Source organism: Haliotis rubra, unplaced genomic scaffold, assembly GCF_003918875.1.
Source record: "Haliotis rubra isolate DU_JTF1 unplaced genomic scaffold, ASM391887v1 Scf670, whole genome shotgun sequence".
Classification (NCBI taxonomy): Eukaryota; Metazoa; Mollusca; class Gastropoda; order Lepetellida; family Haliotidae; genus Haliotis; species Haliotis rubra.
The window spans coordinates 229,841-294,962 of NW_025767380.1; the positions used below are offsets into that span (position 1 = coordinate 229,841).

The following is a 65,122-nucleotide window of genomic DNA, read 5'->3' on the forward strand; positions in this document are numbered from 1 at the left end:
ATAGAAACTGCATGCTTAATGTATATCTCTGTAAGCACACGAGAAGTGTTAAAATCATAAGCTGATTATAAAATATGCTCGACATTGTACAGAAATTAACGATCGTAACATCGAAATCATTCCTCTTGTTAGAGAAGCTGCCATCCTTCAAGGGCCTGTGCACAGCTCCTGATGATGTCATACAGCGTCGCTTTCGTGTTTACAGCATGTTGAAACAGATTTACATAACGTAGAGACATAAATACATATAAGGTTAAAAGCTGATCATTAAAATAAAATCCTTATCTACTTGCACAGTTTGTGCACAGAGGTCTCACAATAATATATTTATTGGAGAAGTAATGGTCACGGCTTGGCCGGTCAGTCCTTTGTGATGCTGTCCGCCATTAAGGATTGATGACTGACACTCCAAGTGAATCCCAGCTTCAGAAAAGATTGTCCATCTTGTTAAAGTCGATTTATTCATGTCCATTCAACAGCAATGAAACAATAGAATAGCAGGGCTTAGCAGGTTTTCGTCTAGACTGACACCTAGGCAGAATTGAATTTATCTTCTTAAAGAGGGCCCTAGTCAAAATGGCCACACGTCAAAATGGCCATAAAACATCCAGGTCAAAATGGCCACACAAAAAACAGTCAAAATGGCCACAAAACCCTAGTCAAAATTATATGGCCATACCAAAAGGTTAAAAGTTAAAATGGCCATACATTATTTTTTTAATTTTTAATACTCATAACATTTTCCCAAGTCGTATTATTTGATATCAAGGTGTAAAAATGACAAAAGAGGTTATATCAGACAAAATTTGATGTTTATTACACATCAACAAATCATATTTTCAACAAATAACAAGACATATATATGTAAGTTCTTTCTTCATGTACATGCACTTCTGTACCATTTACTAATACACGACATCCATGTAGATCGTAGATCAGTTACATCAAGTCAGAAACAGTTCTCCTCCTGGAACTGGGTTGTCACCTACAACCTCGTCGCTCACCTTTTCAGCAATGGACTCCAGACTCCTGTAGATTTAACAGCCATATTAGAGGGAAGTGATATCCAGAAAAGTTCTTTCAAACATATCGAATAATACAACATGAGAAAATGCTATGAGTATTAAATTAAAAAAAAATAATGTATGGCCATTTTGACTTTTTCTATGGTCATTTTGACTTTTTCTATGGTCATTTTGACTTTTTCTATGGCCATTTTGACTTTTTCTATGGTCATTTTGACTTTTTCTATGGCCATTTTGACTTTTTCTATGGTCATTTTGACTTTTTCTATGGCCATTTTGACTTTTTCTATGGCCATTTTGACTTTTTCTATGGTCATTTTGACTTTTCTATGGCCATTTTGACTAGGGGTTGTGGCCATTTTGACTTTATTGTGTGGCCATTTTGACTAGGGTCATTGTGGCCATTGTTTCGGGTGGCCATTTTGACCTGTTCCCACTTAAGATGTATATCTACAAAAATAACAATAATAATATCCCAAAGGAGCTCTGGTCAATGCTAAATGTCAGGCGAATCCCATCTTCATTTTAAGGATCAGTGTACAGTTGTCCATCAATTAAAGTCAATTTATTTATGTCCATTCAAGTGAAACAGTAGAATATTCATTGTATTATTACCCAATCAAGATGAAACGTGTAACACTTTACGGGGCGGTGGGGTAGCCTAGTGGTTAAAGCGTTGGCTCGTCACGCCGAAGACCCGGGTTCGAATCCCTACAAGGGTACAATGTGTGAAGCCCATTTCTGGTGTTCCCCGCCGTGATGTTGCTGGAATATTGCTAAAATCGGCGTAAAACCAAACTCAGTCAGTCAGTAACACTTTACAGTTAACCAAAGGTGTACTACTTCTGTTGGTGTGAATTATTCTTTATGTATATACAGCACTGTATGTAGGCTTGCACGGCCGGAGTAGTAGAGACTCACTGGACTCGGGACCATGCCCCCTGGACCATGGTCACTCTCTTGGTCGACGCTTTCCAGTGTCCGTTAAATAGAGGCTCTACTTACAGTAAGACTTGTGTCTCATGTTCGATCACGTGTGGTCAGTCTGTGACAGTGTTTAGTCATTACTGTCTTTAATATACCGTATTTCCTTTAGTAAGTTCCCGGGCGCTTATTACTTCAGCGTTGTAAGAGGCGACTAACGGGATCGGGTGGTCAGGCTCGCTGACTTGGTTGACACATGTCATCGGTTCCCAATTGCGCAGATCAATGCTCATGTTGTTGATCACTGGATTGTCTGGTCCAGGCTCGATTATTTACAGACCGCCGCCATATAGCTGGAATATTGCTGAGTGCGGTGTAAAACTAAACTTACTCACTCACTCACTTATTATAGTATGGATCAGTTTGATACTACTCACTCAAACACACTGTTTTGACTATGCAGAACTGTCCTATTTTGATCCCCTCAATGCCGAGGACCAGGCAGAGAAACAAGAAGTACTCTGTTTTGGTAGCTAGTGACTGGGAATCAGTCCCCCAGCCTTATATAGCTGGAATATTACTGAGTGCGGCGTAAAACTAAACTCATTCACTCACTCAATCACTATTACTTCAACAAACTCTCAGACCCGGCGCCTAATAGGGGCCGGCGCTTATTGGAGACCTGGCACTTAAAGTTTCAACGGAAATAGATATAGATTCTCCATTGGTATTTTATTTGAAAACTACATTGTAAACATGTGGCACACCCGGCGCTTATTATAGACCCCGCGCTTATTTCTTGAATAGCTGCTTAACCCCCGGCGCTTATTGGAGGCCGGCGCTTATAGCCATCCGGCGCTTATTAGAGGAAAGGCGGCACTGGGCTATGTAACGGGCTGACTAAAATATTCTGAATACTGTGTTATCTTATGTTCCACTGATTCCCAGATCCGGTTATGGTACTCTCTTATCCTAACATTATTTAAAGGACCGCCTCCGTGGTGTAGTGGTTAGAACGTCCGCCCGGAGAGCGGAAGGTCGTGGTTTCGATCCCCGACCGCGTCATACCAAAAGACGTTAACATATGGTACTTGTTGGTCCCTGCCTGGCGCTTGGCATTAATGGGTACAACAAGGACTGGTCGGCTCGGAGTCAGTATAATGTGTCTGAGTGAGTTATTCATGCTTCACTGCGGCATGGTATCTCAGTGGGCTAGCACTATAAAACCAGCTTCAGTCTGGGCTAGTACAAGCAGCCGCACATACACATACACACGCATTCACGTCGTCATATGAGCGAAATATTCTCAAGTACGACGTTAAACCCAATTTCACCTCACCTCACCACATTATTTAAAGAAATGAGGTCATCTCTTCATCTGAAACTGAGGCTGCAATGTACCCTTTCTTTGTTTTAAATGACGTACTAAAACATTCCGATCATATTCAAAGTGATATAGATCAGCCTGGAGTGAGGTCAATTAGTACCCACGAGAATACATGTACCTATTTCTTATCGGGGTGGTGCGGTAGCCTTGTGGTTAGCTCGTCACATCGAAGACCCGAGTTCGATTCCCACATGAGTACAATGTGTTCAGCCCATTTCAGGTGTCCCCGCTGTGATATTATCCGTTTGCTAAAAACGGCGTAAAACCACACTCACTCATCAACCTCTTGTTTTAAAAAAAAATCCTATCTCCATATATCTTTAAGCAAATAATTCCCTACGTATACCACTTAGATATAAACTACAAATGGATCGACCAGCATGTTTACAAGCTCATATTGGTAAAATGTTAGTTTTGAATGGAAGAATTATTCATATGATTTGTTTTCGAGATGGGTAGGCTAGATTATATGCCTCGAGGGATACCCTTCCAATAAAGCTTAACAGTCGTTTCTTTTATCACCCCATACATACGGGCGGTGCAAAATTCTAATTCTTCCATTCACACAATACATCTCGTATCCGATTACACTATCAGCTTTACCTGTTACGCAAACCGCGACGGGCACTTGTTGCGCCTAAGTGTAACCAGCTGTAAGGGTAATAGTATATTTGTGCACGAGAACTGGACGAGATCGCGATATAGCTGTTCAAAATTTTTGGCGGAAGGAAAACATTATGTGAATGTTTACGGAAATAATAACAGAACGGGCCCTCTGATCATGCGGGATCATGTCAAGTCCCCGAAAATCTCGACGAAAAGTAGAATTAGATGATGCTGTTGAGCTTATTGCAAAGTGTAAGTTGATTACGCGCTCTTACACTGGTTGTCATTTGTCAACAAATATGCAAAATGTCTGCTTATGAAAATTGATTTATCTTACTCAAATTTGCCTGGTCTTATTATCACGTATTAAGACATGTATTTTCGATGTTAATGATTCTTCTGGTTATCTCAATTCTAAACGTAGATCGACACTATATATGATATTTCTGCAGACAGCGCATGACGTGTCTTGATTGATGTTGTGAGATGTTATGACTCATGGTCACAGATTGTCGTGTTCACAGGCAGACTCACTGTGAATGAATTTGAGACTCAGAATTGCTTTTTGTTTAAATGGTGATATTATGATATTTGCATTTAGACCAATATTTCATGTGAATGTCGCGATCATTCTCTGCTCATGTTTGATCATCAGTGATCGCACTCAGTGTCCTGTCGTTGTGTTTTGACATTACGAAAGCATCATGTTTGATGACAAAATTTCTTTCTGTGATTTGGGTTTTCAAATCCCATGTATTTATTGCACACAACTTGTAGGCAAATCCACAAGGCGTCTGCCTGTGTGAAAGTTTCTCTTATTTTTCAGTTTAGTGTCATTTACAGTAGACTTTATTGACAGTTGAGAGTAGCTGACCAAATAGAAAAAAACAAGATAAACGTTTTGTACAAAGCAATGCTGATGACGAAGTCATGAGCTATTTATATGTATTGTGCACAACAAATAGGGAAATCTATCAGACGTCTGCCTGTCTGAAAGTTAGTTAGTCCAGCATGTAACTAGATGACTTTGCACTATACCAAGGTGTGCTCTGCTGGAATACGAAATTATTTATATGAACTAAAAGTTAGTGAAACCTTCTTATATTTTGGATTTGGTGTCATTCTTAGCAGAATTTATTGACTATTTGTGGAGTCGACACACAAAAACTCCTATGGTACAGGTTTTGGATTAACCAATGTTATGACAGTGGATAAAGTCATGGACTGTTTACCCAACAAAAATATACTACTCACACTTTGCTAAGGATAAAAACTTTAACTTTACTTAAACATAGATTTATAATTTGAAATTGTATCCATTTCAAACTGGATCGATAATAATATGGTAACCCCTCATTAGGCAAATAGCCCCTTTAATCTAACCTTATTCACTTGATACATGAGTAACCATAAAAATTGTTTTCATGGCACCATTGAACCATTTTGCAAATCATGAAACTAGCCATTGACAAGTACACCTGTCAATAGCAGGTATGGGATCCACAAGATGAAATGAAATAATGAAACCTAGATCCATGCTTACAATAAGCTTAGATATTTAAATCAAATTTGACCCCACATCATAGTTTTCTGTTGAATCAGGTTGAATCCATGATTTGATCCTTAGCAAAGTTTGAATAGTATATGTCAATACCAAGTTACACACATCAAATGAACTCAGTCAATAAAGCATGCTATGCTCCGATGATATTAATCAACGACACATGATATGTATGAAAATGTGGGCTGTATTATGTGATAGACAGGTAAAACATCACGACCATAATGCACAAAGAGCCAGTGCCCCCACATGTTAGATAATAGATATATCACAGATTACAGATGAAGGCAGGGATAGAAATACTTATTTTTCTAAGTGTGCCTTAGGGCACCAGACAAATATTTTAGATGTGCCTTTCAGAAATCAAGTGTGCCCACATGTTTTTAGAAAAAATAACTGTAGCAATGATGATGATCATTTGTAATTTATTGTTAGTAAACAACAAATGTAACCTGTCTTCTGTGATCACTGATATGTTTTCTGTTTAAGATGGCTTTCGCTTCATATATTCTGCTTTCCCAACACCTTATAGCTAGAATTTTGTGACATGTTCACTTGTTCAATATATGTAACATACACAATTTCCTCTTCAATAACCGAACTATAACTACTCCCATCACTCTAAATGGAAAAACAACCAGATTTCTTGACATCATCCATCATAATTCCAGCGATTTCCTGGGTGATAAAGTCAATAAATGTTTTTGCTTGTTTTTCATTTGCGTAAGTGTTTTGATTTGGGGATTACATGACTAAAGGTGAGTTATGTCTCTTAAAAATTAGGAGTGCCATAAGGGCACCGAGAACATTTTGTATCCGTGCCATTTCAATATTTACCGTGCCATGGCACACTAATATATGAGGAATTTCGAACCCTGGAAGGTATCTTGGCAGGTCAATGACAAAAGATAATCATTCTGTTCAAAATTGGGATTATGTCAAAGTTCTTATTTTGAAAGGTATTTTGGTATTGCATTGAACACAATAATGTAAAACTAAAGAAAACATCTGCAAACTCAGCGAAAAGGAGATTCAGCCCATCTCAACAACTTGGGCAAAGTCATAACATGAGTAAAACACTTTGTCATGGACTATGTTACTGTGTTGTCTACATGAATAGGTGTTTATTTCTTCCAGTATTGGAATATTTACTGTCATTTATAGTATCCTTGTGCAGGGCTCCAGATAATTTTTCGACATCAGGAGTACGTACTCCTTAGTTTTTCAATATAAGAGTACTGGAAAACTTTAAGACTACATTTAGAGTACTGAATGGAATTTAATGGCATATCAGTAATGAACAATAAAACAATACTTTTTTCGGATAAATACGCCTGTAAATGATTTTAAGACCGTACACCATTGCTGTGGTGCGTATCTGCTACGTTTTCCAAAACGTCCTTTCCGTATCGTGCATATTTTTATCCATTACATGCGCCCGATACGACCCTTATCTGGAGCCCTGCTTGTGCTTAAGTCCGAATATCAGTCCTTGATGCTTAAGTCCATATATTGGGTTGTGTGAAGATCTGGGTTAGAATTGGTTTTCTGCAACCCATGCTTTTGTTGCGACTAACGGGATGGGGTGGTCAGGCTCGCTGACCTGGTGACACATGTCATCGTATCGCACTTGTGTAGATCAATGCTCATGATGTTGATCACTAGATTGTCTGATCCAGACTCGATTATTTATAGACCACCATAGCTGGAATATTGCTGAGTTGGCATTAAACGACCAACCAACCGCATATCGGGATCTGAACCTCTTCATGAATACTATGAATGCACAGTGCATTAGAAAAATACATTCTGATGTTTAGAATGTTTGTATTGTTTACTCCATGATGGCTGGAACAATTCTTAGGACACCATTAACCAAAATTCACTCACTCACTCTGCATGCCCCATGTTAAATTGGTCAGTGACCTATTTTTGAATAAGTGTGCTGGGCTTGACATAGAAAATAGACAAACAATTATGTTAAGTAAATGATAGAATCTGGTAGCCAGGTTTTAACAGTGCTATCTTAATTTTGTCAGATGTAGGAAGTAGGGCTGCGCAAAATAACCGGTTCAGACATGAAAACAATGAGTATTGCGATACGCTGATCGAAAACAGGTATTTTGACTTGCATTCGGAAAACTTCGTAACACTCGGAAATCTTCAGATATTTCCTTTTTTCATTTGTGCCAAATATTATTCACATTTTTTTTTTAATCATGAATAAAAGTTGTTATTAAAGCTTAATCAAGCATAGAGATTTTGCTGTGTATTTGCTCCATAAATCAAGCATTACCTCGATTATAAGTAGATTTTACTTCACGCAATATATTGCAATACATATCGCAATACATGCTTTCTTATCGCAATATATCGCAATATGAAAATTCTCTGCAATACCCACCCCTAGTAGGAAGACATGCACTAATAATGCTTACTGCAGGGTTTTATCTAGACCTGTTCTTGTGCCAACAGGGCCTGTAAGTCTCGCAAGGGGCTACTTCCGGTACTAAGCTGGTTCCCGGCTCTCTTTGTGCACGCCAGCGTGCGATGTGCAAGATGGGTCCAGCTTACTTCCGGTACCAGATTTCCGGTGACAAGCATATATTCAAGAACCAGTTCTGGTTCCAAATTGCGCCACCCTCAAATATGACTTTACTAGACCGGACCAAGTGTACAACAATGCTTGGCTGTCACAGCTGTTGACATCTGTTGACTGTCATTATATCTGGCTAATTTGGGGATGGTTTGATCAGAAATTTGTTATTCCTACAAGGATTATCAGTTCCTTATTGTCAGCTGACATCCATGAGACCATTCGAAAAGGTATGAAACATTGTCACTGGAAGTACTAAGGTGAGGTGAGGTGAAATTGGGTTTAACGTTGTGCTTGAGAATATTTCGCTCATATGACGACGTGCAAGTGTGTGTATGTGTATGTGCAGCTGCTTGTACTAGCCCAGACTGAAGCTGGTTTTATAGTGCTAGCCCACGGAGATACCATGCCGCAGTGAAGCAGAAATACCCCACTCAGACACATTATACTGACTCCGAGCCGACCAGTCCTTGTTGTACCCATTAATGCCGAGTGCCAGGCAGGGACCAACAAGTACCATATTTTAACGTCTTTTTGGTATGACGCAGTCGGGGATCAAACCCGCGACCTTCCGCTCTCCGGGCGGACGCTCTAACCACTACACCACGGAGGCGATCGGAAGTACTAAGGTCGTGACCAACTTATGGGCCCTATTATGGACCCCAAATCAATTGGGGAATTGTAATTCAAATATCAGTTAAAATTCTCAAATTTGAATTACAAGTCATGTTATATTGTAATACCAGATGGTATTGTTTTGTAGAAGTGACTTGAATTTTAATCACAGATTTGAGTAAAATAAGGATTTTTCTTAAATTGCTTGTCAAGTGCCCTTAGGAATTCCAATACACCAGAACACATAATACATGTTGTTATATCATGCTGTACTAATTAGGGCTGCAACGAATACACTATGTGGTGAATATGATACGTATCATGAATTTTGGGTAACGAATATGAACGATCATTCACGAATATAATATTGTAGTTAAGTGATTGATGCAATTATGGAACGTCCATGTTGACAGTTTTGATTTGTCATAGCAATAACCAGTGATCTCATGACACTCAAATTTGGTATGTAATAGTTATAATTGACAGTACCATGTGCGGCCTTGGCAAACTAACATGACTTGCACTACTGCAATGCTAGTACATATTCCATTCTTGCATATCTCACTTTGGAAAGGACATAAGGGTTCAAGTAAAACATGCTGCCTTAAAAAAATCGTAAATATTCATTAATATTCGGTTCTGGTGACCACGAATAACGAATTAAATTCATGAAGGGCTACGGTTCGATTCAGCGAATATGCGAGTGAATCGTTACAGCCTTAGCACTAATTGATTAATAGTAGACATGTATTTGGTAGCTCAGTATTCAGGTAATCAAGACCCGTGAAGGTCCGGGTTAGAATTTATCTTCAGTAACCCATGCCTGTCGTAAGAGGCGACTAACGGGATCGGGTGGCCAGGCTCGCTGACTTGGTTGACACATATCATCGGTTCCCAATTGCATAGCTCGATGCTCAGTCTGTTGATCACTGGATTGTCGGGTTCAGACTTGATTATTTACAGACCACCGTCATATAGCTGGATTATTGCTGAGTGCGGTGTAAAACTAAACTCATTCACTCAGGTTCCTAAGTTAATTCATTGTTCCTTTGTTTATTTTGTAATGTTTTATCTGCAGGTGACTCAAGCACCAAGGTTCGGGGCAACCTGCCGCTTCAGCTTGCTTTGGATACCATCCATGATGTGGCAGAGACAGATGGGCTGCAGCCTGGCCACATCACCACACTGCTAGACAAGGCAGCCAGTAGTGTCCTAGGTGAGTCAGTTAGTAGGGTCTTAGGTTGGCCAGCAGTGTCCTAGGTGAGTCAGTAGGGTCTTGGGTTGGCCAGTAGTTTCCTAGGTAAGTCAGTTAGTAGGGTCTTAGGTTGGCCAGCAGTGTCCTAGGTGAGTCAGTAGGGTCTTGGGTTGGCCACTAGTGTCCTAGGTGAGTCAGTAGGGTCTTGGGTTGGCTAGTGTCCTAGGTGAGTCAGTTAGTAGGGTCTTGTGTTGGCTAGTAGTGTTCTAGGTGAGTCAGTAGGGTCTTGGGTTGGCTAGTGTCCTAGGTGAGTCAGTTAGTAGGGTCATGGGTTGGCCAGTAGTGTCCTAGGTGAGTCAGTTAGTAGGGTCTTGGGTTGGCTAGTAGTGTTCTAAGTGAGTCAGTTAGTAGGGTCTTGTGTTGGCTAGTAGTGTTCTAGGTGAGTCAGTAGGGTCTTGTGTTGGCTAGTGTCCTAGGTGAGTCAGTTAGTAGGGTCATGGGTTGGCCAGTAGTGTCCTAGGTGAGTCAGTTAGTAGGGTCTTGGGTTGGCTAGTAGTGTCCTAGGTGAGTCAGTAGGGTCTTGGGTTGGCTAATAGTGTTCTAGGTGAGTCAGTAGGGTCTTGTGTTGGCTAGTGTCCTAGGTGAGTCAGTTAGTAGGGTCTTGGGTTGGCTAGTAGTGTTCTAGGTGAGTCAGTAGGGTCTTGGGTTGGCTAGTGTCCTAGGTGAGTCAGTTAGTAGGGTCTTTGGTTGGCCAGTAGTGTCCTAGGTGAGTCAGTCAGTAGGGTCTTGGGTTGGCTACTAGTGTTCTAGGTGAGTCAGTAGGGTCTTGGGTTGGCTAGTAGTGTTCTAGGTGAGTCAGTAGGGTCTTGGGTTGGCTAGTAGTGTCCTAGGTGAGTCAGTAGGGTCTTGGGTTGGCTAGTAGTGTTCTAGGTGGGTAATTTAGTAGGGTCTTACTCTTAGGTTGGCCAGTAGTGTCCTAGGTGAGTCAGTAGGGTCTTAGGTTGGCCAGTAAAGTCCTAGGTGACACAGTCAGTAGGGTCTTAGGTTGGCCAGCAGTGTCCTAGGTGAGTCAGCTGGATCTTAGGTTGGCCAGCAGAGGCCAGTAGTGAGTCAGTTAGTAGGGTCTTAGGTTGGCTAGTAGTGAGTCAGTCAGTAGGGTCTTGTGTTGGCTAGTGTCCTAGGTGAGTCAGTTAGTAGGGTCATGGGTTGGCCAGTAGTGTCCTAGGTGAGTCAGTTAGTAGGGTCTTGGGTTGGCTAGTAGTGTCCTAGGTGAGTCAGTAGGGTCTTGGGTTGGCTAGTAGTGTTCTAGGTGAGTCAGTAGGGTCTTGGGTTGGCTAGTGTCCTAGGTGAGTCAGTTAGTACGGTCTTGGGTTGGCTAGTAGTGTTCTAGGTGAGTCAGTAGGGTCTTGGGTTGGCTAGTGTCCTAGGTGAGTCAGTCAGTAGGGTCCTGGGTTGGCCAGTAGTGTCCTAGGTGAGTCAGTCAGTAGGGTCTTGGGTTGGCTAGTAGTGTCCTAGGTGAGTCAGGTAGTAGGGTCTGGGGTTGGCTAGTAGTGTTTTAGGTGAGTCAGTAGGGTCTTGGGTTGGCCAGTAGTGTCCTAGGTGAGTCAGTAGGGTCTTGGGTTGGCCAGTAGTGTCTTAGGTGAGTCAGTCAGTAGGGTCTTGGGTTGGCTAGTAGTGTCCTAGGTGAGTCAGGTAGTAGGGTCTTGGGTTGGCTAGTAGTGTTCTAGGTGAGTCAGTAGGGTCTTGGGTTGGCTAGTAGTGTCCTAGGTGAGTCAGTTAGTAGGGTCTTGGGTTGGCAAGTAGTGTCCTAGGTGAGTCAGTAGGGTCTTGTGTTGGCTAGTAGTGTTCTAGGTGGGTAATTTAGTTGGGTCTTACTCTTAGGTTGGCCAGTAGTGTCCTAGGTGAGTCAGTAGGGTCTTAGGTTGGCCAGTAAAGTCCTAGGTGACACAGTCAGTAGGGTCTTAGGTTGGCCAGTAGTGTCCTAGGTGAGTCAGCTGGATCTTAGGTTGGCCAGCAGAGGCCAGTAGTGAGTCAGTAGGGTCTTAGGTTGGCCAGTAGTGTCCTAGGTGAGTCAGTTAGTAGGGTCTTAGGTTGGCCAGTAGTGAGTCAGTTAGTAGGGTCTTAGGTTGGCCAGTAGTGTCCTAGGTGTGTCAGTAGGGTAAATCAATAGGGCCAGAGTTCAGTTAGTAGTGCCCTAGGTGAGTCAGTTAATTGGCTCCTAGGTGAGTAAACAGACCCCCTAGGTCAGTCAGTTAATTGCATCCTAGGTGAGTCAATAGACCCCTAGGTCAGTCAGTTAATTGCATCCTAGGTGAGTCAGTAGTGTCCAAGATGTGTCAGTAGACTCTAAGGTGAGTCAGTATATAATGTCTTAGGTAAGTCAGTTAATAGGGTCCATGGTATGTCGGTCAGTAGGGTCCTAGATGAGTTAGTTAATCAAGTTATAGGTGAGTCGGAAGGGTCCTAGGTGAGTTAGTTACTAGGGTCCCAGGTGAGTTAGAAGGTTCCAAGGTGAGTTAGTTTCTAGGGTCCTAGGTGAATAAGATGGGTCCCAGGTGAGTCAGAGGGTCACGTAAGTGGGTCAATGAGGACATTAATGAGTCAGTCTGGTAGTAAGTCAGTTAGTTGAGTAGTATGTGTGAAGGGTATGTGGTGTGTCAATAAACTTATTGATTGAGAATAGGTAATCTGACATTTTACATACCTGCTAATTTGCATACACATACATTTGTTTTGCTTGTCTTGAATGTATTACTTCCACCAGTTAAACCCTGAACAGATGCCACCTCCAGCATCAGCAACGATCAGAGCTGCATGTACAGTTGCTGGACCACATTTGACTGATTTCTGTTACAGTGCAAACAGTGAGCTCTCGGCTGATCCGATGTCTCATCCCGAGAGTATTCGTGCCAGAGAAGGCAGTGGTCAAGGCAGTATCATGGATGTGCACCAACAAACCATCAACTACAATACAGGTTGGCTTCTTTCTTTGCTGGATGCAGTGGTCACATTGATCACACCTGTGTTGAGAACACAAGGCTAAGAAAAATAATCTTGATGCTGCTGCTGTTGCTGCTGCTGATGATGATGACGAAGCAGCTCAGGATATTGCATGTCAAACATCTTGTGGAATGCAAAGGCCAACTACTGACTAGCAGTGGTGTAATGCTGTGGCAATACAGTATGATCATATTGTCATATTGTCATATTGTCACACCTTTACTGTTCTAAGAAGTGTAGTCCACTGGAAAATATGTTGGATGTAATAAAAAGTTAAACTAGAAAACATCCTCAGTTACCTTTACTTCACCATGTCACCTACATCTGAATGGCAGCCATGTCAATTACTATGAAGGTCACCTACATCTGTAGATTACCTGTATTGAAATGTATGTCACTTAGTGTCACCTAGTGATTAAAATCTAATAATTGATGATTGGTCCATTACACCGATCAATCATCGAAAGTAATTGGTTAGCGTCATTTATCAAATGTTCCTGTTATTTTGTTAATGCACAAAAAAATTAAGAAAAACCATGTAGTAATTTCTCTTTGTTTTGCAAATTGCATAAAGTCCATTTGCAAATTTTGCATATTTAAATGATCATTAGTATGTTAGGAACACATATTTCCTGGATTCTTTAAGATAAATTCAATCATGACTTGGAACGAGCTTGTACATGTAGTGCTTATGAAATGTAAATTTAATGACACCGACAAAACCAGCATTGTGAAAAATATTGTTCATGCAAACAAGTGTTCCAAGATTGGTCGTGTTCAATTATGAGAAAACATGTTCGATTGCTAGGTCGTTTAGTCACTGCGACCAATCTTGGATTATTTCAATTAATCGGACCACCACTAATGTCACCTACATCTGAAGGTCACCCATGTTAACTATACCTAAAGACCTGTGAAAATCCAGGTTAGAATTGGTCTTCAACAACCCAAACTTGTCGTAAAACTAATAGGCGACTGACATGGTTGATGCATGTCATCATGTCCCAATTACTTAAATTGATGCTCATGATGTCGATCACTGGATCATCTGGTGTAGACTTATATACAGACAACTGTCATGTAGCTGGAACATTGCTGAGTGCACTGTTAAATAGTGGTGGTCCAATTAATTGAAATAATCGAAGATTGGTTGCAGTGGCCAAACGACCAAGCAATCGATCACATTTTCTCATAGTCGAACACAAACGACTTTGGAACCGCTGTAATAGAGTTTGAAATACTTGATGATGGAACAAATCTAGGACGTTGTCAGGGCCTGAAAACGTGTTTTTTCTCTAAGAAAACTCACTTCACTTTCTGAAAAGTCATGACTGAATATTTCTTGAAGAATCTGGGAAGTTAATGTTACACTGGAACTGAATCATTTTACACTGGATGTGAAATCTGCAAATGTAATTTGTGCAGTTTCTCAAAACAACAACAGAGAACCAAATGTTTTTTCTTTATACTAATCTGCAACTACAACCTGAATAGGAAAATCTAAAAAATGATGATAACCAATTTTTTTTCAATGATTGGTCGTTGGTATTGAACCAATCATCAATTGTGAGATTTCAACCAATTCCCAACACTACTGTTAAACGACCAACAGACAAAACAAAACCTACACCAATAGGTCACCATGTTGACATGGGTTATAGGCAGGGTGTTTTACATGACGCGTGATTCCTGCGTATTTGACACAACAATTTTGTAAATGACTCTCAAAATATTATCATACGGGTCAAGCTTGACGCAAGTTTTATGGGTGGCCCTCACAATTCAGTTCAATAAACTCGATTTGATAAGCAAAAAATTATATTTGATGATAGTTTGACTTTTACAGAGCTGTCAGATTGTTCCAGAGAACTCACAGGACACAGTAATCCTGGCTGTTTGAATTGAACAATGCTGTAGTTTCATTTGGTGGTGTGACATAGACAGTTACATACTAAGAATGATTAACACAAAGAAATATTAAATATTTTCATGACTCCCAAATATTGAAAATGACTCCCAAAAATAAATATTGTGAGTCACCATGACTCCCATTTTTAAAAGTCTGTGTAAAACCCTGGTTATAGGACTTGTCACATGTGACCCTAGATTCTAATACTTATGTTCCACAGAGTCTGCTCGTGAGATGGGTGCTGCTGATCTACGACCACATGGACACACACAAGAAGCTGCACAACCTGTACGGCATCCTCTTCTACTTCCTGGAGAACCAGGCCCTGGTAGGCAGAGTTACCTCCCTTTAACCACGTGTAAACTATCACAATAAACACACAGCAATATATTAAATATTTGTTTTCAACCATATGTTTGAAGTAGGCGAGCATGCAGAGAAAGAAAGCTTTATTATATATATTTTGTGTTCAGTTGTTGACAGATGTGATTTGCATGAGTCATGGACAGGGCTCCAGATAAGGGCCGTATCGGTGTATGTACGGATACAAAATGTGCACGATACAGTAGGAAATAATTTAGAAAACGTAGCAGATACGCACCACAGCAATGGTGTACGGTCTTAGAATCATTTACAGAAGTATTTATCTGAAACAGTTTTGTTTTATTGTTTATTGACCTGTTTACACAAGAGTAGCAATGTTGTGGTGCATATATGAAACGAAACTCAAGATTACTGATACTCCATTAAATTCCATTCAGTACTCTAAATGTACACGCAAGGTTTTCCAGTACACCTGTATTGAAAAGATAAAGATTACGTACTCCTGATGTTGAAAAATTATCTGGGGCCCTGGGCCTAGATTTTCAAAGCTCTCTTAACGCTAAGATAGTCGTAAGTACCATACATTAACATTAACTTACGACTATCTTAGCGCTAAAAGAGCTTCGAAAAGCTTGGCCTTGATTAGAGTTGTGACGATATATCGTAGTATCGATAATCGTGATACTTTTTCTGACAATAAAAATATCGATACTTTTTTCCGTATTGTGATATGTATCGTCGACCTTATAATTGTGAATTTTCGCGAGAAATTGACGGTTATGTCAAAATTTACACTGTTTCTTCTTATCAAAAAACACTTTTTTAAAGAAAATAACTAAAGATAGCATATCGTGATATGCATCGTATCGAATCGTATCGTTCTATGATATCGCGATACGTATCGTATCGTAAAATTTCTGTATCGTCACACCTCTAGCCCTGATTGATGTTTGGTAGCACAGCATATGGTTTGCTTTATCAGAGACAGAAGCAGCATACAGTCATGTTGACTTAATGAAATCAAGGGCTCACTGATCATGCTGATCAAGAGTTTTAGGTTAATTGATGTGTTTACAATGTGAAAGTTAGAGGCTTCCAGGGTTCTTGAAGTTGACTGCTGTGGCAGGGGTGGAAATAACCCATTGCTCGACGTCCGAGTCCAGTATTTTTTTCTGTCGGGCAAGCAAATTTGTATATCACACTGTACCGGTGTCCAGTTGACTTTCCGATGTTAATTATGTTGTTTATTTAAAAAATCAACAAGAAAACGGACGGTATAGTGGAAAAATTATCAGGGCAAGTGATTTTACATGTGCCACTGTACCGGAGTACATTAGCAATTTTAAAGTTATTTCCACCCCTGTGTGGTATTAAATTTTATTGCTTGACTGAGGTATTGTTTGACATACATTATCTGCATATTCTGTTTGACAGAGACGTTGTTTGATGGTGATGTTGTTTGATTGTGACATTGTTTGACTCAACATTCGTTGGCTAATTCATTGCTGACTGTGTGACTGTTACAGTTCCCCTACATATGTCACCTGCTGTACCAGCTAACGAGGAAGGAGGACGTGAAGATGTTCCGTGTACGGAGACTGCTCTTTCTGCAGAAAAAATATGTAAGATATATACTGTTTGCATGACCTTGAAATATACATTACTTGAATTTCAGGATTTCAGTGTTTGAATCTTATCACAATATTTGAAGTTGATTTTCAGTTTCAGTTTCTTCGCATTTCTTCAGTTACAGGTAGTTCAGTTACAGTATTATCAACAAACTAGAACTATTTCAGGGATAACAAGCAAGTTGTACTGTCATGTAGTGTTGGGAATTGGTTGAAATCTCACAATTGATGATTGGTTCAATACCAACGACCAATCATCGAAAAAAATTGGTTCGTGTCACTTTTTAGATTTTCCTATTCAGGTTGTAGTTGCAGATAAGTATAAAGAAAAAACATTTGGTTCTGTGTTGTTGTGTTTTGAAACTCACAAATTACATTTGCAAATTTCACATCCAGTGTAAAATGATTCAGTTCCAGTGTAACATGACTTTTCAGAAAGTGAAGTGAATTTTCTTAGAAATAAACACGTTTTCAGGCCCTGACAACATCCTAGATATGTTCTATCATCAAGTATTTCAAACTCTATTACAGCGGTTCCAAAATCGTTTGTGTTTGATTATGAGAAAATGTGATCGATTGCTTGGTCGTTTGGCCACTGCGACCAATCTTTGATTATTTCAATTAATCGGAACACCACTACTGTCATGTATGTCATTGTTCCTTGTTTTCCAGGGGTCGCAGCCATATATAGTGGGTCTGTTGTCACTGTACAAGTTGTACTATCCAAACCTGGTGTCGGTCCCTGTTTCAGCGACAAGAAAGGTATGACAATGTTGTATATAATCATTAGATGTCATGTCAAGGACACTTCATAGCACAGCTGTGTCTTGTGCAATATACTGGATACAGGTGTCTGTATGTCTATACCTAAGCAGTGTTCATTCTAGCCTTAATAAAAAAGTGGGCCTATGGCCCACCTGTCCTCAGTTATGTGGGCCATTTAGAAAATAGTATGGGTCAGGTCAAATTGTGCCGTGACTTGTTAGACAGACAGTACCTAGTAGCTACTAATTTGAGTTTACTTACTTATACAATATTTGGCTGGTGCAACTAGGTTTTTATCTTTGGTTGCACCTGGTGCAAGTAGGATAACATTTTTTAAATCGAGCCCTGCACTTGTACATAACAATGTAAAAGGATCTTTTGTACATACACAAATTAGTTTATGAATATTTACAAATATTTTCCTCTTATATTAGAATTTGTTTTATGTTTAATCAAGGCATGGATTCTTTTTCAGAAGAAGTCCTCCTTGGGGTACATATAAGCATTAAAATGTCCATTTTAAAAGCCTACGACAGTTGTAACAATATTTCAATAAAATATTTTACCAAACAAAAAACTCGTTATGTGTGGTGAGACCACCCCTACAGGGCCCCGTAGAGGGCCCCCTACAGCCAAGAGCAGGTAACTCTGGCTGTGTACCTCGTACCTCACTTTTCATGCTGTCGTCGGCCGTGTAGGTCGATTGCATGGTCCAAGAAGCTACTGAATAAGAGAGGCGATGAGTGAGATAGAGTCAAATCCTGTATGTATGGTTCCTTTTTTTTTTCGGAGGCTAGCTGGAATCTTTGTATGACTTTTTCATTCATGATTTGTTGTAACTTTACCGGGCGTGTTAAGCTGTCTCCAGCCACGTGGCAGGCAAGATGGCGGACCGCTGGGTCCGTTTGCTTTCCTTCTCCTGGCTTTAGAAAAAGCCTTGTAGTCGGGTTGTGAAAGGGCTGATATTTCATTTTGTAGATTATACTTGCCTAAATTCCTCTTTTTTCCAGGCTTTAGGTAAGTTTTGCTTGAGTGTTTTCGTGACGCGTTTACGTGTCGCTCACACATGTTGCTCTTTGTCAGGAGCCGCCTAAAGACAAAGATAAAAAAACAAAGAAAAAGAAGGCTTCGGCTTCCTCTCTTTCGGGGGATGCTCCTAAACGGGCGAAGGGTACTGGGCCTCCGGCTCTTTCACCTGCCATCCCCTCAACATCACAGGCAGGGCAGGTGCTGTCACCCGTACCTAGACGATTGGCTCCTTTGTGCGCTTGCCACTCACTTGAGTCGAGTTGCGACACTTGCTGTGATGAGTATTCTCACCAAGTTGGGCTGGATTATCAACCTCAAGAAATCAGAACTGGTTCCCACCCAGGATCTGGTGTTCTTGGGAGCGAGATTCGAGACAGCGTGAGGGATAGTCTCCCTGTCTCCGGACCGCGTCACCAAAGTCCAGAGAGTTGTGTTACAATTTCTCGAGTTCCCCAGGGCCTCAGCTCGGACTTGGCTCCAGTTGCTAGGCAACATGGCGGCAACGGTGGACATCGTTTGGCGAGAGCGGTTGAGGATGCGACCCATTCAGCAGGCTCTAGCTCGAATGTGGGTCCACACCCAGGGTTACGAGTTGATTCTCCACACTCCAGGGTGGCTAATTCCTCATTTACGGTGGTGGACACTGGCAGGGAATTTATCCAAGGGGCTCCCTTTGGACATCCCATCGCCAGATCTCTCAATTCAGACGGACGCTTCCCTCACAGGGTGGGGGGGCGTGCTGGGCGCCCTGTCGGTCTCAGGCCTGTGGTCACAGAGCGAGGCGCAACTGCACATCAATGTGCTAGAATTGAGAGCAGTCAGGTTGGTGTTCAAAGCGACCCGGGAGCAGGTTCAAGGCCGTGTGGTCCGTCTCGAGATGGACAACCAGACGGCAATGACCTACATCCTGAAGCAGGGCGGTACGGTTTCCCCGTCTCTTCTGCAGGAGGCATGGCAGTTTCTGCTCTGGTGCGACCAGTTCGACATACGGGTAATGCCTGTTTATCTCCCAGGGGCGGACAAGCGTTCGGAGCAGATGCACTCTCTCGTCAGTATCCTGGCCCCCTGCAGTGGATGCTCCATCGGGGGATATTCGGGGCTATCTCCCAGTTGTTCGGGTCGTTCCAGGTGGATCTGTTTGCATCTGGGGGGACGAACCAGATTCCGGTGTTTTGCTCTCGGATACCGGATCCGAGAGCCATCGCCCAAGACGCTTTCCAGCTCGATTGGACGGACAGGGTTCTGTGGGCGTTCCCGCCACTACCCCTGATTCCCAAAGTCCTCTTGCAGCTTGCCACCCAACCAGCTCGACTTCTTGTGCTCCTTGCACCCCTTTGGTCGGCTCAAAGCTGGTTTCCGGTACTACTCAGGTTTCTGGCTCAGCCTCCTGTACTATTACCCTTTCGACCGGACTTACTATCCCAGAGCGGGCCGCACCGAATCCCAGGATTCAGTGGGTGGCCTGGCCTCTGTCGAATCGCCTCCACGCGAAGCGAATTCCTGCACCAGTTGCAGACACAATTCTGGCCAGCGGAGGGATTCGACAAGCGTTCAGTATGAGGATAGATGGGCCTGTTATCTTGGCGCTGGTGTGTCGGCAGAGGGATTCTTGATCCCTTTTCTTCAACTGTAATTGAAGTACTGGAGTTCTTGCAGTCTCAGTTAGAAGCCCGGTTTAGTCTACTATCCGGGGCTACTATCGGGGCTACTCCACGGCAATCTCTGCCTTCCATATCCCTGCCGACGGTGCTCTCTTGGGGCAGCACCCTCTCGTCTACAGCGCTTTTAGCAGGCGTGGACAGAATCCGTCCGACTGTCCGGGCGGATTAGTCCCCGTGGGACTTGTCAATCGTTCTTGATTGGATGTCCGGTCCTCTCTTTCCACGATCTGTCGTCTCTTTCACTCCAGCTGTTAAGTTGGAAGGCTGCCTTTCTTGTGGCGGTAGCGTCTGGCAGGCGGGTGGGTGATATCCATGCGATGTCAGCGGATCCTGCTCTGACTGTCTTTCACAAAGACAGAGTCAGTATTCGGTTGCCAGACTCCTACCGTCCTAAGGTCGCGAAGCCTTTCATATAGCGGCCTATCGAACTGCCAGCTTTCACTCAGCCTCCATCGTCCGGTACCTCTCTCTCGGCGTGCTCACGTCTTAGATGTCCGTAAGACTCTCAAGGCTTATATCAAGCGACGGCTGCTATCAGGAAAGATAAGCAGCTGTTCTGTTGTTATAATGTGGCAAGGCTGGTCTTCCGGCGAACAAGCAGACCATATCTAGGTGGCTTGTCTCTGCCATTTGTTCGAGTTACTCTTACAAAGGATTAACCATCCCTCAGGGTTTAAAGGCTCATTCGATTAGGGCAGTGGCGACATCAAAAGCATACAGCGGCACTGCCCATTGAGGAGATCTGCTCAGCGGCTATCTGGAGCCGACCGAGTCACGTTCATCCGCCACTATCAGCTGGACAAACACTCACGGGGCGTGCTCGGTTTGGCCAGACAGTTCTCACCAGTGGGCAGTGTCGTGATTCTCTGGCGAATGAGCCTTAGAAATCGCGTTTGCTTTTCTCATGGTGTAGGTGTTAATAAATTCCTCAATTTTTATCGGTGGTGGTATCACATTGGTGGTGGTTTTACCGTATGTAGCGATTATCACTTTCGCTACAGTCACTGTGTTCATCCCTGCACGCAGCTTCGCTGGTTTGGGTTGCTGAGGGATATATATTGGACTCGCCCATACTTTCCCTCCCATTTTGATGGTTGGGGTTGGACTTGTGTCCGCCTTTATAAATTCCACCAATAGCCTATCGGCTAGGCTCCTTTTCCCCGCCTTGCCGCGCCCGCCTGATTGACATCAGCGGTCAGGTGACTAGGTGAGTGTACTTTCTCTCTCTGTCGGCTTCAGCTGTGCCTTCGACTGAACTAGGGGTATGTTAGGCAGACAGAATACCACTCCGACTCAACATCGTTGGGAGTCTGTCTTATGCTTATATGTACCCCAAGGAGGACTTCTTCTGAAAAGAATTTTACAAACCTGGAGAGGTTATGAATTCTTTGAAGAAAAGTCCTCCTTGGGCTCTGACTCCACCTCCCTCATTCTGTCTGACACGTTCAGCATGAAAAGTGAGGTACGAGGTACACAGCCAGAGTTACCTGCTCTTGGCTGTAGGGGGCCCTCTACGGGGCCCTGTAGGGGTGGTCTCACCACACATAACGAGTTTTTTGTTTGGTAAAATATTTTATTGAAATATTGTTACAACTGTCGTAGGCTTTTAAAATGGACATTTTAATGCTTATATGTACCCCAAGGAGGACTTTTCTTCAAAGAATTCATAACCTCTCCAGGTTTGTAAAAATTTCAGTAATGTTGATGTTAATTTTTTGACAGATTTTCTTCAAGAGCCATGACCGGAAGTGGGCCGAGCTGATCAAGAGGGTGCAGGAAAAGGCCCTGTCTGAGCAGGGCCTGAGCATCAGTGTTCAGGAGTCCCAGCTCAGCAAGGCAGGAGCTGGCCCTGGAGGAGTGTCTGCTAAAAGGATCAACACCAGCGCAGTGATGCCGGTATGTAACATGGCATCTCAGTCTGACCAGCATGCTCTTATCTCCTGCTTGTTTGAGGAACTGAATTCACTGAACAGAGTTGTGTCCCTTTGGTTTGCCAGAAGCCTATGATCATGCGTTGAAATTCCAGATTCATCCTGAGTTTGTTTGTAGTTTTGTTAGCCCTTTACTTGTCCCGTTTTTTCCGAAAAGGTAATGTCTATTACGTGTTGCTTTAGGCTTTCCTCCATCAGTCAGATGAGAGGCTGTGATGTTTGTACTGTTTAAAGCTGGGTTAGCCTGTACTCTCTTGCATTCTAACTTGGTCACTTGTTCACTCACTCATTCAATCACTGTGTTTACCCATCTTTGACCGGTCTAACTCCATCACTCACTCTGTGTTAACTCATCTGTCTTTGACAGAGGTTCAGCCCCATCACTCACTCTATGTTAAGTCATCTATCATTGACAGGACGTCGTCATATGAGCGAAATATTCTCAAGCACGACGTTAAACCCAATTTCACCTCACCTGATTGACAGGTCCAACTCCACCACTCACTCTATTTTAACTCATCTATCTTTGACAGAGGTCCAACTCCATCACTCACTCTGTGTTAACTTATCTATCTTTGACAGAGGTCCAACCCCATCACTCACTCTATATTAGCTCATTTATCTTTGACAGGTCCAACTCCATCACTCATTCTATTTTAACTCATCTATCTTTGACAGAGGTCCAACCCCATCACTCACTCAATGTTAACTCATCTATCGTTGACAGAGGGTTCAACTCCATCACTCATTCTATGCTCATCTATCTTTGACAGAAGTCCAAGAGGAGACGTGTCATCACTCCAGCAGTGCATTCCTCGTCCCTGGACGACAACAAGCACAGTGAAAACGTCCACCTTATGATTGACCACGTCACTGTGCCCTTTGTGAGGGTTAACTCCTTCAAGGAAATGCTCAACCAAATTGACAGAATTGAGGTATGTTTTTCAGGAATCATTTGCTAATATCTCCTGCAAGATGAATGCAAAATTGCAATTGAAAAAGTGTTAAAGGTCACATGCAACCCAAAAAAACAAACATAATTAAAACACAATTATCACTTGTTCATGACATAAAATATACATTGCTCATTATGAAAAAACAAATAAACAAAATTATAAGCGTACAATCGCAAATCAAAAGTGCAATATTTTGTACTTGGGTTTACTTCCCTCGAAATGAAGCACCCGGGATACCGAACCCAGTCAGAGCGGGTGGGCGTGCACTTAAATGTAACGAAGCCTTTCATTGGCTGGTTCATTTGCCAATACGCTCAGGGCTTTTCGTGTGTGTATAGAGATGTTGGGTTTTGTAAATACATGCTCATTTTTTTGTGTATAACATTTTGCAATCAACAGACATCATAACATGTCATGTGTTCAAGTATCACACCTGCCTGTCTGTGTCATTACATAATGGGACAGAGACAGAACTCGGGTGCACGAGCCATAAATCAATGCGTTTTGTTTATGGTGTATAGCCTGATAGGTGTTAAGTTCAAATTGCATGTGGTCAGTGATCGAAGTTGTGTATTGCATGATATTGTCATTAGCAGACAGGCAGGCAGACACATAGGTGTCAATAAAACAGACATTGAGTTTTGTCTGTGACAGAGGCATATCTATATCACAGTTAGAAATTCTGACAATGCTAAATAATGACATTGATGTTAAGTATCGAACTGAGAAAGTGACTCAGTAAGAAGAACGTGTGGTGAAATAGACAAATGAAATTATATAAACAGTTAAATCGGTAATCTCCTGTCATAACATATCAAAAGCTCGCACCTGTGAAATATCAACAAAAGTTAGGAAAAAAGCTCAAATCAAAGCCTACTCCAAGTACTCACCGCCAGCGAAGGTTTTCCGTCTTGAAATGTTGAGAGCTTCACTGGTTGACACATAGCTGAGTAGATCTAGATCTAGATCCTTAACAAAGTTCTTTTATGTAACGAGTAGATTATTTACTATTGGTTGTTTGTGTACACAATCAAGATCAGGGTTCGAAATTCCCCATATATTAGTGTGCCACGGCACGGTAAATATTGAAATGGCACGGATAAAAAATGTTCTCGGTGCCCTTATGCCACACCTAATTTTTATGAGACATAACTCACCTTTAGTCATGTAATCCCCAAAACAAAACACTTACGCAAATGAAAAACAAGCAAAAACATTTATTGACTTTATCACCCAGGAAATCGCTGGAATTATGATGGATGATGTCAAGAAATCTGGTTGTTTTTCCATTTAGAGTGATGGGAGTAGTTATAGTTCGGTTATTGAAGAGGAAATTGTGTATGTTACATATATTGAACAAGTGAACATGTCACAAAATGTTTAGCTGTAAGGTGTTGGTAAAGCAGAATATATGAAGCGAAAGTCATCTTAAACAGAAAACATATCAGTGATCACAGAAGACAGGTTACATTTGTTGTTTACTAACAATAAATTACAAATGATCATCATTGCTACAGTTATTTTTTCTAAAAACATGTGGGCACACTTGATTTCTGAAAGGCACATCTAAAATATTTATCTGGTGCCCTAAGGCACACTTAGAAAGAAAAGTATTTCTATCCTTGAAGATTAGACTACTCCTGCTCACGACCTCATAATCCGGGAATCCTCGCTTCAAGCTGCGCGAACCTATTCACTGGGCATGAAACCACTTTTCACCCCAGCTGGGGTGAATTTAGTGAATCGTTTGAACTCCAATTTCGCAGGGTTTTTTTCATCGCGTTATTTTTCAACTTTATAAGTTGAATTTGCTATTTTGATAATTTGTTACTGTAAGTCCATACCGAAAGGTATCAGAATCTGCAAAGTTGTGTTTATGTTGCATGTTACCTGTAATTTAAGAATGTGTTTCAAAAGGCCATAATATTTTTAACCAGTCTCCATCTAATGTTAATTACCTAACTCTGATTAAATATCATTGCTTAGAATAAAACAGGTGCTTCTTTTTTAAACAAAGAAAACCATTTATAAATGAAGTATAGATACATGTATGTCTATTCCTGTTAAAGTCCAGAGAGTTATCTCCCTTCCAATGTTTGACTGCTTGTGTAATCATCATCTATATCCCAAACCTGGACAGAGTGAATGGAAGGACCCATGGCATAGCTTCATTTTCAATGTGTAGCCAGTGGGCTAGCCTAGTGGTTAAAGTGTTTGCTCGTCATGCTGAAAACCTGGGTTCAATTCTCTACATGGGTGGTCCATGCAGGAAGAAATGTACTGTAAGTCCCCATGGTCCCTAGTATGGTGATCTACCTTCAGTTGTTGGCGATCTATAGCCAGTTTTTATATTGTATTGTCCAAATAGTGCTATTAGGGCTTTTTAATTGTAATTGTGATATTCTAGTTGTATTACTGTCTTTATAAATTCGTTAAAAGAACTTGTAGTGACCGGTTTTATAATATACATCTATTGCATTTCAATGTCACATATGTTCTGGTCACGATATGGCTGAAATATTGCTGATGTGACGTTAAATAATAACTCACTCACTCACTCACTCTCTACATGGGTACAATGTGTGAAGCCGTTATATTGCTGGAATATTGCTAAAAGCGGTGTAAAACTAATCTCTCACTCACTTAGTTTGCATGGCCTTGAATGTTTGACTTGATACCTAGAAGTCCTGAAATATTTGTAACATCCATGTTTGTTGTTTACAGTTTCCCAGCCAGGTGGCAGCGGCCCTCCAGGATCCGATACTACAACATGTGGTGGCGTACTCAGCTGACCAGATAGTAGCCATGAGGTTCAGCTACTGGCTGCAACATACTCTCATTGAAGGTCAGACACAGGTCTTGGTTGAGCAACCTTGACAGTAAAAAAGTTTTTTTTTAATTATTATTATTTTTTTATATTTTATTATAGGATATTTATATAGAGCACATATCAAGGCAACTAGTGCTTGCTCAAGGCGCTGGTATTTTTCCCTCGATCATTGGATGTCAGTCTCAACGGCACATCGTGTTATCAATCTCAACTCCCTGGGGAGCATACAACTCTTGCAGCCACTAGGCGCACCGAGTTATTGTGGCCTTCTCATCCTAACGAGGATATTTATGTGTTCCATTTGGAATTAAGTTTGTCAACAAGAGGATATACTCTCAATCCATCTTCAACTCGGGTATTTCATTTACATGAGCAAGATGATAGCAAGTTGTTTATGGTTCCATTTCCTTTTGAATGAAAATGATAAATGTAATACCCATTATCATTTCTGATTCCCAAGCCAGTTCATGTTTGTGGTTAAGGTGTGTAACAATGTATTGAGGCTGCGATGCGATACATATCCTGAAAATGTAGGTGTGATACAATTCTGATCCCGATACAGTTGTATTCATAAATAACAGCCTACTCGTTACCCTATATTCATGAAATGTCTTATACTCTCATTATACTCTCATTGTACTGGATTTGTTGCTGGCCTAGTAACAAATAGGAACATCTGAACGGATACCACAACAGGTCATAAATTACATGACATGGTTTGAACAGATACATACTCACGATATAGTCAGAATTGTACCATAGACTCAGGTGAGGACCGTATTGGCGTATGTATGGATAAAATATATGCAAGATACAGTAGAAAATAATTTAAAGAACATAGCAGATAGGCACCACAGCAATGGTGTACGGTCTCAGAATCATGATTTACAGACATATTCTATATCTATCGGATTTCAATCAGTGTCCCATATTTGAATTTACGTGATAGCGGCACATTGGGGTTTCCTTTGTGTTTTGGGAATTCCGGTTGCTAAGGAAACCGCGTACGGCAGCGAATCATCTCGGTTAAATTTGATTGGTCGCAATTGCGCACCTGTCTGTAAACATGGCAGCACAGAAACAAATTACAAGTTTCTTTCAGAAACAAGCATGTGCCTCGACGACTTGTAAACGGTCAAGGAATCAAATTGCTGTACGAATAATGAATGAACTGTTTACCAGTATCACTCATTCGTCTTCTCGTAGTCACACTCCATTAAATTCCTTTCAGCACTCTAAATGTACTCTTTAAGTTTTTCCAGTACTCCTATGTTGAAAAAAATAAGGAGTACATACTCCTGATGTTGAAAACTTATCTGGAGCCTTGAGACTGCTTTCATCAGAGATTTTTTATGGATGTGGAAAGGGTTTTGTCGTTTCTATTGACAATGACCTGTGACCACAGTGCTGTAAACAGAAATATGTGTGTTGACTTGGATATGTTCCATTTTGCATATGCTGCTTTCATGAATGGCAGACAGTTTCACATGAAAATACTCTTTCATAAAAGAGAAATTTGTGAACATTTGACTCTTGTGATCAGGAATAACAAATTGATTTCATAAATAGTATGGCTTGATTCATTTAATGGCCATGTATTCATGGTTGTTGTCACTCACTCACTCATTCAGGGATGATCAGGTGAAATGTTGGATGCCACTCAGTGTCAATGTTTTGTGGATGTTTTTCACAGAGCTCCAGATAAGATTTAGCTCATATGGGTACTGTACTCACTGTAATTTTTTGGAGTCGGTATTATGAATGTTGAGTGGGTATTTCATTTTCCGTTACCCACTGCTTTCAAATATGTGTGTATTTCAGTCATTTTACTCACCTAAGTATTACGTCATTGGGTAACTTTACTAAGCAGGTATGTCCTGCCTTATATCATACCTAATCAAAACCAACTTAAATATAATGGAAATTATTTCATAAAAAAATCACTTATCCAATACTAACAGTACAACTTGATAGCAATCGATGTCTTGTTCATTACGCAAGCGGTTTTTATAAATATATTCCATACGCATTTGTTTTAAACTTTTTGCGTATCTAAGATTTTAAATGCGTAATTGGTACGCAACAATTATTTTTCAATGTGTAATTGGAAATTTTCTATGCGCAGCTTATCTGGGCCTCTGTTCTCATGTGATGAACGTTTTCTCTTATTTTCAGAGTTTTTTGACATGCCAAGAGAGAATCAGGATGAGAAAGAACAGTTTCTTGACCTGCTCATTAATTTCACAGATTTCCTTCAGGTGAGATGATCCTAGTGACTACCTAGGTTGGCCATTTGAATAGTCAGAAACAAGGTTTCAACAGGGGGACAGATTACTTTTTTTAGCCATTGACTATTTACTCACTGTTGAAAGGTTTCTTTTGGTATTCATTTTATTTTTACTATCGTTGGTCCTCCCTTTGGATATCTTTGGCACCACTGAAGAGATGAAAAAACAAAATATACAAGCCAAGCCAAATATTCTGCTTGTATTGCTTGTTCAGGGACTTGAAATATGTATATGTATGCTAACCCAAGTCTCAAAAACTTGTACAGCGATGTCAGCAATGTGAACAAGAAGCAAGATATGGTGCAGTTTTCATTGTCCATATTAGTGGTGGTCCGATTAATTGAAATAATTGAAGATTGGTCGCAGTGACTAAACGACCAAGCAATCGATCATGTTTTCTCATAATCGAACACAAACAATTCTAGAACACTTGTTTTCATTAACAGTATTTTTCACTAGGTTGGTTTTGTCTGTTACATTTCATAAGCACTACAAGCTCGTTCCAAGTCATGATTGAATTTATCTTAAAGACTCCAAGAAATTAATGTTTCTAACATACTAGTCATCCTTTAAAGATGTGAAATTTTGCCAAAAATACCCCAAGAACTACATGTTTTTTTTCCTTATTTTTTGTGGATTAACAAATTTCATAAATGACGCTAACCAATTATATTCGATGATTGATCAGTTTCAATGAACCAATCATCAATTACGATATTTTAACCAATTCCCAACACTAGTCCATATGCATTATCCACTGGTGTAGAGTGCCTGGATATGTTATGCCTGCACTCAGTCAGGAAGTAAAGATCTTTAAAGAAACTTGTGTTGTAGTGATGTATTTCAACAGAGTTTCACCATGTTGGTTCAGAGATCGCTGACTTGGTTGATGCATGTTATCATATCCCAACTGCGTCGATTGATGGCCATGATATCAATCACTGGATTGTCTGGTTCAGACATTCTATGCTGAGTGCACTATCAAAGACAACAAACTAAGCCATACACTGAAAGCTCCACTAACGGTTAGGGCTCAGGACGTTGACCTTTGGTCCAAAACTCACTAATGAGTGAAGAAAAAAGGTTGACTTCCTGTCTGTTTCGATAACTTAGTAATTAACATTGGATTATAGATACACAATGACGGGTCTACATGTTGTTAGAAGAGGAGAATCCGGATTTTGAGGATGAGAGCACATGTAATGAAAAAACAAACCAAATATATGTGTAAAGATAGTGTTTTATTTCAGTCTCAGTTCACTTAGTATATAGACATTAAAATATAAAACATGTGAAATGAAATACATAAAAGAAGGCGTAAGCCACGAGTGGTAATGAGAGACTATATGTAGACAGATTTTTTTTTAACCATGTTACAACATGATACATTTTACAAGAATCATAAATAGTTATGTTACAAAAAACATACACATTTATACAGTACATTATGAATTTATTAACAGTTAACAGTTAACATTCCATTTTGAAACTGGTGTCTCAGTTCTTGAAGACGACGTTCCAGATATCGGTATTTTGTCTTCCATCAACCACCAGCCTTGTAATAACACGTCACATGAGATTAGCCATGTGCTAAAATAACGCCCAAACTTCAAAGCTTACTGCTTGTCAACGTCCTGAGCCTTATAAGAAATCCAAAGGTCGACTTCCTGAGCCGACACCCCACTAACACCTGTGTGTTGTGTTTACAGACAGGGGGCTGTGGGGTAGCCTAGTGGTTAAAGCGTTCGCTCGTCACGCCGAAGACCCGGGTTCAAATCCCCACATGGGTACAATGTGTGAAGCCCATTTTTGATGTCCCACGCCGTGATGTTGCTGGAATATTGCTAAAAGCAGCGTAAAATCAAACTCAGTCAGTCTGTTTACAGACAGTCATTGTATCATCCATATAGCTGAACTATTGCTGAGTACACTATCAAAGACTAACTCCTGTGGGTTGTGTTTACAGGAAGGCATCCCGGTCGTGGACATGTTCCTACAGAGATACCTGCTGACATGGAATGGCTCTGACTACAGGCAGCATATACTCAGACTCATCTCTAGGTGTCGGATATACCCCTTTGGAGGTATGTGAATATACTTGTCTCTTGGTGTTGGATATACCCCTTTGGAGGTATGTGAATATACTTGTCTCTTGGTGTTGGATATACCCCTTTGGAGGTATGTGAATATACTTGTCTCTTGGTGTCGGATATACCCCTTTGGAGGTATGTGAATATACTGGTCTCTTGGTGTCGGATATACCCTTTGGAGGTATGTGAATATACTTGTCTCTTGGTGTTGGATATACCCCTTTGGAGGTATGTGAATATACTTGTCTCTTGGTGTTGGATATACCCCTTTGGAGGTATGTGAATATACTTGTCTCTTGGTGTTGGATATACCCCTTTGGAGGTATGTGAATATACTTGTCCCTTGGTGTCAGATATAATCCTTTGTAGGTAAGTTAATATACTTGTCTCTAGGTGTCAGATATACCCATTCGGTGGTATGTTACTGTATAGTCACATGTTTGTATCTTGTATTTGTCGTAGGTTCGGCTCTGTTATTGTCTGAGACAAATATTAGGAGACGGATTGGTTTAAAAAGCTGTTTATTGCCTGTAATTAGAAACATCAACAATATGAAAAGTTGATATCTGTCTGCCGTCGTCTGAGGCTGACAGGTGACAATCGAAAGTGAGTTCAAATTGTCCTGACGTCACAGGCAAAAGCTCGTGAATTACCTGTGCGTCAGATACAGGTAGCACGTACAACTCCTTATTATTTGATTGTTGAGAGGCAGCCGCAGGACAGAAGAAAGAAGAAATACAGCTGCCGGCGACATATGCATAAACAAACTTAATTCCTAAGATCTTGATTCCTGTTCAGTTGACATGTTGGAGACGCTGTCACGTAATTACTGATCTTTGTTTCATCATGTTGTCATGTTGATTGTGACAGCATTTTGCTGATGCAAGCTTCATTTCCTGTTTCAGTGTTAAATGACTTCATCTTAGAACCTCTGAGGAAACTGTACTTCAGCTCAACTGTCTACTTCAAGGTGGGTATCTGGAGATGCTTGTGTTACTATGGTTACAGCCATAGTCATCTTTACTCCTGAAGATCCGAGTTAGAATTGGTCTTCAGCAACCCATGCTTGTTATAAGAGGCGAGTAACGGGATCGTGTGGTCAGACTAGCAGACTTAGTTGGCACCGTATCCCAATTGTGAAGATTGATGTTCATGCTGTTGATTACTGTTGATTACAGTCCCTAAACTTGATATTACAGAAACATTGTTGATATTTTTGGTATGTTAACTTGAATGTGCAATATGATGATAACGATTATCGATCTCTATGATGTGTACAGACTCGTGCCATATATATTCAGACACTTGACGTCATTTCCATAGACTTACATGTTATTTCAGTGTAGCATACATAATTTTCATGAAGTGAGTGAGTGAGTTTGGTTTTACGCTGCTTTTAGCAATATTCCAGCAATATCTGGCGGGGGGACACCAGAAATGGGCTTCACACATTGTACCCATGTGGGGAATCGAACCCGGGTCTTTGGCGTAACGAACGAACGCTTAAACCACTAGGCTACCCCACCGGCCCTTTCATGAAGTGAGTTTAGGATAGATCTTTGTAAAATTTGACAGGCAAATTTGAAATCATCTCTGCTCTGCGCACATAATTTCAGTTCAATTTTCCGACCACTATTTAACTAATGCAGGGCTCGATTTAAGAGATATTAACCAACTTGCACCAGGTGCAACCTAAGATAAAAACCTAGTTGCACCAGTCAAATTCCAGTTGCACTGCTCTTATCGCAATATGTAATGAAAGAAATGTGCAACTGAATTATTTAAAGCTTGGATAAAAAATGAGCTGACATAAATATGCTTATAATGTTAGATTTATTGTTGATTTATTTCTCAAAATTTAGACAAATAAATAGGTTGCATTTTGTAATATTGGGTTGCACCAGTGCAAGTAACAAAGCACTAAATCGAGCCCTGTAATTATATCACATTTATCAACTTAGTTCCAGAATGTACAATCCAATAGCCTGCCATGTTAAAGGAGTTCACTGCACTGTACATATGTTGATTAAATTGTTGCCATTCAATAAATAAGCAACGGAAAATTAAACAGAAATTATGTTATTGTAAGTAAGATGATTCCTCACAAATGTGCAAAATTTGACTTGGATCATACGAAAATTAAATTCATGACATTTATTTATGCTACACTAGATTAACATGTAAGTCTATGGAAGTTGCGACAAGTGTCCAAATATAACTGGCACGGGTCTGTATGTCACTGTAACTACAATATCTGTATGATACTCTGTAGCGCCTTGAGCATGTCCGTCGAGGTGGATTGGGCGCACATATAAATATGCATTATTATTATTATTATTATTATTATTATTATGAGTCTTGATGCTGTAATGTGTCAGTGTTGTTTCCTCCAGTGCCAAGTGATTCTGACCCTGGTGGAGATGATCAAGAACTACACTGCAATTGAGTGGCCACGCTACAAGGACCTGATGGAGAATAACTTGTCTGTCAAGGGCCCTACGTCTTCTAGGTATGTTGTACATCACTGACCTCTGTGGTCGGGAAAGTGCCCCATGACTCATGCTTGCGAAAATGGGGTTGTGGTCACCAGCTGTGACATGGTCGTTGTCATCATATGTCATCCCTGCTTATGCTCTGAGTCACTAGTAGTGGTGTTCCAATTAATTGAAATAATGAAAGATTGGTCGCAGTGACCAAACGACCAAGTAACCGATCACATTTTCTCATAGTCGAACACAAACAAATTTGGAACTACTGTTTTAATGTTTTAAACACGTGATGAAGGAGTGAGTGAGTGAGTTGACTTTTACGCCGCACTCAGCAATATTCCTGCTATATTGCAGCGGTCTGTAAATAATCGAATCTGGACAAGACAAGCCAGTGATCAACAGCACAACTGGGAACCGATGACATGTGTCAACCAAGTCAGCAAGCCTGACCACCCGATCCCGTTAGTCTCCTGTCACAAGAGGGTTACTGAAGGTTCATTCTAACCCGGATCTTCATGGGTCACACGACAAAGGAACATATCTGAGAAGCTGTCAGGGCCTGAAAACGAGTTTAATTCTTAGAAAACTCACTTCACTTACTGAAAAGTCATGAAATAAAGCAAAAAATAACTGAAAACCACATTATTCTTATTTGCACTAACAACCTGAATAGGAAAATCTGGAAAATGATGCTAACCAATTTTTTTCGATGAGTGCTCGCTGGTAGTGAACCAATTATCAATTGTGAGATTGCAACCAATTCCCAACACTAGTCACTGGTCTGCCTAGTCCAGGGAGGACGATTGACAAGCCTTTGTTGGTCAACCTCTGTGTTACTGTCTGTAGTCCAGGGAGGACGATTGACAAGCCTTTGTTGGTCAACCTCCATGTTACTGTCTGTAGTCCAGGGAGGACGATTGACAAGCCTTTGTTGGTCAACCTCCGTGTTACTGCCTGTAGTCCAGGGAGGACGATTGACAAGCCTTTGTTGGTCAACCTCCATGTTACTGTCTGTAGTCCAGGGAGGACGATTGACAAGCCTTTGTTGGTCAACCTCCATGTTACTGTCTGTAGTCCAGGGAGGACGATTGACAAGCCTTTGTTGGTCAACCTCCGTGTTACTGTCTGTAGTCTAGGGAGGACGATTGACAAGCCTTTGTTGGTCAACCTCCGTGTTACTGTCTGTGGTGTAAAACAACGCTCCCTCACTCAATCAGATTTGCATTATTTCATTTGATGAGCTGGGATTAGTTAGAAAATCCATTGCAATGATGTGGACTTGTTCATTTGCAATCATTGAGTCTGCCATCCTTTATCTTGTGACTTTCTATATTCCTGTGGACCAGTGTTAGGATTGGTCCACAGTTTGTCACAAGAGGCAACTGGTCTGTGTGGTGAGGAGTGAGTGAGTGAGTCTAGTTTTACGCCACACTCAGCAATATTCCAGCTATATGGCGGCGGTCTGTAAATAATCAAGTCTGGACCAGACAATCCAGTGATCAACAGCATGAGCATCGATCTGCGCAATTGGGAACCGATGACATGTGTCAACCAAGTCAGCGAGCCTGACCACCTGATCCCGTTATTCGCCTTTTACGACAAGCATAGTCGCCTTTTGTGGCAAGTATGGGTTGCTGAAGACCTATTCTACCCCGGATCTTCACGGGTCGTGTGGTGAGGAAGATGATGTGGTTGGTAGCTGGAACATTGCTAGTCTGCAATTCCAGCCACTGGTTTGAGGCTTCAAGTAAAATTCTCATTGGTCCAGTAAACTTGTGAAAGTCCATTCAGTAACACTAAAATCTACTAAACGTGATGACAAGAGCAATGTTTGGGCTGGCAGATACATAACTTCTGGCAACTAGAGAGAGCTTGACTGCAGTGTTACCCATTCCCAGATGTAAATGTCTTGTTTTTCTTCAGCATGTCAATCTTCCAAGAGTATGGAGGGAAGTTCCGTCCTCTCCAAACCCTCCAAGACCTGATCCACTTCACGGACAACCTGGCAACGGTGGGTCTCCAGCTGGAAGAGGACAACACCCTGCTGGCCAACTGCATCCTCGACTACGTGCAGCTGGTGAGTAGCCATGGTGACCTAAACACTCTCAATAACAAGGTTTTGGGGTCCAAAAGATCAGCATGAGACCTGCCTTGAATCCATTTTGTTTGTTGTGTAACGTTTCACTCAGCAATATTCTAGCTAAATGGCCAGAGTCTAAGTAATTGAGTCTGGACCAGACAATCCAGTGATCAACATTATGAGCATTGACCTATGCATTTGGGATACGATGACATGTGTCAACCACGTCAGCGAGCCTGACCATCAGATCCCGTTTCGCCTCTTACGTCAAGCATGGGTTGCTGAAGATCAATTCTACCCCTGATCTTCATGGGTATTGTATACTTGTGTAACAAGCTGTCTTTTGTTGCAGTTGTCTTCCATGTGTCAGATGTACAGTGTCCCGTTCGTTGCGCTGTCTCCGGCGTCGCTGCTGGGAAGGTTCCTGGTGGACGACTCAGTTCTCTGTATCACCCGGCTCTGTTCCATCATGTGCAAGTAAGCATTCCATGACATCACTGTCTGGCTTTAGTTCTGTCTCTTAATAACAGTGTCACTCACTGTCAAAAACTTTACCTGCCAATATATTGCAACATGTATTGCCATTTGGGTATCTGTATCTCAGTGTATTGCCATAGAGTAGTGTAAACGTATTATATTTTGCGCAGGTTTTATTTTCGCGCAAAACATTTTAGAGCGAAAATTTATACGCCGCGAATAAACCTGTCATTCATTCAGTCTAGCCACGCTCGCCCCTGAGTTGTTACCATAACACATCACGTTTGAAGACAGAAATCAACGGGAATCTTAAAATGACGACTGATCATACTTAACTGTCGCTGTAATGGATTTCCCAAAACATAATTAAATAATGAGCCAAATCCCATTGCCGAATTAGCGAAAACAGCAATGTGTGTTGTGGCCGCCATGGAAATTGGTCACATGACAGATGGTTTGATACAAAACAGATTACCGTGAAACGACTCGGAAAGAAATAATACAGCAGTATTTTATTTATTCATTAAGATTTTATTCACCAGTACATCATGAAGCGAATAGTCACTAACACTCAATCATCTCATTCACAACAACCCGGCTTGTTTGAAATCACAAAGAGCTTCATATACAGTATAAGTTAATTCGTCAAATCGTCAGAATTCGGAACATAAGAACATACTGTGTTCTAGTATATCGCACAGATAGGGATTTCCTGTGAGTAAGCAATAAACGCCGCCTGACAGGTTAAGCCACTCTGTTTGTTTTCACTGCTGTTAGTGGCGGCCAAAGAGACATCTCGCAGTTCCGGCAATTACTGATTGAGCGAATAATTGACCGCGCGATGTAGTCTAAACTGTCAATTCCGCGAAAATTGCACCACGCGAAAATAAGTACGTTTACAGTATATTTTCCAGTACACAGCCCTATAGTATATGTTAATATTGAGTATTGACCACAGACAAAAATTTCTTTAAAAATGTTTTTAAATCTGTACATATCTACATCCATAACACTAAACGATTTAAATAACTCTGTCTGTACATATCTACATCCATAACACTAAACGATTTAAATAACTCTGTCTGTACATATCTACATCCATAACACTAAACGATTTAAATAACTCTGTCTGTACATATCTACATCCATAACACTAAACGATTTAAATAACTCTGTCTGTACATATCTATACCCTTTGTCTGCCCCTTGTTGAACCTTTTTGTAATATACACTTATAATTATGTGGAGAGGGCTTATTTAAGTTGGATAACTTGTGCCCAAATCCGCTTCTTAATTGAATAAAATATGTTTCAATCAAACAAAAATTTCACTGCACTCACAGCTCGATAAATAGTGAGTGAGTGAGTATGGATTTATACAGCTTTTAGCAATATTCCAGCAATATCACAGCGGGGAATACCAGAAATGGGCTTCACACATTGTATCCTTGTGGGAAATCGAACCTGGTTCTTCAATGTGACGAACAAACACTTTAACCACTAGCCTCCCCTACCGCCGCACTCATTAAATATAAGAATATATATATAGAATATATGCACACTATCAAAATTGATCAGGAGGAAGTTAAGTCTACAGTTTGCTATAAACTTTCTACGCAGTTACAAAGGTGCCTTTGAAGCTCTCAAGTCCAGACAGACACCAGTGGACGTTGACCTGATGGACCGGGATGGCACGGAGGACATCCAGAGCTTCAACAGACTGCTCCTTGATATATGTAACGGGCTGTGGCGGAACAGAGCCTTCGGGAGGCTGCCGGCAGCCTCGTTTTCGACTTCAACCCCTCAGAGTGTGTGGCCTCTGTTCCACGACCCAATGAAAACTTCTCTATCTACCTTCACCATGCCTTCCTGGGTTACAGTCTGGCTTTCTTGAACGAGGTACTTAATAGTTATTCCAGCCAACAAATCTGATCTTAGATGCTTGATTAGCATTTTAGAAGATGAACATAGAGATTTTTTCTGGGTTACATCTTCTTTCTATTATGAGTACGTCATAAGCATTGTGACGTCACGGGCAGAGTTAACAGTTACTGTTCAGTTTTTAGCTGCTGATGGGGCCAGAAGAAGCCCTGAAACATTGTACTCAAGAATAAAATGAAGATGCCCAGAAAAAATCTCTATGTTCATCAAATCTGATCTTGTCCTTTTTGATAAAGCCAATGTGTTTATTTATATCATTGAATTTTCTGTCCCTGGCAAGATTCAGGAAAAGCATACTAAATATGCAGACCTCTCCTTTAAAATGTTTCGCTTGCATCCCAAGTACACTGTCGTCAGGCTCCCCATTATTCTCGGTGCCCTTGGTTTGGTACCTCCTGATCTCTTGGCGCAGATCAGGAGAGTGCCCGGGTTCTCCACTGGGAGCACAGCCCTTCTGACACTCTGGGTAATGCAGAAGGCTGCAGTGTTAGGGAGTATACATATTCTCCGGGAAGTTCTTGGTGGGTTCGACTAGGCAGCGTTTCCTGGGAGAAGTCCCATTCGCTGTCTGGGCTGCGTGTAGAGGGGGCGAGGGCCCTGAGCTGATGATGAGCCTTACCAGCCTGACTGTGCCAGGATCACCCGAACCCTCTCTGCTGCATACTATCTTTAATCTGTAAAACATGATGATGGATATTCATTATGCACCTGTATCCACCCACACAAAGAGTGACAATAAAATGAGAGGATATAAACAAAATATACATGGTGGGTTTAGAAGAGTCAGTATTAAGCCAGGGTGAAAAGATGAGTTTTTAAGTGACATTTGAAAGTTTTCACAGAATCAGAATGTTTACTGTTGACCTGTAGAGAGTTCCAGAGACATGGAGCTGCATGTAGGAATGATTTTGCTTGTCGAATGAAGTTAAGCAGATGTTGGGGACTGTCAACAAGAGCTGGTTCTGGAAAAGGAAGAGTAATGGCAGGGGTGCATTCTCTGATGAGAACATTGAGATAAACTGGCACATGATTGTGTAGACACTTGTTGAAAATGAAAATGAGCTTAACGTAAATATGAGTGAGTGAGTTTGGTTTTCCGCTGCTACAGCGGAAACATGGGATCCACAATCTCTCCTTGTGATGAAGCTAAATTGTAAGACAGCCCGTAGATCTCCCTCAACATTACGTAATTACAACATACTAGAGTTGGGAATTGGTGTAAATCTCATAATTGATGATTGGTTCATTACAACCGATCAATCATCGAAAATAATTGGTTAGCGTCATTTATCAAATTTTCCTGGTTATGTTTGTTAATGCACAAAAAATAAAGAAAAAACATGTAGTTCTCTCTCTTTTTTCGCAAATTGCACAAAATGCATTTGCAAATTTCCCATCTTTAAAGGATGACTAGTGTGTTAGGAACATACATTTCCTGGAGTTGTTAAGATAAACTTAATCATGACTTTGAATGAGCTTGTAGTGCTTATGCAATGTCGAGACAAAATTAACCTTTTCAAAAATATTGGTATTGCAAACAAGTGGTCCAATATTGTTTGTGTTCGATTATGAGAAAACATGATCGATTGCTTGGTCGTTTTGTCATTGCGACCAATCTTCGATTATTTCAATTAATCGGACCACCACTACAACCGGGAATGTACTTGTTCAATGTTGTATGTTGACTTGATCATTTTCTTGTTTCAGACTCAACCTCCTGGGAAGAAAGTTCATCCAGGGCAGATCAAGGTATGTAGACCTTTATATATATATATGACTGGCCAGCAAAAAATTGGAAAATTTGTTTTTTTGTTCCAAATTTTGATATTCATGTTCTGTTTTTCAAAAATTCCGAGGTATAGTACATTGTATTTTGCTTAGCATTATAACCTCTTGTTTGTATTTGTTCTAGTATCACTGAAATTCAGCTTATCTTTACAAATCCATCAAAGAATTTTTAGATAAATATATCATAATGTATTTGTTGGTTTCACATTAATTTTCCACTTGCCGTGCGCATGTGCAGAGCGTGTAAACATAACCACTAGCCAAGTTCAGGTTTGGTCGTATGCTTTATCGATAGTGTAAACACTCTAAAGAAAACAGAAATCAAAGCAAATATATAGTTTTATGTCGAGTGCAACTGATCCCAATTGATTTATGAAACAAAGGCTGGGATTAGTGAAATATATAGCTTAAGTTACGTTAACATGCTCTTGTATGAGAACGGTAAGAAAGACTGCAAGTTGCCAAATTCATGTCCTGAAATAGAACCTCTCAATATACCTCAGTTATTTTATCTATCCACCGGTACGCAAGCTAAGATTTGACGTTTTTGTGTGTACGCATGTAAGATCACATTTTTTGAGTATTTACAAAAATTCAAGTGTACTTGTACGCAATAGACTTAATAAGAATTGAGTTTTCACATAAATATTTGCGTAATTTACGCAGATACGCAGCTAATCTGTACCTCTGATGTCGAGTGCTGTGTTGAATTCCTCAAGTGTTAGGATGGTGGGATACCCTTGTGGTTCAAGTGGTGTTAATTGTGGGTGTCACTCTCTGTTTAACACACAACTCAACAACTATTCAGCTATGTGACGATGGTCTGTAAATAATCAAATCTGGACCAGACAATCCAGTGACTTATTACGTGAGCATCAGTCTATGCAATTGTGATACGATGACATGTGTCCACCAAGTCAGCAAATCTGACCACCCGATCCCGTTAGTCGCCTTTTACAACAAGCATGGGTTGCTGAAGACCAATTCTAACCCGGATCGTCATGGTTGGCTGGTGTCACTGTGTGACACAATTAAGTTTTTCTGATCTAAACGTGTTCATAATATGTGACATTTCGGTGGTGGATTAATATATACAGCTGGCTGTAATACCATGAATACAGTGTTTATTAATATTAATATGTATGTGATTTATATGTGAATGATAATACGTGTAGCTGAAGAGGGGATCCTCTTGATACTTTGTTACACCATTTGTTTATTATAATACAACGTCAAAGTTTGTTATTGTTTTCTGAGGGAAAATAGTGAATGATCTGCAAATAAATTGCAAACAATATGTTTCAAGGTCGAAATATAAAGTATGGGACTATCATGCTGCTATACATGGTGGGCTACCCCAATTATATCTAATGAATACATATATCTGTAATTAAACAGGCTAACATCTAAATATATGCATGGTGCAGATCATGTTTGATAAATAAAAATAAAAATTAACTGCCTACCATAAGAATGTACGTAAAACCCATTTTGAAAGGAATATTTACAACCTGTATTGTGTCTCATCTTATGCAAATCTAAATGTGTATGAACTGATGCTGTCATAATTCACTTGCATACATGGTGAATTGAACCGTAACCTTTCATGCATTTAATTCAGTATGCATGATCACTCAAATCTAGCGGAAGGTCGCGGGTTCGATCCCCGACCGCGTCATACCAAAAAGACGTTAAAATATGGTACTTGTTGGTCCCTGCCTGGCGTTCGGCATTAATGGGTACAACAAGGACTGGTCGGCTTGGATTCAGTATAATGTGTCTGAGTGGGGTATTCATGCTTCACTGCGGCATGGTATCTCAGTGGGCTAGCACTATAAAACCAGCTTCAGTCTGGGCTAGTACAAGCAGCCGCACATACACATACACATACACACGCATGCAGGTCGTCATATGAGCGAAATATTCTCAAGCACGACGTTAAACCCAATTTCACCTCACCTCACCTCACTAGAATCTAGTATTGATGAATTGTTTATAGGAGTGTTTTTACATGAATTTGGTCATTACTGATCAAGTGAGACATGCAGTAAGTGGAGTATATCCGAGCCATTCAGGATAATAGTCAACACTCTCATTGTCGTGATACAGGGATTTACCTCGAGTCCTGTATTTGAGGGTCCCTGGGACTCATACTCTTAAGTTTCAATGGTCCTGGGCCTAGATTTTCGAAGCTCTCTTAGAGCTAAGATAATCGTAAGTTCCATACATTAACATCTACTTATGACTATCTTATCGCTTAAGAGAGCTTCGAAAATCTAGGCCCTGGACTACAAAATGGGGGTCCCAGACACTTAGATATTATTATTAATACTGTTATTGTATTGTGTATCATGATACAGTAATTAAAGTGCAAATCATACCATAACCCAGTTAGTAGCAAACTCAGTGATAACTTATTGTTAGTTGATGGGAATTCTTATAAAAAGTATTTGGACTTTTTCTGCATCCCTGTGGATGCGCTAATAAATTTTGTTGCGTCCATTGTCAATTTTTATGCGATTAGGATGCAGTAAATCCCTGGTCATCATGGTCAAAACATGTCATTGCCTATATGAATAATACATCAACTGGTGACATGTTCACTGCCCAGTATCTGTGATATGTATCATATTGACGTCACAGTGGATTGGTTGTAGCCCTCAGTGTTCACGAATGGTGTTTCAAAGTAACAGGACATTGGGTCCTGGAAGTCTCAGATGTCTGTCTGACCCACTGAAAATTCACAGGACCATAGAATAAAATTAAACACACATTTCAGATTTAAAATTTCTTATAATTGGCATTTAAAACTACTAACAAACATAAGATTTATAAACAGCAAACAAGTGTCACATGTGACACGTGACATATAACAACGTTTAATTTTCCGACTACATGTCATACCATCTACTTTCATTTTAGATATCATCTTTTCTTGTCATGATACTGTTTCATATATCTATGTATATTGGAGCGGTCTTCATATAAGTTCTTTTGAGCTTGTTGACCAATCCAGTTCATGAAAATTCTGTCTTTGCTTTTTCATGAAATAAATATGTTTAAACCATATATAACAACTTCAGTCAAAGTCATTATGAAACATACAGTTAGACACTGGGGCCAGCGGGTTGTAGATTTCTATCGGACCGTAGTGGAATCTGCCAGATTTGTCAGAGGGTCAGACACTATTCGTGAACACTGAGCCCCAGTTGGTGCATACATGTAGTTTGATAAGAGCTGCTGTATCAGTGGTATTATCTGAAATGATGTACTTGAATCATGGAGACAAATGCTAATCAGTGTGATGCTGCTGTTGCTGATAACTACAGTGGAAACTACCGCTTAACTAAACAGACCTGATAAATAAACACTATTCTTTGGTCCCTGCAAATTTCTTCATTAATTATCCTTTGTGTCCTCATGTCCTCATGTACCCTATATATATCCTGCTGTATTCATTCCCCATGTCATGCTTGAAAACTGTGTATCCATATATACCGAAATGTCGAAATTGTACAGTAAAGAAGTAAACACTTGTCATTCCTATTAATTATCACTATTAGAGTCCGGTTAACTAAACTCCGATAACGCCAGACCAATTTTATTTCTTGTTTTACGGATTTTTTTCCTCAGAAATCCTAAATGCAGGAGGGGAAAAAAAATCACCAGTCAAAGTAATATTCCTTCTAAATACTAAAGTATTTTGGCAATTTATGAATTGTATATGGGGCAAAAAACAAGTTTTCGTGTAAGTTTACATTTTTTTTCACAATAAAAACATTAGAATTATATTTTTTCAGCAGGGAAATTTTGTACAAAATTGTTTTCTTATTCTTGAAAAAATACGACAGGTGGATCCGTAAAACAACAAATTAACTTGGTCTGGCCTAAGTAAACAATACCACTGAACTAAACGTCTTCTCACGGTCCCTGGTAGTAAATTACTTGTACTTAACAAAAGAGACGGGATAATTAAATTTGTGATCACCACATAATCTGACATGAGGGTCACGTGTCAAGTCTCCAGCTAGCAAACATCCTAGTTACAGCTTGCTGGCGACATGCAGTTGACAATACACTGACAACTGGAGGCCAGCCCTGATAAGTGGTTCATTGTTACATATGCATACATATACATGCATACGGTTGTCATTTGCAGGTTTTTATAAGTTTGGATAAGTAAAATACCTGATAAGTAAACAATTTTGGCGAGTCACTTGAAATTTTACTAATCAGGTTTCCACAGTATATGAAGTGCATTACTCCAGCCCAACTAATACTGATATTGAAATTAAGCTTTTAACTTACGTACACAATACACAGTGTAACGTCTTTATTCATGGACCACCTTGACATTATATATGGAACACTGTGTTTGTTAGTGATTCATGCATGAGATATTTGTCATAGCTGAAAGTTAGTTCGATATTTCTCGGCGTTCATTTGGGAGTTTACAGGTCTCCAGATAATGTTTGAAATGTTTTGGCATACATTCTAATGCAGTTGTCAAGCATGAGTGGGGACAGAGCAAGATGGTATGAGAATCTATACCCAGGGCTCCAGATAATTTTTCAACGTCAGGAGTATGCATTACTCCTTATTTTTCAATACAGGAGTACTGGAAAACCTTAAGAGTTCATTTAGAGTACTGAATGGAATTTCATGGAGTATCAGTAATCTTGTGTTTCGTTTCATATATGCACCACAACATTGCTCTCTTGTGTAAACAGGTCAATAAACAATAAAACAATACTTTGTCTGATAAAAACGTCTGTAAATGATTGTAAGACCGTACACAATTGCTGTGGTGCGTATCTGCTACGTTTTCTAAATTATTTCTTACCGTATCGTGCTTATTTTGTATCCGTATATACGCCGATACGGCCCTTATCTGGAGCCCTGCTATACCGAAATGTAGGACAATAGGCCCACAAGGACATAACACCCTCAGACAAAACACCCCTAGGCTAAATGCCCCAATGACAAAAAGCCCTCAATGGGTAGGACAAAAGGTCCTCATTGAAGAGATGTAATAGAATACCAGCAAATCTTTTGGCAGCACATGGATTTATTCTCACATGAAAATAATATCGTATCATATCATATCATATAACATTAAATTGCATATGTAATAGCACAAAACATCATGTCACCTGTCATTTCAAAACAAAAACAGATGGTGTTTTATCCTATGGGTGGAAATTTGCAAGGTCCTTTTATCCTGGGGGCATTTAGCCTAGGGTTTTTTTGTCCGAGGGCTTTTTATCCCAGTGGGCTTATTGTCTGCCCACCGTAAGAAAGAAGTTGTCATCCAGGTGTCCTGCCTTTCTTACCCTCCGCAACTTCTCAAATGTCACAAAAACAGTTCAGGATGAAGCATGAAAGATATACTAGGTATCATAATTCCAGGGTGACCTGGTGTTAAAAATTACAATATACATGTGAAGCTAGCCCTATATGTTACATAGTGATATTGAAGTTGAAGGTAAATTCATGGCATCACGACCTCCTTGACTAGTTATTGATTTAAATGTGTGCGGGTTCAGGTAAATATGTAAATATTGATCTTTGTGTTTTTCTCTTGATATTGTACAGCACTTCCTAGTAACGCCTTTGGGGGTAGTCGACAAACGTTAAAGGTCACATGCAACCAAAAAATCAAACATAATTAAAACACAATTATCACTTATTCATGACATATAATATACATTGCTGTTTATGAAAAAAACATAAAAACAAAATTATAAGCGTACAATCGCAAATCAAAAGTGCAATATTGTGTACTTGGGTTTACGTAGAGGGTAATGTCTGAATAAGTCTCTATTCCTTAAAAATAATGGAGCCGAGACCCCGGAGGGGCCGAGTCACATTATTTTTAAGGAATGGAGAATTACGAGGATATCACCCTACTTAAATTACATTCAAAGTATTGGGAATATTTCTGTTATCAAAATTAAATGTCAAAATGACAAAATGAAGGCTTTAATTTGAAACTGGTACACATCGCTCCATTCCTGAAAAGTAATGGAGCGAGCAGACAAAGGAATGACGTCACAAATGTAATTTAATTCCCAAGAAACGAAGCAGCCGGGATAGCGAACCCAGTCAGAGCGGGTGGGTGTGCACTCAAGTGTAACCGCTGGTTCATTTGCAGATGCCCTCACAGCTCATTGTGTGTGTATATATAGAGATGTTGGGTTTTGTAAATACATGCTCATTTTTTGTGTATAACATTTTGCAATCAACAGACATCATAACATGTCATGTGTACAAGTATCACATCTGCCTGTCTGTGTAATTACATAATGTGACGGAGACCGAACTCGGGCCATAAATCAATATGTTTGTTTATGGTGTATAGCCTGATATTGTGTATTGAATATTGTCATTAGCAGACGGGCAGGCAGACACATAGGTGACAATAAAACAGACATTGAGTTTTGTCTGTGACAACGACATATCTACATCACAGTTAGAAATTCTGTCGACGCTAAACAATGACATTGCTTTTAAGTATCGAACTGAGAAAGTGACTCGGTAAGAAGAACGTGTGGTGAAATAGACAAATGAAATTATATAAACAGTTAAATCGGTAATCTACTGTAATTACATATATAAAGCTCGAGCCTGTGAAATATCAACAAAACATTAGAAAAATAGCTCACACCAAAGCCTTCACCGAATATTCACCGGACAACTTCGCTTCCAAGCTCCATAAAACCTATTTCACTCGCATGTGCTATGGCGCCAGCCCAGCTGTTGAAACCCCTTCAATTACCCCAAAGCTGGGAGAAAGTTAGTGAATCGTTTGAACTCACGATTTCGCCGCATTTTTTTCATCGCGTTATTTTTCAACTTTATAAGTTGAATTTGCATTTTTGATGATTTGTTTCAGTAAGTCCATACCGAAAGGTATCAGAATCTGCAAAGTTGTGTTTTACGTTGCATGTGACCTTTAAAGTTAATGCTTTATCTTGTCACGTTAACATTTGGTTTTGTACCCCATGAGCACTGTCTCAACCTGTAATCTGGGGCATACCTCTATATACCCTGATGATAAATTGCTGGAATTAGGGCGTACGTCCGTGTCTAGACGTTAGTCTAGGTGCATAGTGAGATAGGATTAGATTAAAAAACAAATTTATGATATATTTTTTTTACCTCCGTGGAATCTGTTGGGGTAGATAATCAACAGTGGGTATTCACTGTTTGTTTAGTTCACCTCACTGTCCATCATGTGATGACTCAAAAATCACAATTTTTTAACCTTTTTTGGCTGTCCTATTCAAATATTGGGTTTTTATTTTTCTACCATACCTGTTTTTTATCACCTGCAACACGTTTTGGGTATTAAAGTGGACTTCAACCATCTGTTCGTCCGTGCAAATTCGTCTTTTCCGGGTGCAGAACATAAAATACGATCAATATTTCTTCACCAAACTTGGCATATAAATAGGTCTGGTGGTGAACTGGTGCCTTTTGGTAGTTTTGGATTTCTGATATTTTTGGCGTTTCCATGGCAACAATTTTGACTTTGACTGAAATGTGTTGGTGCTCCTTTTGGTGTTGCGAATTGGTTAAAATCTCATAGTTGATGACTGGTTCATTACAACCGATAAATCAGCAAAAATAGTTTGTTAGTGTCATTTATCAAATTTTCCAGGTTATCTTTGTTAATGCATCAAAAAAAGAGAAACAAACATGTAGTTCTTTCAAGTGTTTTGCAAATTGCACAAAATGCATTTGCAAATTTTACATCTTTAAAGGATGACTAGTATGTTAGGAACATAAATTTCCTGGAGTCTTTAAGATAAATTCAATCATGACTTGGAACAAGCTTGTAGTGCTTATGAAATGTAACAGACAAGACCAACCTTGTGAAATGTTTTGAAAACAAGTGGTCCAAAATTGTTTGTGTTTGATTATGAGAAAACATGATCGATTGCTTGGTCGTTTAGTCATTGCGACCAATCTTCGATTATTTCAATTAATCGGACCACCACTAGCTCCTTTATGGAGCAGAACTTTACAACTGTTTGTTATTTCTTCACCAGACTTGGCACATAGATAGGTCTGATGGTGAACTGGTGCCTTTTGATAGTTTTGGATTTCTGAATAATATAATTTTTGTGTTTCCATGGCAACAATTTTGACTGAAACTGGTGGTAGTGCTCCTTTCCGGAACATAACTTTAAAACATGTCAATACTCTCTTTCCACTTTGTGGGTATCCAAGAACCTAATGACACAGATCAACAGAACCACTCTATATCAACATTACTGAGGTACATCAAACCGTACATTTGACATTCTCATAACTGGTTGAGATATTCATGAAGAGTATTTTACCATTGCGGGAGATATTGATGACTTTGTCCTCTTGTTAATATCACAATGCAGAAGCATTTATTATGTAGATAGTTATTTTTATTGTATGTTCCATTTATTCATTTATTGTGTCTCATAACTATCAATAATTGCGTAGATTGATGCTCATGCTGTTGATCACTGGATTGTCTGGTCCAGGCTCGATTATTAACAGACCACTGCCATATAGCTGGAATATTGCTGAGTGCGGTGTAAAACTAAACCCACTCACTCACTCACTATTTCTATATGTTTGTATACAGGATACTATTCTTATGAGATTCTTATGATGGTCAGAACTCACTCACTCACTATGATGGTCAGACATAAAGACAATATAAAGACAATGTCTGTGGCAATACTTGTGGGATATGAACTGAAAGGTGTGTCGTTTGTTGACATGATTCAGATTGAATGGACTTGATAAGGGAGTGCTGATAGGTGGGATTGAAAGTTTATTGACAACATTGTTTAATAGGTATTACTTTGTCATAAAAAGGGCAGTAAATTTCACAGAATCTTTGGATATCCAGTATAATCCACTGTCCTGCACAGTCCTTGGGTAGAAAATTTACATTTACAAACTTCTATGTAGTCCCTTCATAAATATGGAGAATGTCAAGAGTTTCCTGACAATGTCTGCAGTCAGCATGTCGTCGAATCATAGGTTTTCGGATGACATACGTTTTCGGATGGCAGTGCTCATCTGGGCTGTAACAAGGGGTGTTGTATCACAGGACATTGTCAACTCTTGAATGATGGATTGTATTTAGGATAATGTTATCTATATAAGTTAGTGACATGTTTTATAATTGTTCATACAATAATTGTGACAATAACAGATTTTCTTAAGTGTCTGGGGATGTGGGGTAGCCTAGTGGTTAAAGCATTCACTCGTCACGCTGAAGACCAGGGTTCGATTCCCCAGATGTTTACAATGTGTGAAGCCCATTTCTGGTGTCCCCGACCGTGATGTTGCTGGAATATTGCAGAAAGTGGCATGAAAACCCATCTCACTCATTCACTCACTCTTAAGCGTTCAAAACCCATAACAGGGCCCCGTTCCTCAAAGCGATCGTAGCGCTACGACTATCGTAAGTCTATGTTAAAGTATGGGAGTTACGATCATCTTAGCGCTACGATCGCTTGGAGGAAAGAGGCCCAGGACGATAATGTTGTTCTCACCATCCCATCGATTGAACACAAGGATGACTTGATGAAATGGGACACATCAGTTTACCATGGTTTTCTAGTTTGGGGTCACAGGCTTTAGTTGTTGCGCTCTCAGTTTAAAGAACGCAGGTCCAAAGCTACCAGTTCCCAGAAAAATATCAAACAATGATTTTGCGTTCAGTAAATCCCTCCACCCTGACGCTATGGCACACCTTGATTCAACTGTATCCATTTAGTGCAGTATTTTCTCTCTGTTTCAGGCTGTGAAGGATTACTTCCTCAAGTTCCTGGAGCGCGAACATGTCACCCCCATCCCTCAGTTCATCAGAACCTTCATACGCAAGTCACAGAAAAATGCAAGCTCGATTACAGAGTCCACTCAAGGCTAATCACAAGAACACAATCTATGCACAAGTGTTGTGTTATTGTGGTTGTGTCACCATATCATCCTTATCATCATCATCATCATCATCATCATCATCATCATCATCATCATCACCACCACCACCACCACCACCACCATCATCATCTTCGTCATCACCGCCACCACCACCACCATCATCATGCGTCTTCATTACCATCATCATCAGCACCATTATCTTCATTGTCGTCATCATCATCATCATCATCATCGTCATCGTTATCATCATCAAGCACAACTGCCAATAATATGATCTGTAGTGATACCCTTGATTGAGATGTGCTACCTATCTCTGTAATCACGTCATGAAGATGCTCAGTTCATGGAACATGTTTCGATGTCAAAGAGTAATCACTTTTGCCTCAACTGATGGTTATTTATGAAACTTGGTCAGTTGAACTAATACTGGCAAGGGAACTTACATACTATTGTAAATACATTTTTAATATTTCATGGTATATTTTCATACAAAATATCGCAAACTAGTAATTTTGTTTTCCACTTTCTGAATTATCCCCCCATGATCCTACACTGAAATATTATGAAATCCTTTTATTCCCAGAAATAATATGGAATTCTTTAGTTCCCTGAAGTAATAGGATATCTCTTTATTTCCAGAAAAATAGGGTATCTCTTTATTCCCCAAAATAATAGGGAATCCTTTCATACCATGAAATAACAATGTGTCCTCTGTTCCCTGAAATAATAGGTTTTCCTTCATTCCCTTAAATAGTAGGGTAACCTTATTTTCTCTGAAGTAAAATGGTATCCTTGTATTCTCCGAATTAACATTTCCCTGGAATATGGTGTCATGCGTATGTCATTACATTTGTCATGGCTCTAACTCTTCACTGAATTATCAGAGCCTTTTTAAAAACATCAGCATCTGTTCCTCATAACATTTGACTACTCGTGTGATATATTTCTAATTAGTCTTGGTGTTTTTCTCTCGTTTCATGGCCAATGTTTTTAACCGAGACAGGCAGCACTTTTTCTGAGGAATCCGCTCCAGTGGTCATCATGTAGTACTCCCTATACTCTGCCACCAATTTTTCAAATTCAATTTTTTTCAAAAAGATGCAATTTGGGTTTATTACATGTGTACATTATTATCATTATTATTACTTATGGTAACATCATAGTTTTATCAATTTCCAGAACATACTCCATATTTCATTTGCTGTGTGTCTCTCAACCATTTTTATTGTACAGGATAAGAGCAATCTAACAATTCAGGACCCACACTGTCAGGTTTTGTTGCACATGATATCTTTAGTTTGATAAATCTTGCTTAGAATTGTTGTTTGAAGTCAAACATTGCAAGAATGTTATTGAGTAATTGTTTGTAAAGGTTATAAAAAAAAAAAAAAATTGTGCTTAGCCATAAAATTTGAATGTGGAAAGGCTGAAATATTGAAACACAGCATTGTATTTTAAAAGCCCCCACTGAAATGTGTCATGTGGAAATGTGAAAAGCCATTGCACGTGTGATAACATTAAAATGTCTTATATGGTAACATTGAAGCACCATTGGTCAGGTGGAAACTTTGAAGCACAATAGCACATGTGGATATGTTGGAATATGTTTGTGGAAACACTTAAGCACCATTGTGTATGTGGAAATGTTGGAATATTTCATGTGGAAACATTGAAGCACCATTGGTCATGTGGAAACTTTGAAGCACCATAGCGTATGTGGGTATACAGGAATATGTTTGTGGAAACATGTAAGCACCATTGGAAATGTTGGAATGTGTTATCTGTAAACATTGAAGCACCATTGCATATGTGGAAATATTGAAATATGTGCCATGGGAAACCATCATGCGGAAATACAGAAATGTCACATGGAAACCTTGTTATTTGAAAACGTCAAAATATGTTACCTGTAAATGTGTGGTGTAACAGTGCAGTGTGTCGTGCAGGATAGTGAGTGTGTCATGTCCATTGTTTGTACACCCAACAATAACAGACAGGCGTCATGAATAGTTTGGGGAAGGTTTTGGTAGTCAGGACTGAGCACAGTTTCATAAAAATATCCCTCAAAATATTCATAATTCCGAACTATTCTTGTATATAAGACATTTATTAAATTGTATATAGTCATATCTCCCATGTTAAACAATGTGACTTTTCAGATGAGTATGTTATGACTAAATTCATTGAAGTGTGTTGTTGCTTTATTTGTTTGCTAGTGCTCCAGTAGAGTTTGGTTTGATCTTCACCTGCTAACATCATACAAACATAGAGATGGCAAGAATTAACAGCTCATACTCATGAGTGTGGTCCATCATGCTTGACCACAGTGTATGTACATGGAAGTATGTTGACAGGGAGGTATGTTGACATATGAAGGTATACGGACATGGAAGTATGTTGACAGGGAGGTATGTTGACATATGAAGGTATATGGACATGGAAGTATGTTGACAGGGAGGTATGTTGACATATGAAGGTATACGGACATGGAAGTATGTTGACAGGGAGGTATGTTGACATATGAAGGTATATGGACATGGAAGTATGTTGACAGGGAGGTATGTTGACATATGAAGGTATACGGACATGGAAGTATGTTGACAGGGAGGTATGTTGACATATGAAGGTATACGGACATGGAAGTATGTTGACAGGGAGGTATGTTGACATATGAAGGTATACGGACATGGAAGTATGTTGACAGGGAGGTATGTTGACATATGAAGGTATACGGACATGGAAGTATGTTGACAGGGAGGTATGTTGACATATGAAGGTATACGGACATGGAAGTATGTTGACAGGGAGGTATGTTGACATCCACATATATGGACATTCAAGTATATGGACATAAAGGTATATGGACATGGAAGTATATGGATATGAAGGTATATGGACATAGAAGTATATGGATATGAAGGTATTTGGACATGGAGGTATATGGATATGAAGGTATATGAACATAGAAGTATATTGACATGGAAGTATATGGACATGAAGGTATATGGACATGGAAGTATATGGATATGAAGGTATATGGACGTAGAAGTATATGGACATGAAGGTATATGGACATGAAGGTATATGGATATGATGGTATATGGACATGGAAGTATATGGACATGAAGGTATATGGACATAGAAGTATATGGACATGGAAGTATCTTGACATGTATGTAGATGGACATCCAAGTATGTGGACATGAAGGTATATGAAAATGGATGTATATGGACATAAAGGTATATTGACATGAAAATATATGGACATCAAGGTATATGGACATGTAATTAGCGCTTGGTCTGGAAGTCTGTTGAAGAAATCAGTGCCAGGGTGGTTATTTATAGGAAATATGGTATTTACATAAAGGTATCTGTGCATGAAAGTATATTGACATGAAGTATTTCTTTTTCCAAATACAGTACCTAAGCTGTATATCAGAGACTTGATTATGTGCGGCACATTGAAATATATATGTTCAGAAAACATTTTGAAGAAAACTATCTTAATTTTCTTAATACTTTATATTTATTCATCCCAACTAACCCTAATGGCAGGAATTGCCTTAAACCATGAAGCTGGTTAGCTATTCTCGTAACGTTCATAGCCCTATGAACTTCTTAAGCCCATTTTTAACACATTGGCTACGATCAAAGTTAAGAATTCTTAGGGCTACGAAAGTTTCGAGAATAAGGGCCCTCATGAGCAATAGTGCTGTCTGAATTAAGATTGAAAAATGTTCACTGGGACTTTTTTACCTTTCTGTGAGGGGCAGGTTTGTGTGTTTTTAGTCCATGTGAAATACTTCCTTTAACTCATGTTGAAATTAATTCAAGAGCTTTTGATCTAATTTTGACAATCCATGAAAACATCTTTTAGATTATGGAATTAGTTTGTTCCCCCTTTTGTTAGTACGTGGTTATTCCTGTGCTGTTTTTAGCATCACTAATCTCAATATTTTTATCTTTTCAGAGTCTGTTGATTTTAGAACATGGTTGCAGTGTTGTTTTTAAAAATAGCTGGCTTACGGCATACAAAGCCTTTTATCTCTCATTCATTAGCAGTGGTGTTTCTGTGACAGATACAGGTTCCACGTGAATCTTCAAAACTCTTACGCTGACTTAGTTGAACCATGTCATCGTATCCCATTGGCGTAGATCGATGCTCATGCTGTTGATCACTGGATTGTCTAGTCCAGACTCAGTTATTTACAGACCACCGCGATATAGCTGGAATATTGCTGAGTGCGGCGGGAAACTAAACTCACTCACTCAAAACTCTTTGTATCAGTACAGATCAGCCTTAGTGTAATATGTTTATTAGCTATTCATTCTGGGATCAGCACTTTTCAATTGGCTTTTGAGTGAGAGCATTTCATGTAGAAACATGGCGAGGCTTAATCATTATACTGAATAGGAGGTACCATTAAATGTTCTCTTTAAAATTTACTGTGACATTAAGTTTAAATGTTTGATGTCTAGGATATAATTTTTGTAAGGGACTATCTTTTGATATTCTGGGTGTCTTGTTTTTTTATGTGTAAAAAACCTTTTTCGGGTGTTACTATGGTTACAAAATTTAAATTATTTTTCATTTAATAACACAGATGGACAAAATTTCCAGGCTTCAATGGTAAAGGATTTGTCGGTACAAGCTAAATATTTTGAGATACCACAGAAGTTGTAAGACGTAGGAATTTAGAAGTGACATTTATAGTATGTAATAGTAGTGGACAGTGTTTCTATTTGTTTTGTATATTTTGCAGCATTTCATACATTTGACATTAATTCAAGGCAATCAGCATTTTTACCATATTGATTTTAACATCACTGCACACTTAATTTAGAATAATTTACGTGCTTTATGTCAGTGTCAAAATTACTGATTTGTGGTTTGTGCAATGAGATTGCAATATAATGAAATATTTCGTTCATTTCAGTAATGATACTGATACTGACAGAACCATTCTCTGTGTTCCTGCTTGTGTAATGGTTCGTGGTTTGATGTTTTGTGGTGGTTTGTGAAGTCTTGAGATCAATAACAACACAAAAATAATCAAAATACTACTAATATTGTAGTTAGTGTACATGATATTTATCTTAAGGTCAGACCAATTATATTTCTTGTTTTGCCTATCTGCCTGTCATATTTCTTCAAGAATATGAAAGAAAATAGAAATGAATTTTCCCCGCTCAAAAATAAAATCCAAATGTTAATATGACATAAGTGAAATGTCATATTTCATTGAAATCAGTGCGAAACCTAAATTCACTCAACTTATTTTTAACTGATATAAACAAACGAAAAGAGTAAACATTAGGGGTGTCACGATACACCAATCTCACGATACGATACGTATCACGATTTTAGGTCACGATACGATACGTATCGCGATACATAATTTTCGCGCCTTTTCATAGCATTACCTTACCGGCAACGTACGCGCTCGCTGATTGGTCCATCAAAATAGTCTAGCCAATCACAAAAGCTGTTAGTTTCCAACCTATTTTTTAAGTATAGCTAGCTACATCTATTTATCGGAGCGGTCTCGTATAATTTTACCATCAAGACTTTGAAGGAGATGGATATAGCATAAAAATTTGAATCGATAAAGTTTTAAAATAGGAATCGATACACCCAAGCATGTATCGCGTATCGTATCAGTCAGTAAAAATGTATCGATGCATCGATACATTCGCGTATCGCGACACCCCTAGTAAACATGGAAACTCATTTGGGTTTTTGCTTTGATTTGTGATATATATTTTTTCTTCTTCCCCTCCTGCCTTCAGGATTTCTGAGGACAAAAATCCGTAAAACAAGAAATAAAATTGGTCTGCCCTAAAGAAAAGTTTATAACCAAGATTGTTTAATGAGCATAATCTGTCTTTTCAATTTTATTATTTATTGCAACTGAAAGAAAGTAAGGAAAAGTCAGTTCTTGTCAGTTGTATATAGATATAAATTGTAAATTTATGTAAATTACTCATTTAAAGTTATTTTAATACTGCTTTCATACCTGAAAGGTGACATGTTGTCCCCAGTCCAATTCAGTGTAAAACATGGATGGAGATTTAACTTCTGTGCTGTTTTGCTTTAGAGATTTCCCATTGTATCTTTCAGGGCTGACTTTTGAACCTTTCAGGGAAGTTCCTTGAAACCTGAGTAAAATAATTTTGGGGAAAATGGGAATATTTGATTATTCTTTTTGATAACTTAAAACAAAGCATATTGTCAGAAGTATAAACTGACAATCTTTATGTTTTAGATGACCAGCTTAAGTTCACTGACTTGGTTGACGCATGTTATCGTATCTCACCAAATCCCAGAGTAATCTTTGGAAGGTAAAATGGTCAATTTCAAAGCTCACAGAATTTTGGGTGTGATTTGTGCTGGTAAAAAACTAGAACTACCTGCTGTATGGTTAAGTGTCTTGAACTAATAAGGGGTCAGTACATGTATTTTATGCATAAATACCAGTTATGCATTTGCCGTAAAAATAAGTCAGTACACCAAAGATGTTGAAGATTATTTAATGTGTGGTTTTATTGTTGTAATGGCAGAAGGAATATTTATTAAAATTGATTAAAATTCTTCATTCTGTAGTGTGTGTTTGTGTCTTCTTTTAACATCATGGCATCTTAAACTGGATACAATGATATATAGTGGGCGCGGTGGGCGGGCTGGCTAAGGTGCCAGGCTAGTGATCCAGCGAGGTTGAGGTGTCGGGGGATCGAGCCAACCTGTGACCGGGTGTAAAAACCTTGGAGTCAACTTTGTGTGCAGACTCTCTCAGTGTTGTCACAACCCCTAGTGTACAGTACACATCCCTGTGCACTTAACAGAACCCACGAATCCGTTGGTAAATGTCCAGATGGCGGCCACATGAATACGTGCAAACACCAAGTTGTGGGTACAGCAACGTGAAGTGAACTTGGACAAAGTACTGTGACTATGTGTCCCAGTCCACCCAGCTGTAAATGGGTACCTCGTTAGGATGAGCGCCTAGTGGCTGCAAGAGTTGTATGCTCCCCAGGGAGTTGAGATTGATAACACGATGTGCCGTTGAGACTGACATCCAATGATCGAGGGGGAAAAATACCAGCGCCTTGAGCAAGCACTAGTTGCCTGGATATGTGCGCTATATAAATATCGTATAATAATAAAAGTTGTATCATCATAACCTTATGGTTGGGACTCCACTGTTGTTACGGACAGAAAGTTGTAATGTTGTCTACTTTATGTATAAACAATGACTAATAAAGTTTGTGTTAAAAACTTTTCTTCACCTGAAGTAGAAACAATCCCATGCTTAGGAAATATGAGGAAAGGCTATATGTTCTTCATTTCTGTGAATTTCGCTTATTTATTGAGTGAAGAATGTCTTAAGTTGAGATGCGCCCAGACTGAAGATAGTATTTTAGAATCCTTTTTATTGTCTTGAACTAAATAACTTTGTAATCATATGTACCATTTTGAAATGTGCAACATTAAGTCCTGAATACTGACACCATGAAGAAAAGTAGTTTGTCTCCCAGACTCTACATACAATCTACTAGCCATAAAAAGAGTGAGTGAGTTTAGTTGTACGCTGCACTCAGCAATATTCCAGTTATATGGCGGCGGTCTGTAAATAATCGAGTCTGGACCACGCAATCCAGTGATAACGGCTTGAGCATCGATCTGCGCAATATTGGGAACCGATGACATGTGTCAACCAAGTCAGCGAGCCTGACCACCCTATCCCGTTAGTCGGCTCTTATGACAAGCATGGGTTATTGAAGGTTCATTCTAACCCGGGTTCGATAACAAGAAACTGTGCATATTGGAAATCAAAATATATATTGGAACTACATGTGTACACTAACACAGATGTAAACACAGTTATTGAACTGCATTGAGGATATATGTATGTGGTGTGGTGGGGTTGCCTAGTGGTGACGTGTCCTGGAGAAGAATCATTTTGGGATAGTTCCGTGAGTGAGTTTAGTTTTACGCCCCTTTTAGCAATATTCCAGCAATATCACGGCGGGGGACACCAGAAATGAGCTTCACTCATTGTGCCCATCTGAGGGAATCGAACCCGGATCTTCAGCGTGACGAGCGAACGCCTTAACCACTGGACTACCCCGACCGCCCCGATAGTTCAGTGACGCTTTAGGGTGGAATAAGTGCACGTCAGAGAACCCGTTTAGTTGTTCAGCACAATGTGACAGGTGTGGGCTACAGAGGGTTTTCTTCAACAGCACAATATCTGCCTCGACCTCCATATTCACCGGATCTCCTTTAGTGGGATGAAGTGGAGCGACGTCTACACTGTGTACACAATCCATCAGATAAGGTTCGTGATTTGGCAGCAGAGTTAAGAGAACACAAGCTATTTCACACGCCCTCCATTCCCTGGATGCACTGACGTTATCGCCGTTCACGTTGGTCCTACAGGTTATTGAGAATCAGATTGTGACATTGTTACTCGACCCCTACCCCGCATTTGGACTCGTAACGTTAATAACATGGATATTAAGAGTGCTCCTCTACTTTCTTCATATGACCGCAGTGTCAATCTATTACAGTTTACACGAAACGATTTCGTTGTTATATTTTGAAATTAAGAATGGACAGTTTCTTTTTGTGGCTAGCATATTAAAAAGGAGTCCAACTTAAGTCTAGCACCATTAGGCAAGTCTTAATTGCCCTATAGAAATGAAACATAATATTTTAAAATGCCATAACATAGTCTGGCAATAAATGTCAGACTTAAAACGAACTTCCAAAGTTATTTGTTAATTGTGAATGGGCGTACGTTGTTTTAACAGTTGACGTCACCGATTTATGCCAGAGAGACCAATAGTCATGAATTCGTTGAACCATTGAGGTGATCTAGTCCATAAGATTAACTTGTAGGATGGGCACTTGAGAACTTTGCGCCGTTAACCACTGGATACAGGCTTGGACGGCAGGGATGACGAGTATTATTATAGGATATTTATATAGCGCACATATCAAGGCAACTAGTCCTTGCTCAAGGCGCTGGTATTTTTCGCCTCGATCATTGGATGTCAGTCTCAACGGCACATCGTGTTATCAATCTCAACTCCCCTGGGAGTATACAACTCTTGCAGCCACTAGGCGCACCGAGTTATTGTGGCCTTCTCATCCTAACGAGGTAAACCATTCACAGCTGGGTGGACTGGGACACATAATCACAGTACTTTGTCCAAGTTCACTTCACGTTGCTGTACCCGCAACTGGTGGTGTTTGCATGTATTCATGTATTCATATACCTTAGCCAGCTCGCCCAGCTCGCCCACCGCGCCCCATATATAATATAGCAGTATAGCAGATATCACTGCAGAAAAGCCAGGTTATTGAAACACTTTAACTACATGATAACGACCTCAGAAGAAACGACCTCTGCAAGATGACGGAAATAAGATTTTATTTCAGCATTTCAGGTATTTGTTGGGAAACAGATATTGATCAACTGGAGAAGGAGAATCCACGCAGCTTTTCATTAAACGATTGTACCGAAATGTTCTTTACAGGCATCAGATAGTTTCAGCATCATCCCGTGATAAACAGTGTTAACGTCTGGTGAAACCGATCCAGGTACATCTCATGGTCTTAAAACGTTTGTACCGAGCCTCTGGTGAATCTACTGATTCCAACTAAACAGTAGGGTGTCACAATATATACCTGGGTGTACAGACCTTCTGGAGAATTTACTGATTCCAACTAAACAGTAGGGTGTCACAATATATACCTGGGTGTACAGACCTTCTGGAGAATTTACTGATTCCAAGTAAAAGATAGGGTGTCACAATATATACCTGGGTGTACAGACCTCTGGAGAATCTACTGATTCCAACTAAACAGTAGGGTGTCACAATATATACCTGGGTGTACAGACCTTCTGGAGAATTTACTGATTCCAACTAAACAGTAGGGTGTCACAATATATACCTGGGTGTACAGACCTTCTGGAGAATCTATTGATTCCAACTAAACAGTGGGGTGTCACAATATATACCTGGGTGTACAGACCTTCTGGTGAATGTACTGATTCCAACTAAACAGTAGGGTGTCACAATATATACCTGGGTGTACAGACCTTCTGGAGAATTTACTGATTCCAACTAAACAGTAGGGTGTCACAATATATACCTGGATGTACAGACCTTCTGGAGAATCTACTGATTCCAACTAAACAGTAGGGTGTCACAATATATACCTGGGTGTACAGACCTTCTGGAGAATCTACTGATTCCAACTAAACAGTAGGGTGTCACAATATATACCTGGGTGTACAGACCTTCTGGAGAATTTACTGATTCCAACTAAACAGTAGGGTGTCACAATATATACCTGGGTGTACAGACCTTCTGGAGAATCTACTGATTCCAACTAAACAGTAGGGTGTCACAATATATACCTGGATGTACAGACCTTCTGGAGAATCTACTGATTCCAACTAAACAGTAGGGTGTCACAATATATACCTGGGTGTACAGAGCTTCTGGAGAATCTTCTGATTCCAACTAAACAGTAGGGTGTCACAATATATACTTGGGTGTACAGACCTCTGGAGAATCTACTGATTCCAACTAAACAGTAGGGTGTCACAATATATACTTGGGTGTACAGAGCTTCTGGAGAATCTACTGATTCCAACTAAACAGTAGGGTGTCACAATATATACCTGGGTGTACAGACCTTCTGGTGAATCTATTCATTCCAACTAAACAGTAGGGTGTCACAATACATACTTGGGTGTACAGACCTTCTGGAGAATCTATTCATTCCAACTAAACAGTAGGGTGTCACAATATATACTTGGGTGTACAGAGCTTCTGGAGAATCTACTGATTCCAACTAAACAGTGGGGTGTCACAATACATACTTGGGTGTACAGACCTTCTGGTGAATCTACTGATTCCAACTAAACAGTAGGGTGTCACAATATATACTTGGGTGTACAGACCTTCTGGTGAATGTACTGATTCCAACTAAACAGTAGGGGTGTCACAATATATACCTGGGTGTACAGACCTTCTGGAGAATTTACTGATTCCAACTAAACAGTAGGGTGTCACAATATATACCTGGGTGTACAGACCTTCTGGTGAATCTACTGATTCCAACTAAACAGTAGGGTGTCACAATATATACCTGGGTGTACAGACCTTCTGGAGAATCTACTGATTCCAACTAAACAGTGGGGTGTCACAATATATACCTGGGTGTACAGACCTTCTGGTGAATCTACTGATTCCAACTAAACAGTAGGGTGTCACAATATATACCTGGGTGTACAGACCTTCTGGAGAATTTACTGATTCCAACTAAACAGTGGGGTGTCACAATATATACTTAGGTGTACAGACCTTCTGGAGAATTTACTGATTCCAACTAAACAGTAGGGTGTCACAATATATACCTGGGTGTACAGACCTTCTGGAGAATCTACTGATTCCAACTAAACAGTAGGGTGTCACAATATATACCTGGGTGTACAGACCTTCTGGAGAATCTACTGATTCCAACTAAACAGTAGGGTGTCACAATATATACCTGGGTGTACAGACCTTCTGGAGAATTTACTGATTCCAACTAAACAGTAGGGTGTCACAATATATACCTGGGTGTACAGACCTTCTGGAGAATCTACTGATTCCAACTAAACAGTAGGGTGTCACAATATATACTTGGGTGTACAGAGCTTCTGGAGAATCTACTGATTCCAACTAAACAGTAGGGTGTCACAATATATACCTGGGTGTACAGACCTTCTGGTGAATCTATTCATTCCAACTAAACAGTAGGGTGTCACAATACATACTTGGGTGTACAGACCTTCTGGAGAATCTATTCATTCCAACTAAACAGTAGGGTGTCACAATATATACTTGGGTGTACAGAGCTCTGGAGAATCTACTGATTCCAACTAAACAGTGGGGTGTCACAATACATACTTGGGTGTACAGACCTTCTGGTGAATCTACTGATTCCAACTAAACAGTAGGGTGTCACAATATATACCTGGGTGTACAGACCTTCTGGTGAATCTACTGATTCCAACTAAACAGTAGGGTGTCACAATATATACCTGGGTGTACAGACCTTCTGGAGAATCTACTGATTCCAACTAAACAGTAGGGTGTCACAATATATACCTGGGTGTACAGACCTTCTGGTGAATCTACTGATTCCAACTAAACAGTAGGGTGTCACAATACATACTTGGGTGTACAGACCTTCTGGAGAATCTACTGATTCCAACTAAACAGTAGGGTGTCACAATATATACCTGGGTGTACAGACCTTCTGGTGAATCTACTGATTCCAACTAAACAGTAGGGTGTCACAATATATACCTGGGTGTACAGACCTTCTGGAGAATTTACTGATTCCAACTAAACAGTAGGGTGTCACAATATATACCTGGGTGTACAGACCTTCTGGAGAATTTACTGATTCCAACTAAACAGTGGGGTGTCACAATATATACCTGGGTGTACAGACCTTCTGGAGAATCTACTGATTCCAACTAAACAGTAGGGTGTCACAATATATACCTGGGTGTACAGAGCTTCTGGAGAATCTACTGATTCCAACTAAACAGTAGGGTGTCACAATATATACCTGGGTGTACAGACCTTCTGGAGAATTTACTGATTCCAACTAAACAGTAGGGTGTCACAATATATACCTGGGTGTACAGAGCATCTGGTGAATTTACTGATTCCAACTAAACAGTGGGGTGTCACAATATATACCTGGGTGTACAGACCTTCTGGTGAATGTACTGATTCCAACTAAACAGTAGGGTGTCACAATACATACTTGGGTGTACAGACCTTCTGGAGAATTTACTGATTCCAACTAAACAGTGGGGTGTCACAATATATACCTGGGTGTACAGACCTCTGGTGAATTTACTGATTCCAAGTAAACAGTAGGGTGTCACAATATATACCTGGGTGTACAGACCTTCTGGAGAATTTACTGATTCCAACTAAACAGTAGGGTGTCACAATATATACCTGGGTGTACAGACCTTCTGGAGAATCTACTGATTCCAACTAAACAGTAGGGTGTCGCAATATATACCTGGGTGTACAGAGCTTCTGGAGAATTTACTGATTCCAACTAAACAGTAGGGTGTCACAATATATACCTGGGTGTACAGACCTTCTGGAGAATCTACTGATTCCAAGTAAACAGTGGGGTGTCACAATATATACCTGGGTGTACAGACCTCTGGAGAATTTACTGATTCCAACTAAACAGTGGGGTGTCACAATATATACCTGGGTGTACAGACCTCTGGAGAATCTACTGATTCCAACTAAACAGTAGGGTGTCACAATATATACCTGGGTGTACAGACCTCTGGTGAATCTACTGATTCCAACTAAACAGTAGGGTGTCACAATATATACCTGGGTGTACAGACCTTCTGGTGAATCTACTGATTCCAACTAAACAGTAGGGTGTCACAATATATACCTGGGTGTACAGACCTTCTGGTGAATCTACTGATTCCAACTAAACAGTGGAGTGTCACAATCTATACCTGGGTGTACAGACCTTCTGGTGAATCTACTGATTCCAACTAAACAGTGGAGTGTCACAATCTATACCTTGGTGTACAGAGCATCTGGTGAATTTACTGATTCCAAGTAAACAGTAGGGTGTCACAATATATACCTGGGTGTACAGACCTCTGGTGAATCTACTGATTCCAACTAAACAGTAGGGTGTCACAATATATACCTGGGTGTACAGACCTTCTGGTGAATCTACTGATTCCAACTAAACAGTAGGGTGTCACAATATATACCTGGGTGTACAGACCCTCTGGTGAATCTACTGATTCCAACTAAACAGTAGGGTGTCACAATATATACCTGGGTGTACAGACCTTCTGGTGAATCTACTGATTCCAACTAAACAGTAGAGTGTCACAATCTATACCTGGTTGTACAGACCTTCTGGTGAATCTACTGATTCCAACTAAACAGTGGAGTGTCACAATCTATACCTGGGTGTACAGAGCCTCTGGTGAATCTTCCCTACCCTATCCACATGTGAGTGAGTGAGTATGGTTTTACGCCGATCTTTAGCAATATTCCAGCAATATCACGGCGGGGACACCAGAAATGGGCTTCACACACTGTACCCATGTGGTGAATCGAACCGGGACTTTGACGTGACGAACGAGAGTTTTAATCACTAGGCTACCCCACCGCCCCCTATCCACAAGAACACGCTAGCTGTCGAACACTGACAACTTGTGCGCTGATAGCAAATAATTATTTGTCTTTTCACCGTTTGGGTGGGTGTGCGTGTTTTGAAATGGACTCCGTCCGCGCGTCGTTCCGGAGTTGAACATAAAACCGTTCAATATTACTTCATCAAACTTTGCACATAGATTGGTCTGGTGCCTTTTGGTAGTTTTGGATTTCTGAATTTGATATGGTTTGCGTTTCCATGGTAACAAGTTTGACTTCGACAGAAATTGGTGTTGGTGCTCTTTTTTCTGTTGAATGTTTCTTCACCAAATGTGGCACCCGGATCGGTCTGGTGGTGAACTGGTGCCTTTTGGTAGTTTTGGATTTCTGAATATGATATATTTTACGTTTCCATGGTAACAAATTTTACTTTGACTGAAATTGCTGATTGTGCTCCTTTCCAGGGCATAACTTAAAAGCCTTTCATTAGCCCCCTTCCACTTTGTGGGTATTCAAGAACCTAAAGACATAAATCAACAGTACCACTCTATTTCTGGTATCAACATTACTGAGGTGTCTCAAACTGTGGAAGCACTCAGGCAGTCTGTTGTTGATACAAACATTCTTGTATGAATAGGTTACTATATGAATAGTTCACATCTGAATGTTTTCGTTAGATCAATGTGAAGAACAATGTTAATATTGTCTTACAGATCTGGACTTGTGTGTACGTGATGACAATATTTTCCATAACTAGTTGACATATTCATTAAGAGTATTTTACCATTGCGGGGATATTGATAATTTTGTCTTCTTGTTGCTCAAGTTTGGTCAGTTTTGAAATGTCATATCTCACAGGTCACGTTGTGTATTTCATGGAATATTTACAGCAAAACACTTTGCTCAGCTGTCTCAAATTTTGTGAGAAAAAATATGACTTCGTGTCATCTCCATTGTTGTATGCTTCTCTCGAGGTTAATACGGTCTGATGCCCTCCTCTTTGTAGCAGTGTCACCCGAGCCGGGAGGCGAGGGATGACACTGAAATGGCGTCTGCCTCTCGACTGGATTTTTAAATCAGTGAAACATATCCTGACAAGCATAAAACTGCTATAAAAAAAAAAAGTTAATTATGTTTAAGTTGAGTGTGCAAACGATGCAATGTATAAAATAGTAAAATCGGTAAAATATATATGTACATAGTGAACTCAAAACAGCTAATCCAACAGTTTTCGAACTCCGGGCACTGCATGCGTCATATTATGGCGTCATACGATTGCTTGCGATACAGCTTCACGGCGGAGCGTTTGGCGGTTACCTTGGCAGCGGGTAATATTGTTTCCAGTTGTCACCCTCCTGGGAGGGGTGACACGGAAACCTGTTACAGCGCCATTGACCAATGAAATGAAAGTATTTCACATGAAGGTAAGATAAATTTATTTATTATATTTATATTCTATTTATATAGCGCCGAGTTCCAGCTGGTCTGCTCACAGGCGCTTTGTTTCTCCCTCGATCATTGGATGTCAATCTCAACGGCACTTCGTATTATCAATCTCAACTCCCTGCGGAGTATACAACTCTTGCATAACAATTTTCCTAGTGTAATACATTGTACGTGGTAAATCAGTGAGGGGGCAGCAGTGTGCTCTATTTAGACTGGTGCTATATTTAGACAGAGTTCTGGAAGGTACTACAACCATATGGGACTTTCCACTATATTCTGACCCTCGGTGTTGGAGAACCTTCTGCAGGCTGAGGTATATAAGGGGAGCTAACTCTTGCCTCTAATCTCACATTACATCTCAAGTTTCAAGAAGACCAGCATTGTGTGGAGTTCATTCCTCCACTTGATACA

General features: G+C 40.0%; 1 protein-coding gene and 1 long non-coding RNA gene across 2 annotated transcripts; both read left to right on the plus strand.

The window, feature by feature from the left end:
• The first annotated feature begins 4,028 nt into the window (after positions 1–4,028).
• Positions 4,029–48,982, plus strand: LOC124257731 (centromere protein I-like). Its single transcript, XM_046691866.1, has 18 exons — positions 4,029–4,194; positions 9,793–9,930; positions 12,766–12,884; positions 15,039–15,146; positions 16,669–16,764; positions 17,443–17,532; positions 21,948–22,121; positions 22,930–23,091; positions 25,837–25,957; positions 28,118–28,200; positions 30,197–30,314; positions 31,226–31,290; positions 32,714–32,829; positions 34,733–34,886; positions 35,242–35,366; positions 36,986–37,264; positions 39,014–39,055; positions 48,894–48,982. Exons 1-16 carry the CDS (start codon positions 4,128–4,130, stop codon positions 37,257–37,259), a joined length of 2,010 nt encoding a protein of 669 aa, XP_046547822.1. The 5' UTR covers positions 4,029–4,127; the 3' UTR covers positions 37,260–37,264; positions 39,014–39,055; positions 48,894–48,982.
• Positions 48,983–49,188: 206 nt separating this feature from the next.
• LOC124257735 lies at positions 49,189–54,086 on the plus strand. Its single transcript, XR_006893348.1, has 2 exons — positions 49,189–52,075; positions 52,214–54,086. It is a non-coding gene; the product is annotated as an uncharacterized LOC124257735 (long non-coding RNA).
• Positions 54,087–65,122: the final 11,036 nt, after the last annotated feature.

Coding starts and splice junctions, on each gene's coding strand:
- LOC124257731 (XM_046691866.1), top strand. CDS start 4,128: ATGTCAAGTCCCCGAAAATCTCGACGAAAAGTAGAATTAGATGATGCT. Junction 12,885..15,038: donor AACCATCAACTACAATACAG/GTTGGCTTCTTT, acceptor TATGTTCCACAG/AGTCTGCTCGTGAGATGGGT. Junction 31,291..32,713: donor GCTCAACTGTCTACTTCAAG/GTGGGTATCTGG, acceptor TGTTTCCTCCAG/TGCCAAGTGATTCTGACCCT.